This window comes from Phascolarctos cinereus, unplaced genomic scaffold (assembly GCF_003287225.1).
Source record: "Phascolarctos cinereus isolate Bilbo 61053 unplaced genomic scaffold, phaCin_HiC Scaffold_5;HRSCAF=322, whole genome shotgun sequence".
In the NCBI taxonomy this organism is placed as follows: domain Eukaryota; kingdom Metazoa; phylum Chordata; class Mammalia; order Diprotodontia; family Phascolarctidae; genus Phascolarctos; species Phascolarctos cinereus.
Window position 1 is genome coordinate 302,086,071 of NW_027555958.1, and position 72,089 is coordinate 302,158,159.

The window sequence follows — 72,089 nt, forward strand, 5'->3', positions numbered from 1 at the left end:
AGCACTGCATCACATAAATCCTAAAACCAGATCTATATTAATCCGAAAGGAACAATTGACTCTGAGCCCGGGGCTTACTAAAGGACTGTGAAAACATGTTGGCCTCTTTGTCTACCTCCTCCCCTACTTTTGTAATTTTATGACAAATTGTAACAGGTCTCCCTTCTTAAAGAAATAAATATCTATATAGCAAAGAAAGTGAAAAGTGTAGACATAAACTCATCAATAACATCAGAATTTTTGAATGAAGAGAACACCAGAGATGAGGTTTTTTTTTTTGAAGTTTTATGGTATGTAAATTTGGAGCTGGAAGGGACATTAAAGATCAAAGAGTCAAATCCTTTAATTTTATAGATGAGGAAAGTGAGGCCCAGAGGGGTTGAATGACTAGCCCAGGATCACACAGCAAACAAGTGTCTGAGGGTGGATTTGAATCCAGATCTTACTGTCTAAAAATCCATCAGTCTTATCTACTATGCTGTCCTTAAGGCTACTATGTTATGATTGCTTTTTCTGATCCTTAAATGCCCTATACATGCTTATATTTACATATATTACATAATAATAAGACTATAAGCTTCCTGGTAGATTGTCTTTTTGTCTTATTTTTGTTATCCCTAGGGGCTGGCTCTTAATAGGATTTATTAGATTGGATTGGAACAGTCTAACTTGAGCATATTAATTTTTACTCCTTCCTGTTCTGGCCATGGATGATTCTGCCCCAGAATTGGGCCATTAAGGATGGGAGAAATGGTCTGGCAGAAAGGAGGAGGCTGCATGATCACTATGTTTTTAACTGACCAGAAGGGAGTTCAGTTGGCCAAAGAAGGCATGGGGCTTTCATTTACTTCTCACCTCTTCATGGTTCTTCTTGAGGTAAGTCAGCTCCTCATTCATAGTTTCATATTGGATTTCCAGGTCTGTTCTGCAGAGTGTCAGCTCATCCAGGACTCTACGCAGGCCATTGATATCTGCCTCAACACTTTGATGAAAAGCCAGCTCATTTTCAAACCTTAGAGAGTGTTGCATTGATTTTCAGGACAAAATAGGTCAGCATAAGGTAAAACAAAAATAAAACCAAATTCCTTTTAAGTTGAAAATCAGAATGGGCCAAGATAGAGCTAGGAATAATTTCCTCTGGGCAATTATTATTAACAAATCATTAACAGTATAAATTATACATGTATATATACAATATAAATTATTAATAATAATTTCCTCTGGAAAATTATTATTAGTACCACAAATTGTTCTTGTGGCAAGTGGCATAAAATGTGGCCTCAGTTGTGGGTGGAGCAAGACAGAGAATCCTCACTTCACCCCCTAGGATACCAGTAGGAGACCACTGCTTGAGAAGGAAGAAGCAGAGCAGAGTAGAGGTGGAGCCCATTCCTGCACAGTGCCTGGCACATAGTAGGCACTTAATAAATGCTTCCTTTATCTATCCCCCAACCCATCAATTAGTAGCTTCCCATTTTTATGAAACGCTTTTATGTTTGTGTTGGAAAGACACACAACAACAACAACAACACTGAGCTGAAGGACTGCAAATACTATCTTCTTGTTCAGTCACTTCAGTTGTGTCTGACATTTGGGGTTTTCTTTGCAGAGATACAGGAGCGGTTTGCCATTTCCTTCTCCAGCTCCTTTGACAGATGAAGAAACTGAGGCAGACAAGATTAAATGACTTGTTCAGGGTCACGTAGCTAAGTAAATGTCTGAGGCCAGATTTGAACTCAGGGAGATGAATCTTCATGGCCCTCTAGCAACTCTGCCACCCAGCTGCCGCAAATACTGTCAGTGTTCTCCAAATCTGGCAACATTTCAATCCAGCCTCCTGAGAAAAACCCCTGTTACTCCACCCTAGTTATGGCTCTAACAACTAGCTCTTTGGTACACTTAGGGAAGCATAAGCAGGTTTTGGGGTTTTTTTTTTTTACATTTCTATCTATAAATCAATCAACAAACATTTACTAAATGCTAGGCACTGAGCTAGGCACTAGTATAGCATGTATCCTACTCACAGTAATATCACTTCCAAATTATTTCATTGGAGTAGAGTTCCAAAGATGTATTCAAGCTTTTCTGGTCACATTTTAAAATTTCATTTCATTTTATTTTATTTTTTATTATAGGAGGTATTTTGTTCATAATATTTTATAATCACAATTTTGGTTGGTAGTATTATAATAGGAATCCCTTTCCCACATTTTTTGTTATCATTCCTGTCATCACTGCATTTATTGGGGACTGAAACATATTCAATCAAAAAATAGTAATAGCTAGCATTTATATAGCACTTTATGCTTTGCAAAGTGCTTTACAGGTATTATCTCATTTGAGCCCCTCAACATTCTGTGAGATAGATCCTATTATTATCTCCATTTTACAGATGAGGAAACTGAGGCTAAGTTTAACCAACTTATTCAGGGTCACAGAACTAGTAGGTGTCTGAGTCAGTATTCAAATTCAAGTCTGTCTGACTTGGTCTAACACTCTTTCCACTGTACCACACAGCCACCCATAAACAGAAAGAAACATTTCTCCCTTGAGCATCGTCCCTAGCATTATTGTATACCCCTTACTTCAGACGGAAATCATCCGCAGCCAGCCTGGCATTGTCAATCTGCAGAACAACATTAGCATTGCTTGTGGTGGAAGAGATAAGCTGGAACAGATCAAAAGGGAGAGAAAGTCATAACATGCATTTACAAGCCAAACTCTCATTTCACAAGACCAAAATGTGTTACAAAACTAAATGAAGAGCTTTCTTAAAAAGCAATTAAAGTGTTTTCAACTTAAAAAAAAAGTACTGGTATAGTTTTATTTCATTCAGGATCACAGATGTCAATCTGGGTTCTGCTTAGCAAGTTATCATTGCAGTCTATTCATTTTAATTTTTGAGTGAGAGATGAAGAGACTTGTCCATGGTCATACAGGTAGTAAATGGCAAAGCTTGGGATTTGAGCCATAGTTTTCTAATTTCAGATCCAGCCCTCTTGCATATTATTGCATAAAATAATATCGTATAAAATAAATCATAAGATCACAGAATTTAGAACTGAAAAGGACTTTAGACCTTTATGACCTAAAAGAATAGGGATTGCCAATTAAAATTAATTATAACAATCCATCATACATGACAAATAATAGAAGTTTGGGTATCACCTTATTGTAGAGACCTCTCTAGGGAATTCATAGTTTTGAAGCCAAACATTCCTGGAATTGTTTCAAACTTGGGATTTCTTACCTTGTTCTTAAGCTCTTCGATTGTCAGCTGATATCTGCTATAGTCATGGTCTAGACCGCGACAGGAGCCAGGACCAAATTTCTCATACCAGCCTTTAATTTTTTGCTCTAGTTCAGAATTGGCCTCCTCCAGAGCTCGCACGTTGTCCAGGTAAGAAGCCAGACGGTCGTTGAGGTTCTGCATGGTGACCTTCTCATTGCCAGAGAGGAGGCCTTCATTCCCCACAAAGCCAGCACAAGAAGCATTTCCAAAGCTACCACTGACAAGGTTCCCACTAGGGGCTCCCCCTGAGCTCCCACTGAAGCAGCTTCCATAACCTCCACTAGTTAAGTTTCCACTTCCTACAAGAGAGCTGCCACACATGCTGTTATTCCCAAAGCTAGTGCTACCGCTGGGTATTCTGACTGACCCAGCTCCAGACCATGAGCAGATGCGCCTGGGTCCACTAGAAATCCGAAGAGACATGGCCTTTGAAGAAAGCTCAACTTGTCTGTGGGTAGCTAGAGAGTCAAAGTAGAGAGACTGCTTAATTCAGATGATTTCTGTGAGTTTTATACACAATGAGTTGGGGTGTTCCTCTTTGAATTCTGCCTGAGAAAAACGATATCTGTTAGATCAGCATGAATTATTCATAATTGGATGATTTGGGAGGGGCAATTAACATCTAACTTCTATGGGTCCCCTCCAAATACATGCTAGCTATTATTATTGTCATTAGGAAGGCACCTACCTTTAGGATATTTATTATCTTAAAAATAATAGGGTGGGGCTAGGTTGCTTTAATTATTTCTCTCTTAATTTTTGGATGAGTAATTCTTTACTTTCATCCAGACCAGTGGACTATAATTATCATCATCTAGGGTAAGGTGTTATCATATTTCAAAGAAAAAGTAAAAGTTTGATATGGATCCTATTTGTCTTTGGAATATCAGTCGATATTTGAGTCAATTGATTTGATTCAGAAAACCCTATGGTATATAACCACTGCATCTTGGGCTTCATGAAATCAACACGATAACATCTATAATCAGAAACATCAGGAGGATTTCACTATCTTTATAAAAAGGATCCTTCTTCTATTTGGATTCTGCAAAGAATATCGTCTCTGACAACAGACAGTCTTTGGCTAGCATGTTTCCTTGTTTTATGCTTTGTTTAATACTGATTTACTCTATTCCTCTCTGCTTTATGAGATGATACTGATCATAACTGTCAATCATCTTTCTTTGTAAGATTTTTATAGACAAGTTTATGATCTAAACCATCATGGCTTCTGGCAGCCATCTTCCTCCATCTGGGAAACAAGTTAGATTTTTACTAAGATGCTTTCTGGGCTCTTTTGGTCTTCTTGTTGTGACAATTTATATTGTTTAGAATTCTGGGTAGCATTATAGTTGGTGTCAATGTCATTTCTGTTGTTCTTTTTTTGTTGTTGTTTTGGTTCTTAGTAACTTATTTAAAGAATTCAGGATTAATCCATTTTAGTTGTATGCCTTATATTTATCATTATTTCTCCTCCTTCTCCTCTACCTCTTCCTCCTCCTTTTCCTCTTTTCCTTTTCCTTCTTTTCTTCTTCTTCTTCTTCTTCTTCTTCTTCTTCTTCTTCTTCTTCTTCTTCTTCTTCTTCTTCTTCTTCTTCTCCTCCTCCTTCTCCTTCTTCTTCTTCTCCTCCTCCTCCTCCTCCTCCTTCTCCTTCTTCTTCTTCTCCTCCTCCTCCTCCTCCTCCTTTTCCTTCTCCTCTTCCTTCTTTTCTCCCTCCTCTTCCTCTTCCTTCTTTTTTTTAAAATAAATTTTGACAACTTTGATGAATTGACTGTACACAGATAGATGATTTAGGTATAACTCCCACATCAATAACAGATCTTTTCCTTTATATGGAGATGTAGTCAATTTTGTCTTTCTGGTGGTATTTGGTACCCCCATCTCCAGTATCTATCAATTCTGTTGTATTTCTGTTTTTGAAGAAAGTGGTCATGGAAAAGTGGTGCAATAGATAAAGCAAGAGACCTAGAATTGGTAACAACTGAGTTCCACTGTAGTCCCAGATACTTAATAGCTGGATAACCCTGGGCACCTCACTTAGTCTTTGTCTCCCTTGGTTTCTTCATCTTAAAATGGGGATAATAATAGCAACTACATCCTGGGGTTGGCGTGAGAATAAAATGAGATAATATTTCCAAAGCTTTTTGCAAACCTTAAAGCAATATACAAATGTTAACTATTATTATAGAGGAATAAGGCTCCTGTCTAATCTACAAATCTCAGTTCCTTCTCCTCAATCATAATTTCCCATATATTGAATGAATGAACAAAATGCTTATTAAGTCCTTGCTATATGCTCAGCACTGTGCTGAAGACACGGATAGATAAATAAGACAGTCTCTGTTCTCAAGGAGCTCACATTCTAAAAGGGGAGACAATGCATGTAACATGTTTCTCCCTATTCTCACCCTTTCCCCCCTTTGCAGAATAGAGTATATTTTGATTGCATTTGAAGAATCTTATCAAATTCTTTGTAGAATTTCTCTACCACATTATCCTTAGCAACTGATGTTGGTACATAAGCTATACTTATTTTCATGGTAGTTTTTTGGAAATACTTATCATTAGTACCATGAAATAACATAGGGTAACCCAAAAGTCTTGGTGCTGTTTTAACCTTAATAACTTAACCCTTCCTGACCCTAGCCCTCTAATAGTTTAATATTGCACTGAGATTTTTGGGACATCTTGTCTTACTTTTAACCTCTGGGAGACAATAAGACCCACTGTATTAGCAACTTGCGTTGCCTCTCCAAGGAGTACCTGTGAGTCATACTTTCACTGAGCTTCAACTTCCTTTGTTCTTCTGGCTTCATTAATTGAAAGAATGTCAAGATTGCTTGATTTAGCAATTCCAACACTGAGTATACTCACTGGACAAAAATCTCACATTTAAAGAACCAATAGCCAAACTGTTTTTTTTTTTTGTTATCTAAAATAAACTGTGTGATTCTTTAAATCCTCTGCCTTCTTTCTCACCACTCAGTCACCATATAGGTCAGTATAGGTGTGTTATACTTAACCTTTGTACATCTTACAGCTCTCCTTTGTCTTGTCTCTCACAGAGAAGGAGTAGGTAGGAATGGAATAATCATTAAGCACCTACTATGTGCTAGGCACTGTGCTAAATACTTTGCAAACAGTATTTCATTTGTTTGTCACAACAATTCTCAGAAGTGGGTACTATTATTATTTCCATTTGATAGTTAGAAAAACTGAGGCAGCAGAGGTTATGTGACCTGCTCAGGGTTACACAGCTAGTAAGTGTTTGGAACCAGATTTAAACTGAGGTCTTTCTGATTCCAGGCTCAGTGCTCTATCTTTTGCCACCTAGCTACCCCCCATCCAGTAGAATGTAATCTTTTTGAGGGCAAGAATTATTTCATTTGTGTCTTTGTATATCCATACTCAGTATATTGCTTTGCACAGTGAGTAGGTAGTTGTTGAATTGAAAGGTCTTGTAAGATCACAACATAAATATGGGAATCACTTTGTTGGGGGAGAGCCCTTATAGTTGCCTGGTTGACCTCATGGTTGACCTCCTTTCCTTTAGCTCTTCAGAGTTCCTTGTCTGTTATCTGTTGCAGCCTGCTCACATGTACTATGCACTTTCCCATTACCCTCTGAGTAATACTTAATTTTAATTCTTTGGAGACTGTTGTGTTCTATGACTCATTCTGATAATTAATCTCAAGTGGGGCATTAAAAAAATATTCTCCAGTGTCATGGAGGAGATCCACCACCGTGTCCACATTGAAGAGGAATGGTGAGGTCTTTTGTTTGTGGATGACATTGTTCAGCACCGTTCTTGACACATTAAACATTTAATAAATGCTTATTGGCTTACTGACTTGACCTGACTTGTAGATTACATCGAAAGGAAGGAAGGAAGGAAAAAAGGAAAGAAAGAGAGAGGAAGGGAGGGAAAGAAGGATGGAAAGAGAAAAGGATTTTTAGGCGCTTACTATGTTTTGGGCTTTGTGGTAAAGCATTTACAAATATTATCTCACTTGATCCTCTTAAAAACTTTGGGAGGTAGATGCTGTTTTTATCCCCATTTTATAGTTAAGCAAGGGCAGCTACATAGAGCACTGGGCTTGGGGTCAGGAAGACCTGAGTTAAAATCAAGCTTCAGACACTTCCTAGCTGTGGGATTCTGGGCAAGTCACTTAACCCTGTTTGCCTCAGTTTTCTCATCTATTAAATGAGCTGGAGAAGGAAATGACAAATCACTCCAGTAACTTTGCCGAGAAAACCCCAAATGGGGTCTTGAAGAGTTGGAAATGACTGAAGAACAATAACAGAACAGTTAAGGAAGCTAAGGCAGACAGAGGTAAGTGACTTATCTAAGGTTACATAGGTAGTAAGTGTCTGAAGCTGGATTTTAAATTCAGATCTTCCTGACTCCAGGTATAGCACTATATTCACTGTACCACCTGGTTAAAGCTTTTTTGATTGTATACCTGATCAATAAAAGCATGCACCTCTAATATATGCATATTTTCCTAATTATAACTTATGAACACATGCTACCATATTAATAATTTTATCATAAAATTTACAGGAAAAATAGAAATGAAAGAATATGAGATAAAGATAAAAATTTGATCCAAACTTCACTAGGGAGCCATTGTCAGACCTGTGTTTTAGTAAAAATCACTTTGGCAGCTCTTTGGAAGATAGATTAGAAATGGAAAGACTGTAGGCAGGTAGACCAGTCAGGAGATTATTGCAATAGCTGGGGGAGGTGATAAGAAGCCGAATCATGGGTCTGACAGTATCACCTCCCTAGTCAATAAATTCCAGTGGCTCCCTATGACCTGTAGGATAAACATAACATTTTCTGTTTGGCTCTTAAAGCCTTTCATAACTTGTTTTTATCTTTCTGATCTTCTTATACCTGTCTCCTCTCTATGACTGCTGCCATCCAGTGACACTGGCCTTCTGCTGTTCCTTGTATATGACTCTCCATCCCTTGATTCTGTCAGTTTTCACTGGCTGGCTTCCTATGCCTGGAATTCTTTCCCTCCTCTTCTCTGTCTATTGCCTTCTCTGGCTCCCTTCAGGTCCTAGCTAATGATGCCAGTGCCTTCTCTCTGTTGGTTATCTCCAACGTATCCTGCTTATATCTTGACTGTACATAGTTGTTTGCTTGTTGTCTCCACTGCTAAGCCATGAACCCTTTGAAAGTAGGGACTGGGTTTTACCTTTCTTTGTATTTTCAGTGCTCAGCACAATTCCTATCCCATTCGTTGTTTTTGTCCACTCATTCAGATGTGTTTGACTCTTTGTGGCCTCATGGACTGTACTGTCCATGGCGCTTTCTTGGAAAAGATATTGGAGTGGTTTCCCATTTCCTTCTCCAGCTCACTTTACATATGAGGAAACTGAGGCAAAGAGGGTTAAGTGACTTGCCCAGGAGCACACACAGCTAGTAAGTGTTTGAGGCCAGATTTGAACTCAGATCTTCCTGATTTCAGGCCAGTGCTCTATCCATTGAGCCACCTAGCTGCCTCCTGTCACACTGTAGGAGCTTAATAATGAACATTTGTTGATTTGACTTGAGTTGGGCTGGTGGCTCTGTGAGCAAAGAGAAATAGGCAGATGTGAATGATGTTGTAGCAGTAGATGTGACAAGATTTGGCAAAAATGAGAAGTCAAGGATGAAAGTAAGTTTACCAACCTGGGTGACTGGAAAGATGGTGGGTGTCATCAAGAAAAACAGAGAATTTTAAAAGAAGGACAAGTTTGGAGCAAAAGGTAATAAACATGTTGAGTTTGAGATGCCTACAGGGCATCAAATACCAAATGTTCAACAAACAGTTGGTAACTCAGGACCGAAGTTCAGGAGAAAGACTAGGGTTGGGTATATAGATCTGGGGGAGTCATCAATGATGATCATTAAACCCTTGGGAGCTATTGAGATCCCTGAGGAAGGGTGTAGAGAGAGAAGAGAAGAGAATCCTGGATATAGTCTTGGGATACAATGGCATATAGTGGGTGGGTGTATTAAGGTTGATGAGTCAGCAGACTGAGGATCAGATAGATAAGGAGAAACAAGATAGAGCAATGCCATGACAGCTCAGAGAAAGAGTATTCAGGAGGACAGGGGGGTCATCAGTGTGAAAGGCAGCAAAGATGATAGTGAGGACTGGGAAAAGACCATTGAACTTAGCAATTAAGAGATCACTGTCACTTTAGAAAGAACAGTCCCAACTGAGTGAGATCTCTAGAATAATAGGGAGGTTGAGAGCCTGAGATATTAGAAGGATGCCCATGCCTTCAAGGTGTTGAATTTTTACCTAAAAAAAATTTCTGAGGTTTATGACTTCCAAAAGAAAAAGATTTAACAGCAAGGCCAGTGAATAACCATTAAAGCAGATCAACTAATCCCTCATTGATTAGTGACAATTTGACAGGTTTACAGAGCTTAGTTTATAACAGAAAAAAGGAGCTACAATCATGAGGCTGATTCACAAGTTTTACAGGTAAATAGGTAGATTTGCAATATTTAGCTGCTGGGCGTGTTGAAGGTGTAATGAGAAGTTTCTAGGGTTGGATGACTGCTAGATTCAATATTTCATTGATTTAGGACTTGTGTCTATCATTGTGTGAATTTTTTTAGAAGTATCTTTCAGTGGTTGCTTAAGAATTTCTGCTATGGGTTTCTAATGCTGACTGAAAAAGAACTAAGTAAACGGAGAAACTTGGGGTGAGCTGAGAGTCAACCCCTATCTTTTAGCTGTCTGGAAAGGGCAATTGGACTTCTAGTAAAGAGTCCTGTTATAACTAAGCTAAATCCTATGATTATTTTATTTTTACTTCTATAAAGAAATATTGATCCTAACTTATCTACTACTAAATCTTGTTAAACTATTCATTCAGTACATTTATAGGTAAGAGCTAGCTTAGCTCTTAAGGAAAGGAAACTTAATCCCAGGAGAAATCAAAGTAATTACTATCAACTGATTTAGAGGTCACTTTTTCCCAAGGGGTATAAGGATCACATAGGCATCTGCCTCTAATTTTTAACTATTTATTAAGACGAGATTTATTATAGTATTATTTTAAATTTTGAAATATAGGAACATATATGCATATGTATACATTAAAAATATATGTACACATTGTTATTTCTATATTGGGGGTTGTTAATTTGGGGTCTGTGGACTTGTTTCTAAAATATTTTAATAAATGTATTTCAATATAATTAGTTTCCTTGCTAATCTTATAAATTTTATTTTGTGTATTTCCAAACTTTATTCTGAAGAGAGATCCACGGGCCTTATCAGACAGCTAAAGAGGTCCATGACAAAAAGGATTAAGAACTCTTAATTTATATCTTTACATAATCCATGTATCCATATCTGTATCTATATCTATCATTTCCATTTGCATCTTTATCTTCTTTCTGTCTCTTTCTCTGTCTCTCTGTCTCTGTTTCTCTTATCAAACCCTATCTATCTATTTCTCTTTCCTCTCTCTGTCCATCTCTATCTTTCTATATAACTGTGTATCTACTTACATATCTAAACTGTATATCAATCTAGCTTTAATGAAGTGGTTTTTTTTTTATACACAACGATGTTCTAATGTGCTCTTTCCACCTCTCCCTCCCCGATTGAATTCTTTTTTGTTCCAAAATAATACAGCTAAGCGAAATCACTGACAGCAAATCATCTGACAATATATACAACATTCCTTCCCTGTAGTCCTCCAAGTCTCTCTCTGGAAAGGAGGGAACATGTGTCTCATGACCTTTCCTTCAGGACCAAAATTTGTTGTTGCATTTCATCTGAGTTTGGTTTTCATTTACTTTATTGAAGCCATTGTGTGTCGAGTATCACTTGCTTTCTATTTCCAGCAGGTGGCAGGATGTCTCAGTTCTAGTCTCAGAAATCTTGCCTAGGAATCCTGCTTTTAGTGTCCTGAAACTCCTTCAAACTCCTTATCTTGCAAACTTGTATTAGAAGTGGCCACAAAACTGGTCTATTAACAGTTCCACTGGGGCAAAGAAAATGAAAACAAACTAGAATCAGTCAATAAGCAGTTAAAATTTTTTCCCATACTTTTAATTTTTTAAAAATTGAAATTATTTTATTTTAATAAATATTTCTCAATTATGTGTGAAAAAAATTAACAACCATTTTTAAACTTTTGAGTTCCAAATTCTCTTTCTCCCTCTCACTTCTATGCCCTCCTCTCTCTGAAAAGGCAAACACTTTGATTTTAATTATACAGGTGAGTGTAAAGAAATGGATCCGTTCTGTCCTGATTATGCCAATGTAAGGACACACACTGTTCAAAGGTACATTCCCACTGTAATGGGAAGGTACTGAGACTGAAGAAAGAAGGGGAGTCCATGCCAGCATGGGGATACATGTATTGCTTTATTGGAGTTTATTGGATTAATTGGGGGAGTTGACTCATAAGATTACTGCTTTGTAATATGGTTTGAATTCTGGAACTGTTAGGTCAACTTCCTAAACATTTAAAAAAATTGATTCACTTGATATTTTTGACCTTTGTTCTTCCAGATGAATTTTGTTATTATTTTTTTCTAGCTCTATAAAATAGTTGCTTGATAGTCTGATTAGTAAGGCACTGAATAAGTAAATTAATCTAGTTAGATTTGTCATTTTTATTACGTTGGTGTGGTCTACCCACTAGCAATTGATATTTCTCCAATTGTTTAGATCTGTATTTGTATGAAAAGTATTTTATAATTGTATTCATATAATCCCTGGGTTTGTCTTGGCAGGCAGACTACCAAGTGTTTTATATTGTCTGCAGTTATTTTAAATGGAATTTCTGTCTCTTCCGGCTGGATTTTGTTGGTAGAATATAGAAATGATGATGATTTATGTGGATTTGTTTACATCCAGGAGCTTTGTTTAATTGTTTCAACTAGTTTTTCAGGTGATTTTCTAAGTATACCATTTGCAAAGAGCAATAATTTTGTTTTCTCACTGCCTATTTTCAACTCCTCAATTTCTTTTTCTTGCCTTATTGCTATAGCTAATGTTTCTAGTGTAATATTGAATAATAGTAGTGATAATGGACATCCTTGCTTCACTCCTGATCTTACTGGAAAGACTTCAAGTTTATTTCCATTATAAATAAAGCTTGCTCTTGGTTTTAGATAGATACTACTTATCATTTTAAGAATGGCTCCATTGATGCCTATGCATCCTAGTGTTTTTAATAGGAATGTGTATTGTATTTCTTTCAAAGGCTTTTTCTGCATCTATTGATACAATCAAATTATTTTTGTTGATATTGTTATTTATGTGGTCAATTATACTGACAGTTTCCCTAATATTGAACCAGCTCTGTATTACTGGCATAAATCCCACCCCATAATGTGTGATCTTTGTGATATATTGCTGTAATCTTTTTGCTAGTATTTTATTTAAATGTTTTGCACCAATATTCATTAAGGAATTGTCTATAGTTTTCTTTCTCTGTTTTTGCTCTCTCTGGGTTAGATATCAAAACCATATTTGTGTCAGAAAAAGGAATTCAGTACAATTCCTCCTTTAACTGTTTTTTTCAAATAGTTTGTATAGTATTGGGATTAATTGTTTCTTAAATATTTGGTAGAATTCACTTGTGAATCCATCCAGTCCCAAAGAATTTTTCTTAGGGAGCTCATTATGGCCTATTCAATTTGTTTTCTAAGGTAAGGTTATTTAAGTATTCTATTTCTTCTGTTAATCTGGACAACTTATATTATTGTAATATTTATCCACTTCACTTAGATCATCAGTTTTACTGGCATATAATTGTCAAAATAGCTGCTAATTATTTCTTTAATTTTATCTTCATTGGTGGCTAGTCACCCTTTTTATTTTTGATGCTAATAATTTGGTCTTTTTTTTTAAAATCAAATTAATAATTTATTTTATTTTTTTTCATAAAACCAGATCCTAGTTTCACTTATTAGTTCAATGGTTTTTTTTTTTTACTTTCAATTTTATTAATCTCTCTATTGATTTTCAGGATTTCTACTTTGGTTTTTAATTGGAGATTTTTAATTTGTTCTTTTTCTAATTTTTTTTAGTTGTGTGCCCAATTTGTTGTTTTGCTCTTTCTCTCTTTTACTGATTATGCATTTAGTGACATAACTTGCCCCCTAAGTACTGCTTTGACTGCATTCCACAGATTCTGGAATGTTGCTTCATTGTTGTCATTCTCTTTAATGAAATTATTGTTTCTATGATTTGTTCCTTGACCCACTCATTCTTTAGGATTAGATTATTTAGCTTCCTATGAACTTTTAATCTATGCTTCCATCATCCTTTGTTAAATGTAATTTTTATTGTGTTATGGTATGAAAAGGGTGCAATGAGTATTTTGGGTTTTTTTTTTTGCATTGGTTGTGAGGTTTTTAATCACCTAATATATGGCCAATTTTTGTGAAAGTACCATATCCAGCTGAGAAAAAGGTATACTTATTTCCATTCCCATTTCATTTTCTCCAGAGGTCTATCATATCTAATTTTTCTAAGACTCTATTCATCTCTTTGACTTCTTTCTTATTTATTTTATGTTTAGGTTTTTCTAGGTCTAAGAGGAGAAAGTTGAAGTTTCCTACTAGTATAGTTTTACTATATATTTCCTCCTGTAATTCAATTAACTTTTCCTTTAAGAATTTTGATGCTATACCATTTGGTGCATATATTTTTAGTAAATATATTACTTCACTGTCTATGGTTCCTTTTAGCAAGATGTAGTTTTCCTCCTTATCCATTTTAATTGGGTCTGTTTTTGCTTCTGCTTTGTCTGAGATCATGATTGACATCCCTGCTTTTTTAAAAAAAACTTCAGCTGAAGCACAATAGATTCTTCTCCAGCTTCTTATTTTAACTCTGTGTTTCTCTTTGTTTCAATTGTGTAAGCAACATATTTTTGGATTCTGGTTTCTAATCTATTTTCAATCCATTTCCATTTTATTTGTGAGTTCATCCCATTCAAATTCACTGTTATGATCACTAACTGCATTTCCCTCCATCCTATTTTTTCTGTCTATCCTTCTCTCTTTTTTTTATCCTGTCCCTCCTCTAAAATCTGTTTTGCTTTAGACCACTGCCTTTTTTTAATCTACTCTCCCTTTTATGACCTTGCCTTTCTCTTATTCCCTTCCCCTTCTATTTCCTTGTTCAATATGATAGATTTCAAATACCAATTGAATATGTATATATGTTTTCCCCTTTAGAGCCAATTTAGATATGAGTCAGCTTCAAGCATTGTCTGTGCTCTACTATTTTCCCTCCACTTTAAAAGCTCTTCCTCTTGTGCCTCTTTTATGTGAGATATTTTCCCCATTCTCTCTCTCCTTTCCCCTTTCTTTCAAGGCATCCCTCTTTCTTGCTTTTCCACTTTTTTTAAACATTGTCCCAACATAATTGACTCACTTTGACATCCTCTTTCTACATAGAATCCTTCTAACTGCCCTAGTAATGATAAAGTTCTTAGAAGATACAGGTATCATCTTCCCAGGGAGAAAGGCACACAGTTTAACCTTATTGAATCCTTTATGATTTCTCTTTCATGTTTACCTTTTATACCTCTCTTGGGTCTTGTATTTGAAAAGTCATATTTTTCTATTCAATTCTTGTCCTTTTGTCAGGAATGCTTGAAAGTCTTCTATTTCATTAAATATAAATTTTTTCCCTCAAAGAATTATACTCAGTTTTGCCAGATAGTTGATTCTTGGTTGTAATCTTGGCTCTTTTGCCTTCTGGAATATCATATTCCAAGACTCCCACTCTTTTAACATGGTAGCTGCTAAATTTTGTGTGATCCTAACTGTGGCTCCACAGTATTTGAATGGTTTCTTTCTTGTTGCTTTAAGTATTTTCTCTTTGACTTCAGAGCTCTGGAATTTGGTTATAATATTTCTGGGAATTTTCATTTTGAGATCTCTTTTGGATGGTGATTGGTGAATTTTTTCAATTTTTATTTTACCCCCTGCTTCTAGGATGTTTGGACAGTTTGCCTTAATAAATTCTTGAAATATGATGTCCAGGATCTTTTTTTATCATGGCTTTCAGGAAGTCCAATGATTTTTAAATTATTTCTCTTTGATCTTTTTTCCAGGTTAGTTGTTTTTCAAATGAGGTATTTCACATTTCTTCTATTTTTTTTTCAGTCTTTTGACTTTGTTTCATTATTTCTTGATGTCTCATGGAGTCATTAACTTTCATTTGCCCAATTCTAGTTTTTTAGGAATTATTTTCTTCAGTGAGTTTTTTGCACCTCTTTTACCATTTGGCCTATTCTGTTTTTGAATGAGTTTTTTCTTCAGAGAATTTTTGTATTTAATTTTCTCTTTGGCCAGTTCTGCTTTTTAAAGAGTTCTTCTTTTCAGTAGCTTTTTTTGTACCTCTTTTGCCATTTGTCCTATTCTGTTTTTTTTTAAATTTATTTATTTTTAAACATTCACTTCCACAAGATTTTGAGTTCCAAATTTTCTCCCCATCTCATCCCTCACCCCATTCCAAAATGGCATGCATTCTGTATACCCCATCCCCTAATCTGCCCTCCCTTCTATCTCTCCCCCCCTTCTCTTATCCCTTTCACCTTCTATTTTCCTGTAGGGCAGGATAGATTTCTATACCCTATTTCATGTATTTCTTATTTCCCAGTTGCATGTGAAAACAATTTTTTTAACATGTGTTTTTACAACTTTGGGTTCCAAATTTTCTCCCTTCCTCCCTCCCCACCTACCCACATTGAAAAGGCAAGCAACTCGATGCAGGTTATACATGTGTAGTCATGCAAAACACTTTCATAGTAGTTATGTTGTGAAAAACTAAGTATATTTCCCTTCATCCTATCTTGCCCCCCCAATTTATTCCATTCTCTCTTTTGACCCTGTCCCTCCTCAGAAGTGTTTGCTTCTGATTACCCCCTACCCCAATCTGCCCTCCCCTCTATCATCTCCCTGCTCTCTTGTCCCCTTCTCCACCTATTTTCCTGTAGGGTAAGATAGATTTCCATGCCCAACTGAGTATGTATGTTATTCCCTCCTTAAGCCAAATCCTATGAGAATAAGGTTCAGTCATTCCCTCTCACCTTCCCCCATTTCCCCTCCACTGCAAAAGCCTTTTCTTGTCTGTTTTTTTGTGAGATAATTTACCTCATTCTACCTCTCCATTTCTTCTTCTCCAAGTATAATCCTCTCTCACCCCTTAACTTTATTCCCCAGATATCACCCCTTCATCTTCAACTCACCCTGTGCCCTCTATCTCTATCTTCTCTATCTCTATCTCTATCTCTATCTCTATCTCTATCTCTATCTCTATCTCTATCTCTATCTCTATCTCTATCTCTATCTCTATCTCTCTATCTCTATCTATCTATCTATCTATCTATCTATCTATCTATCTATCTATACATACATATAATGTTTTCCCCTCCAACTACCCTAATACTGAGAAAGGTCTCATTAGTTATAAATATCATCTTTCCATGCAGGAATGTAAACAGTTCAACCTTAATAAGTCTCTTATGATTTCTCTTTCCTGTTTACCTCTTCATATTTCACTTGAGTCTTGTATTTGAAAGTCTTTTCGTCAAGAATGCCTTAAAGTCCTCTATTTCACTGAATGACCATTTTCCCCCTGAAGGATTATACTCAGTTTTGCTGGGTAGGTGATTTTTGGTTGTAATCCTATCTCTTTTGCCCTCTGTAGTATTATATTCCATGCCCTGTGGTCCCTTAATGTAGAAGCTGCTAAATCTTATGTTATCCTGATTGTATTTCCACAATACTTGAATTGTTTCTTTCTGGCTGCTTGCAATATTTTCTCCTTGACCTGGGAACTCTTGAATTTGGCTACAATATTCCTAGGAGTTTTCCTTTGGGGATCTCTCTCAGGAGGTGCTTGGTGGATTCTTTCAATTTCTATTTTGCCTTCTGGTTCCAAAATATCAGGGCAGTTTTCCTTGATAATCTCTTGAAAGATGATGTATAGGCTCTTTTTTTTGATAGTTCAATAATTTTAAAATTCTCTCTCCTGGATCTATTTTCCATGTCTGTTGTTTTTCCAATGAGATATTTCACATTGTCTTCTAATTTTTCATTCTTTTGGATTTGTTTTACAGTGTCTTGATTTCTCATAAAGTCATGAGCTTTCAATGCTCCATTCTAATTTTTCTTTATTTGTTTTTTATTTTTTATTTTTTTGTTTGTTTTTTGTTTTTACTAGGCAGTGGGGTTAAGTGACTTGCCCTAGGGTCACACAGCTAGTAAGTGTTATGTGTCTGAGGCCGGATTTGAACTCAGGTCCTCCTGAATCCAAGGCCAGTGCTCTATCCACTGTGGCACCTAGCTGCCCCTGTTTGTTTGTTTTTTAGCTAGGTAATGGGGTTAAGTGTACCCAGGGTCAAACAGCTAGTGAGTGTTATGTGCCCCTGGGTCTACTTCTAGTGTAGAGAATGTACTGTCCCAAGCTTCAGGTGCTTTGTGCAGCTGTTTTCAGAGATACTTCTAGGGATCTGTAAATTTTCAGTTCTTCCAAGGTGGTATGATAAGGAGTGAGGTGTTTACTCCTTTCCTGGCCTGTGCTCTAGTCTATGAGTGACCACAAGCACTCTTTTCTGCCTTGGAACTGTTTGGAGGATTTCATCTGTACCACCACTACGAGCTCCACCACACCAGCACTCTTCCTCACCCCAGGATCGCCACCCAGAACTGTGACCCAGATCCAAGCGTGGGCAAAGCAAGAGATTCCTGTACCAGCAGAGATCCCTGCAATTTCCCTCTGATCAGCCACTTGATTCCCCCTCAGTCTGTAGGCTAGATGTTCCAGAAACAGCCGCCACCCCGGGGCTGTGCCAGGGACTCGGGCTGGGACCACCTTCTCTCTCACCCACAGTCACGGATTTTTCCCACTGACCTTCTAAGTTTCTTTGGCATTCATGGGTTGAGAAGTCTGGAAACCACCACAGTTGCCTCTGATTCAGTCCTCTGAGGCCTGATCCAGGTTTGCTGAGGCCTGTCTTGCCTGTGCCAAACTGCACTCCTCTTCCTGCTCAGTATGATATACTTTTCTAATCAACCATCCAGGCTGTCTTGGGCTGTAAATTTGTTTTACTCTGTCCTTTTGTGGGCTCTGCTGCTTTAGAATTTGTTTAGAGCCTTTTTCATAGGTATTTGGAGGGGTTTGGGGGAGAGCTCAAGCAAGTCACTGCTTTTACTCCATCATCTTGGCTCTGCCCACCTTATTCAGTTTTTTTTTTAAGGTGTTATTTTCTTCTTGCATCACTCTCATTTTTTTCCTCCAGTTTTTCTTCCACCTCTCTTATTTGATTTTAAAAATCCTTTTTGCACTCTTCCGTGAGTTCTTTTTTGGTCCTGGGATCAATTCACATTTCTCTTTGCGGCTTTGCATGTTGCTATTTCGACATGGTTGTCCTCTTCTGAGTTTATGTTTTGATCTTCCCTGTTACTATAGTAACTTTCTGTAGTCAGGTTATTTTTGTTGTTGTTGTTCCTTGATCATTTTTTAGCCGATTTCTTAACATTTAACTTTATGTTTAAGTTGGGCTGTGTTCCAGGGGCTAAGGGGGGGGCACTGTCTGAAGCTTCAGGTTTTTTGTTCTGTTGTTTTCAGAACACTTCTGGGAGTCTGTAAGTTTTCAATTCTTCTGAACTTGTTGTTTGTCCTTCGTTTTTGAAGAACATCAATGACATCATAGGGTGATTTCTTAATTTGCCCCTGAGTTGGATTTAAGTGAGGCAGAGTTGCACAAAGTCATCAGTCTCATTCCCTTTTCCTGAGTCATCAAAGTCCAGTGGCAGGTCAAAAGTCAAGATGACTAGTAGTGGCCTGGGATGACCTTGGCATCAGACCCTGGTTTGATGAAGCTCTAATTTGTCTACAATGCCTACTTCAGCCACCTTTATGGCTGTTGCAGCCAATTGTTCTGATCTACCCATTCCACCAGGGGAAGTCTTCATATGCTTAGTATAGACATCCCTGAACTCATCAATAGGTTTGAGGCTGGTCAGTTACCCTCAGCCTGGATTAGCCCATCTGCTAAGATGTTTTATTGGGTGTAGCCATTGTGCATGCTACAGTTACTTGGACACACTGATGAGAATTGGGTGAATCAGGTAAACACGTAAGGTTGGTGAACAGCCCTGAAAAGGGCTTGGCAAGACCTTACAACAGAACTGCTAGTCTTCCTGAACTCTCCATTAACCTTGAAGTGGTATGATCTAAAGAGAGGTGTGGTCACTGCTCTCCTGGTCTCTACTCTGGTTTGTGAGTGACCACACACATTTTCTTCTGCCCTGAGACTGTATAACTGTGTTCAAGGTGTCCACTCCCCTGTAGCCAAGCTCTCTAGTGTGCTAGTGTTCCTGTCTGCCCTGGCACTGTGATTTGGAAATGAATATTGGCAATGCACAGAGTCCTACACATCCTGCCAGCTAATATAATTTTCTTTTAACCAGTTGTCCAACCCCCTTTCCATTTGTGGGCTGAGAGCCTCAGAAATGACTGCTACAAGTTCAGTTGCGCCCAAGGCCTTCTTGCACCAGGTATGGCCTGCTGCTGGCTGCCTGAGGCAGGGTCCAAGACCTCACTGCTAGGTTGATGGGCATAGCATGCACTGGACTGCATTCTGCTCTTATCCCAGTGAGGGAGATCTTTCTTGCTGACCTCCTAGGTTTTCTTCAGCTGGCATATCATTTCACTTCATTGCTTTGTTCATTTTGCCACTCTAGAGTTCATTTTGAACCACAGTTTTAAAGTTATTTGGAGGGAAATTTGAAAGAGTTCAGGTAACTCCTCCATCATCTGTTTACCTCCTATCATCTCCTTTCTAGTATAGCAGCATGCCCTCTGACAATCATTCTTCCAACTTGTAATGGCATTGGCTGGTGGGATGCCCAGAGGAGCAGTTGCTACCTTGTTTTCCAGGGGTGACCCTGTGGGAGACCACATCCATCACTGTAGCTTATGAGACCTACTACTGAGTGCTTCCCTTAAGCACTTGGATGGTTCTTCAAAAAGACATTTATTCAAATGACATAGAAAAAAAATTACAAAGCACTCCAAGTAGACACACAGTACAGTACAATAGTTGCGAGGCATTTGTGTAGAAAACACAAGTGCCTGAGGCAACTTACAGCTTCAGAACTATGGACCTTCCTTGTCTTTTCTTTCTCTGGAGAATCTTCATGAAGTTCACTATGGAGCAGGTGTTGGGGATGGGTGAGTTGCTCTGCTGTTAGAGGGGCTTTTTCTCCATGAGACTCCCAGGAGTCTCTAATAAATAGGCTGATCTGCTGCTAGGCTGTCTTCTCACTGGGGACAACTGATGTCAGTATAGGCTGGTACAGTGGCATGGCTGTTGCCATATTGTGCCATGCAGTTTGCTTGGCAGCTGAGCTTGGCTAATGCTAGCGTGGGCTAAACTGGTTATTTGGCCATTGGGATGGTTTTATTGAATGGATCAATCTACTTGAATCCCTGGACTAGCTGTTTGATGGATAACTTTACTTCCCACCACCTCTAGTCCCTGGCTTAGTTGGGTGTTTATGTGATGTGTTTTACTTGGATGTTATATTGCTCTTTTCATTTGTATTGCAACTACTCTTTTTCAGAAAGGTCAGAGAACCTTATCCTAGGATAGGCAGAGGGCTCTCTTATTTGAATCCTCAGATCTTTGGCATTGAAGTTTGTCACCTCTTGCTAGAGATTTCTTTCCCTTTGAGAATTGGTTTATTTCAGTGAAGTACCCTACCCTTCCTTAAAGCGACAAGCAAGTTACATGCGGTTCCCAGATTCCTATTTGAGCTTTATGCAAGCGAGCAGCTGGGAACAAAGGTATTGAGACAGTCAGTGCTGCAGTGCAAATGGGACAAACTTTTACACCAGGAATTTCTTGTGAGACTTATTAAAATAGTATCCAATATAAGCTCTCCCTCCTATAATATTAAAGTGGCATTTACCTAGAAGACCCATCCCCTTTAGCCTGTTCACTTATCTCAATTATCTCTTCCTCTTAGTGGTCATTAGAAGGGCTAATAAATTTCAAACTTCAATGTATGACTTCACTTGAATGCTGAAGGACAAAGATATATGGGGACTCAGCCCATATTCTTTCCTAAGTTGCTGTACAATTTCTACACCAACCAAGCAATAATCATTCTGACCATCTTCCTCAACTCTTTTTCCATTAAAGAAATGACCCTCCATGTTGCATATGTGATGAGGTGTTCATATTTTTGACTACAAGGCAAGAGGAGGCAGGCAAGCAGTGCCCAGATCATTGTGACTTATTGTAATGTCCAATTATTTTAGTCATATGGGCAAATTTCTTCCCATTGATTATCATGGATTTCCAGAAACCATGTAATTGGATCCCAGAGAATTAGAAATATGCTACATACTCTGTACCTTTGTGGAGGAAACCACTCTTGTTTTTTTTTTTTTTTTGGCAATTGGGGTTAAGTGACTTGCCCAGGATCACACAGCTAGTAAGTGTCAAGTGTTTGGTCTGAGGCCAGACTTGAAATCAGGTCCTCCTGACTTCAGGGCTGGTGCTCTATCCATTGCGCCACCTAGCTGCCACCCCCCCCCAAAACTACTCTTAAAATTGGCAATATGTGGGCATTGTTTTTAGGAGAAACTGCTTTATACAATCTTAGGATGCTAGTCTGAAATAGGACAAGATTTTTGTTTCAGGAAATTAAGATAGGCTTGCAAAAAATTTTGGATAAACCATTTTAAACATAGAGGCTCACTATCAATATGTTGTTGTTTTTGGAAAAGTCCTGGCTTTAGAATCAGATGATCCAGGGTCAAATCCCACCCTTAGGACTTACCAATTGTGTGACCTTTGAGGAAGCCACTTCCTTTCACTGAGTCTCAGTGAAATGACTGCAAAATGACTGAGTTAGACTGGTTGGTTTCTTTAAGATCTTACTTTGACTTCTATGATACTATAACCTCTCCTGTTAAGCTATTAATGTCTCATTCAAAAAAGAAAGATAACATAGACACAATTACATTGTTTGCATCAGTAAGAGAGTTTATTGACATATGTCAGTAAATAGGAACAGAAAGTTTCTTTATGAATAGTTTTCATAGAAGAATACTCTCTGGTAAAGTGAAAAGGAATAGGAAAGAAACCCTGAGAAACCTTTTAGACAGCTTATATTTTTAAAGAGAGAAAGTGTCCATGACCATTAAGAAGAATAGAGATTTTCTTTGCCCAACGTTAATATGTTGTGGTCTAGGGAAAGAGACTTTTCCATGTCAACCCTGGTTAATAGAAGTGCTTCTTGGTCTCTGATTGCACTCTGGATGAAATGACTCTTCCATTAGGGGCTACCTCCTCAATGACAGTCTTGATCAAATGGCTTCTATTAGAATCTATAGGTGAAAAATGATCAGTATTGGTATTTCTACTATATAATGAAAAGTGGTCCTCTTCAATGAAATTGAGGAGAATTTTAGAGGCCCCCAAAGCTGCACTTAAGCAGGAAAATTAACAAGTAGCTGTGAGTGAAATAATTAGCTTGAATACCCTCCCACAGTCAGAGAAATTACAGTTTAGTCCTTGAAAGGCATATTTGCCAACCAAAATGTAGATACATAAAATAAATTTCTAATCTAAAGGAAAATATGAAAAAAGAGCCCATCAACAATGGCCCCTCCTGATTTTTATTTAAAATATCAGTTTTGAATTATACTCTACAAAGACATTATTCAAGGATCTGTGCTTTTGTTAGTGTGGGTTTTCTCTTTACCAACAAAGGTTATAACTCTTTAGCGTTCACTAGATAGCTAGTTTAAAGTTGCCCAGATGAAAACTTTCTACATTATTTAGCCAACTTGATTAGGGGCTTCTCTCAACTTAGCTGGGATGGTTCTCAAACAACAGACCCCTAATCAGTTACTTGGCTCATATTCAAAATCTTGCCTCTAAGACCTTCCAGAGCTTGCAGTGGACTCCTATGTTCTTTGTGAAACAAAGTCTCTGTCTCTCTCTGTCTCTCTCTACTCTCTCTCATTTCAAATGTTCTAGGGGTGATGTCACTTCAATTGAAGTGACTTTTAGTGAGAGTTAGTGAAAACATAAAATGTTATCAGAGCCTATATTTTTAACTTCAAAATTATTATCAAAACAATTTCTTTCTGAAAATAGAAACTTTATTTAATGTTTTTATTTCCATACTTAAGAAGAATGAAAGGCGAAGGAAGATCTCATAAGCAAAACCCACAAGAAATTAAAATGGATTCTGATTATCCCAGTTAGTTTCTGCTGACCTTGCTCCGGAGTTGCTTTTAGATGGAGATTCTCCACCAGATCCAGTGCTTCCTCCTTGTCCTCCACTTGAACCTCCTCTAGAGCCAGAACTTTTGAATTCTCCACTGCACCAGAGCTCCCTCCATACTCATCACTGGAGCTACTACCCTCTTGGACACCACTGGATCTTCTACCATATCCCACGCCACCAGAGCTTCCTCCATAGCCACCACCTCCAGATGAACTACAAGAATAATAAAAAGGGAGATAAATGCTAATGATTAATTATTCATATGCACTACAAAATTCATACCCTTCTCCCCAGATTTTATTAGACTCTAGAGAAGCTAAAAATTTGAGAAGAGATTGATGGCAAAGTGTGATGGTACATCTTCATAGCCTCTCCTACTGGGGAAAACTCAGACTGGTGGTTCACTTGAGTTTGGGCATTCTGAACTTCAGTAGGTTAAAGCTATTTGGGCATCATTAATAAATAAGTAGATAAATCGCCAATAAATAAAACATCATTAATACATTGATGTCCAAGTTTACCCATATGATGAGCCTTTGGCATCAGAAGGCCACCAGGCTACCTAAAGAGGGGCAAATCATCCTAGGTGGGGAAAGCAGAGCAGGTGAAAGCCCTCATACTGGTCAGTGTTGGAATTGAGCCCATAAGTGGTCACTGCACATTTAGCTTGGGCAACATAGGGAGAAGCAGAAGAGAGACAGAGATAGAGACAGAGAGACAGAAACAGAGAGACAGAAACAGAGACAGACAGAAAGAAAGAGACACACAGAGAGAGACAGGGACAGAAACACACACAGAAGCACACACACACACACACACACACACACACACACACAGAGAATTTAAAGACACTTGAAAAAGATATCTTCCTGGTCATGATCATTCCTTAGCCAAAATTGGGCAGGATGAACTCAACATTTCAGACAGAGCTATGTATTTCTCCTCTAACAACTCTTTTCTTGTCAAAAATTGAGAAAAGGTCCCCTACCTGGAAAATTAGTAGGCAGGAGAATTTCCAAAGTGGCATTTCTTTCACTCACCCTCCTCCTTCTAGCAGGCTGCGGTAGGTCTGAATTTCATTCTCCAGGCGGATCTTAATGTCAAGGAGCACCTGGAATTCTGAATTCTGGCATTCTGTTTCAGCCCTGATCTGCTGTAACTGCTCTTCCAGAGCAGTGATCTGGGCCTGGATTTGTGACAGCTGAATGCAGTAACGACCTTCTGTGTCTGCGAAAGTTGCTTCCAGGGATTGTTTCTGAGAAGGAGAGGAACATTAAATGAATTGGCAACATCATTGATTAAATAGGATACAACAAAACTCTTTCTAATTAGAAAATTAATAGGGGAATAAAGAACTTTGACTATATTTAAAGATATGTGACCCAAACTAGTTTTAGCTTTTTAGTAATTTCAGACCAATACTACAAATAGTTTTGGCCCTGATGTGGGGTCTTTGTTGTATTTCAAAAACCTGATGCTGTGTTCCTTTCTCTCTGTTGACATTGTTGTGGAATCTTTCAGTCCTTTCTGACTCTTCGTGACCTGGTGGACCATAGCAAGCCGGGCCCTTCTATCTTCCACTATCTCTCAAAGTCTTTCCAAGTTCATGTTCATTGTTTCCGTGGCATTATCTATCCATGTCATTCCCTGCCATCTCCTTTTCCTTTTCCTTTCAATCTTCCCCCAAAATAGGGTCTTTTGCCATGAGTCCCATCTTCTTATTATGCAGCCAAACTATTTAAATTTCATCTTCAGTGTTTTCCCTTCCACTGAGTAGCCTGAATTAATTTCTTTAAGTATTGGTTTGACCCCCTGTTGTCTAAGGGACTTTCAAAAGTCTTCTCTAGCACCACATTTGGAAAGCATCGATTCTGGTGCTGGGCTTTCCTTCCATCCCAGTTGTCACTGGAAAAACTAAAGTTTTTACTACATGGACCTTTGTCAGCAAGATGATATCTTTGCTTTTTAGTATGCTGTCAAAATTGGCCATAGCTTTTCTTCCAAGGATCTTGTGTCTTTTAATTTCATGGCTGCAGTCACTATCTGCGGTGATCATTGAGCCAAAGAATATAAAAGCTGACACTGTTTCCATTTCTTCTTTGTCTCTATGGCATGAAGTGATGGGACCAGTTGTCACATTCTTAGGCTTTTTAAATGTTAAACTTCAAGCCAGCTTTTGCACTCTCCTCTTTCACCCTCATCAAGATGGTCTAAGGATATATTCCCTAATTTGGTGAACATTCATCCTTGGGATCATGAATTTGAATAAGAAAGCTTAGAAACAGATGCTCTAAAACTTCACACTTTCTTAAGAAATACATTAAAACATTTTGGAATCACAGAGCTTATGTTACAGAAACAGAGAGCTTATTGTTAACTTACCAGGGCCAGTTGTGACCGCAGTTCAATCTCCAGAGCTTGAACGTTGCGTTTCAATTCGGTGATCTCGGATTTGTGGCTGGACATTTGTTCAACGTTGGTATCAATCTCTCTGGTCACCTCCTTGCTCTAGGATCATAAAAGCAAAGGAGAGGAGAAAGAGAAAAAAATCACTAGAAGATGATAACCACCCTTATGGTGAGGTGAGTGGCCTTTAGACATGATAAGTAATTTTCACCTTTTCATTGAACCAGGCTTCAGAATCTTTGCGATTTTGTTCAGCCATCATCTCATACTTGGTTCTCATGCAGTTCAGATATTCGGTCAGATCCACTCCTGGGGCAGCATTCATTTCCACATTCACATAACCAGTGGACACGTTCTGAAGATCTTTCATTTCCTGTAGGGGAAGGAGAGCCCATAATGTGACTCTAGTTTTCATGACTATAGTGAGACTTTAGGAATTGGGGTGTGGCATGGTGGGATGGAACAGAGTTTTGTCTCACCTCCTCGTGGTTCTTCTTCAGGAAGGTCAGCTCTTCATTCAGGCTTTCAACCTGCATCTCTAGGTCAGTCTTGGCCAAGGTCAGTTCATCCAGGACTCTGCGCAGACCATTAATGTCAGCCTCCACACTTTGACGCAGGGTCACTTCATTTTCATACCTGAAAGAGACAAGGTATAATCATGAATATAACTCAGTCCATTTAAAAGAATGTATTTTGCAGCTGGAGAGAGTAGGAAAGGGAGCTTGAGAAAATGTGAAGTAACAGAATACAATACAGTATAATAAAACATAGTACCATATCAGTCCAGATGATATAATACACATTAATTAAGCTCCTACTGTGTACAGAGTATTATTCTGGATTCTAGAGAAATTGTGCTAGTCTGAAAGAAGGACCAACTCTACTACTAATATTATTGTAGCTATTACCAATAGAATAGTAACTTGAGTATTAATAGAACTCATTTCATAGTCTGGTAACCAATTGATTTCACACTTTATTCCAGCATGTTCATTCTACTCCACACACAAATAATGGTAACAGTTGTATGAAAGTAGCAAAGTCCAAAATTACTTAGGTTATCTGCAAAGTATTCCTAATCTAAAATATATCAGATGATATTATTACCACTGAAAATTTCTCTGATGATCTAGAAAATGTTGAATTTTGAATGATTTTTTTTTACAGGGCAGAATGTGCCATTTGGGGAATATTAGAAACTCATTTTGTTGTGTTAAGCGATTACCCACATCAAATTCATGTGTAACAATTTCAGGAACACATGCTCCTTATTCCCTTTGCTTACTTCAGTCTGAAGTCATCAGCAGCCAGCCTGGCATTATCAATTTGCAGTAACACATTAGCATTGTCAGTGCTTAGATTCAGGATCTGGTAAAGGAAAAATAATTTAGAAGGAGATCATGTGTATGGATTTTTGAAAAAGGCTGTGCTTCTTAAAAACTGAATTTAACCATTAACCATTTAACCATCAACCAATTCTATGGGGATACTTTTGTCATTTAAGAATGACATACAGTGCAGTCACCTGTTTTCTAAAGCTCGAATCTTTTAGGATTTCTGAAGTCATGTCTTTTCTGACCAGGCATTTATTTATTTCTTTTTTTACTCAGCAATTGAAATCTCTGATCTTATCACACCATGTTATTTCACTGACTCTAGGACACCTCTGACTGATTTGGTACTTCATATATATGTGTGTGTGTGTGTGTGTGTGTGTGTGTGTGCATATGTATGTATATATATATATATATATATGTATATATATATATTCCTAAATTAGAATTGATCCATTAGATCTGAATTTTAGATATCCTTTGAATATATGAATTATATCCCTCTTCCTTCCAATTGGGAGAATTCATACTTCTGAAAAATGTGAGAGAGAGCAAGTTTCTATGAGTTTGGAAAATGAACTAGCAGAGATTTTTCCTCCCATTCCAATGGTTCTTTTCCTTTTGTATTGCCTTCTCCTCCATTTCTTTGATTACATTTTCTTTCTTCAGGATTTCTCTGGAGGCCCAATGGCTTTGAACAGTCTGACGTCCTTATTGACCAATAATGGTTTACCATTGCATGATGGGTAAAGATCCCTTTCCCTCTAATTTTGGACCATATTGAATTATTCCCAGGACCAAGGATAAAATAACCAATAACAATTAACAGCTCCATGTTTCTTGATTTAAGATTTCTCTATCTCAACTATTTTTTGGGAGGGGAGTATGGGGGGGGAGGAGGGGGGAAGCTATGATTTCATTGCTCTAAGTAGCTGCCAATGAGAAACTCCATCTTGTAATGCAGATTAGCACCTGCTCTAAAATTAGAGACCAAGAGAGTTGCCTAGGGGCACTGGAAGAAGTTAAGTAGCTACTATGCTTCAGGGGAAGTTTGAACCTAGGTCTCCTGACTTTGAGACCAGCTATTGTTATCTAAAATGTAAGACTAAGAAATAAGCACAAGACTCGTTCAGAAGCAGTATAAATGATGTTTCTTACCTGATCCTTCAGTTCTTTGATTTGGTCATAGTAATGAGAGTAGTCACGAGGTTCTCGCTGATTTGCATTGCCATTTTTCTCATACCACTCTTTGATTTTTTGCTCTAGCTCAGAGTTAGACTCTTCTAGAGCTTGCACTTTGTGCAGGTAGGAGGCCAGGCGGTCATTGAGGTTCTGCATGGTGACCTTCTCATTGCCTGTGAGGAGGCCTCCATCGCCTCCACCAAACCTCCCCCAAAGACTCCAGCAAAGCTTCCTCCACCGAAGCTACCACCATCAAAGCTACTCCCAACATAGCTGCCGCCACCAAAGCCTCCTCCAAAGCCCCTTACTGATCCACTGCCGAAGCCCCCACCTCTTGAGCAGCTGCCATAGCTAGAGCCCCCACCTGAGCTAAATCCTCCACCAAGAGAGCTAACCCCATAGCTAGAGCCTCTACTGCTTGAGATTCTGATAGATGAACTTCCTCCTCCTCCTCCTCCTCCACTATGGGAGGAAGAGTAATGTTTGCTGGAACTATATCTCTGGGACATAGTGATGCAGTAGAGGTTCAGCTCAAGCAATGCTTGCTATCCAGAGACTGTGGCAAGCCTTTATATACTGAGCTGGGAGGGTGTGTCCCATCTGAAAGATTTTCTTCTCACTGGGCTGACTTTTTGCTAATTTAGCATTATCTTTACTAAAAGCCAATCTGATACATCCTGGTGTGTGTTTTGCCCTTAAAACACATAAGACATTTATTATGTTGAAATGGAAGATGGGTGGAGCTCAGTAGAGACTCTCTATCATTATTCTTTTTCATCTTTTACAGAACATTGAGTAACTGGTAAAAAAAATATATTCTCAGCAAAAAAGAAAGGAGTGCAAGTGATATATCTGGTGGTAAGCTTGTCAATCTCTCTCTCTCTCTCTCTCTCTCTCTCTCTCTCTCTTTCTCTTTCTCTCTGTTACACACAATTCTTCTTCATAAAAAAGCAAAACACATGGCAAAAAATAATCCCTGATAGCCTTAAAAAAGTAATTCAAAAATTGTAATTTATTGGAACAACCAATAATGTGAGTTAACATTATAAATCCTGGTGCAGATGCCAAGGCTCTTTCACAAAGCTGAAGGATTTAATAAATCCTTTAAATAAGTAACTCACACTGCTCCTGAGCTATTATGTACATAAGATTCATAAATACCTAACTTAGGAAGTGCCTTTATAGTTCTCTCTAGAAAATCTTTTCTTCCAGAAAATGAGAACTTATTGACCTTTTTTCTAAAAATGGTGCTAATTAATCTTTTTGGGTGAGGAGCCTTTGAATTGAAAGGATTTATGTCATTTTGAGATTTTTTTTCATACACTGAACACATAAAGTCATACAAGATTTTTTCTTGGCTTTTAACTCATCCATCATCATTGAAGTGTTAGATTTTGTTGATCTCACAGTAGCAAAACCAAGGAGTACAGCATATGACATGCTCAAGGACCCAAGATTGGTCTAGGTGATTTCTTTTTTTTAAAAAATTTTTAGGCAATTGGGGTTAAATGATTTGCCCATGGTCACACAGCTAATATATGTCAAGTTTTTGGTCTGAGGCCTGCCTTCAGGGCTGGTGCTCTATCAACTGTGCCACCTAGCTGTCCCGGTCTAGGTGATTTCTGAAGTCCTTCTTTCCCTTCCAACTTTGAGGTTCTGACATGTGGGATTCTGCAATACTCTGTTCACATTCATCTTCCATTCAATGAACCTTTATGAAACATCATGCCAGGCATTGGGAATGCTAAGACAAAAGCAAACCATCACCTCCCCTCAAAGAGGCATATAACAGGGACACAGTGAATATTAGGGTATGTGTCTATCTGTATCTATATATCTATATACCTATATCTATACAGATATACATGCACACACATATATATATATATATATATACACATGTGTGTATATATCCATATAAACTTATAAAATATATCTATATCTATATTTAGTAAAGTATAGTAAATATAGTAAAATAAAGTGAATATATAGTAAAATATATTGAAATAATTTGACAAGGGAGAGAATACTAACTAGGGTGAATAGAAAGGTTTCACAAAGGAGATGGCTTGACCTTTGAAGTTAGTTACAAAGAATTTATTAAATGGTTATTATATGTGCAAATCCTTCATCTGTAAAAGGGAGGTAATAGTAGCACCTGCCTCATAAAGTTGTTGTGAGGATCAAAAATTTGTTACAAATTTCTTTGTAAACCTTAAAGTGCTATATAGATACTAACTACCATATGATAGCATTTTGCACTCCTCTGAAATGATCACATTCTGTTTTGTATTAAGGTCATTTGTGTACATGTCTTATCCACTCCAATGGCAAGAGTATGGGATTCTATTTTATTTCATCTTTGTTTTTCCATCACATTAATAATGAACAATTTACCAGCATTTATCAAATAGAAGTACATTGCATCTAATTAGGGAGATGAGACATACTGTATGTCTGAAGACATAACTAAGGAAATGAATGGCTACAAGTTCTGAAGAGAGAGGGACTGGACTTGACAGGAAAAGCTTTGTGGAGAAGGCAGAAGTGAATCTAGATCTTCCTTGAAGAGTGGGCAGTACTTTTTGATAGTAGCCTTCATTGTGTTATTTTTAGAAAACGTATGATTGGGGGGTAGGAGAGAGGAAAAGCAGAGGAGAAAAGATAGGAAGAAGGAATTAGAGATTCAAGAGGGGGCAAAGACAGGGAAGTTTTGTTACTACCTTGTTAAATATGGTGACATTAAAAAGATGTATGCAAGAAAAGATCACTGTTTCATATGTAATCTTATCTCTTTTGTTTATATTTCTTTATATTAAATGTTTGTGTTTTTGATGGTTATCAAGTTCACAATAAAATGAGAAAATATTCTTAAAAGGACTTGGAAACCAATAAAACATATGTGCAGATACCTGACTAATTTGATTTGACCAAGAAGGATTCATGTATGGAAGTAATAAGAAATATCTTACAGGTAGGTTGAGGGTGGCTTTGAACACAAGGTTAAGACTTTGGACTTTATCCTGTAGGTAAAGTTTTCAAATAGAAGATTGACATTCTCGGAGTTGTGTTTTAAGAAGTTGAGGATGGGGGTGGCTAGGTGGTGCAGTGGATAGAGCACCAGCTCTGGAATTAGGAGGACCTGAGTTCAAATTTGGCCTCAGACACTGGACATTTCCTAGCTGTGTGACTCTGGGCAAGTCCCTTAACCCTGATTGCCTCTCCAAAAAAAAAAAAGTTGAGGTGTATAAATTTTATTGAAGAAGAGAGCTTAGAAGTAAGACACCATTTTTGAGGCTGCTTAATTGTGTGTGAAGAGACAAAGTCATGAACCAGTATGGAAGTAGTAGGAATGGAAAGTAAAGGGTAGATATGAGACATTATACAAGGATGACCAATAGAACTGGATGACTTGATTTGTGTTTGGAGGCATGGTGAAGGAAAAGGCATAGACCCACAAGTTTCAAGTCTGGTTAATTAAGAAAGAAATAGGAAACTTAAGAGAGGGACCCAGTTTGGGAAAAATTCTGAGTTTGGGATATGGTGAGGTTTAGGTGCCAATAGAACCTCAAAGTAAGATGTCCAGAAGGCAGTGAGACATTTGGGATTGAAAATTAAGAGAGAAGTTAGGATTGTAGATATTGATTTGGGGCTTATTTCCTACCCTATAAAATTGGAGGGTTCTATAGAGGTGAAAGGTTACAATTCAAGCATATACCTGACTACAAATGTTTTCTGAACTTGAGATATTGGGAGACTAATCATGTTTTCCAACTATAAAAAGTAGACATTGAATTACATGCAATGTCCTTCAAGGATTGAGGAATTAAAATTCCTAGCCAGGAACTGTCTTTCTTTTTTCAGTGCATCCCTTGCGAGGAAAAAAAAAAGATTTTACAAGTTGGTGACTCATAGAAGGGTAGACCAAATTGATTCTAATTTTCCTGTGTTTGAGCTGGCTCGGTCTCCAGCAACCAAATTGACTAAGGTAATATATGAAGACTGTCAGTGACATTTAGTCAAATCGAACCAGTAAAAGATTTCTTTGAGCAGAGGAAGTAATTAAGACTAGTAATACCAGTAAAGAAATGTTAGAGCCACTATCTCTCCCAATTGCCTGTTTGTATCTGTGTATCTGTGATGGTGTCTGTATGTGGTCTGTCTGTGCCTTCAGAACAAGTCTCTCTTCTTTATATTCCTAAATTCTAGCGAAATTCTTGAAGTGCAGATTGCGGTTTTTGTTGTTTGTCCTCACAGAGAACCATGACATCAGGAAAATGATGCCCTGACTTTAAGTGAATTCGATTTAAGTGAGGGAGAGCTGTGCAAAGTCACTAGCCTCACTTTTTCCTCCAGAGCCAACTGGAGGTCCAGTGGCCAGATATTGTTCAGGACAACTGGAGAGAGCCCAGGATGCAGTGGGAGACCTTGACATTTTTAAGCTAAGGTGTTTCTGAGTTCTCACTTTGACTTAGGGATGTTTAAGAAGGGAGCCTAGGGATGACCCCTTTAATTAAAAAAAAAAAAAGGAAAAAAAAAGGAAAAGAAAAGAAAAAGAAAAAAGGAAGAAAGAAAGAAAGAAAAAGATAAAAATAAAAATGGGAGGGGAAGACCCTCAGAGTTTCAGGCCAAAAGAGAAATAATTACTATTTATATCCATTCTGAGCCATCAGGGCCCAAAAAATAACCATTAAGTGATGCTTGGGCAGCAATTTATTCTTCTCTAATCAATGAGAGCCAGAGTGAATTGTATTTAAGGCATGGTCTTTAGGAAAGAATTCTAGCCTGCAAACCCCAAGGTATCAAGGTAGCTTTTGGTCATCAAAATTTACCTTCTTTTGGGCAGAGCACCCTCAGGTAAGGGCATGATATACCACGTGGAAAGAGGAGAGGAGAAGAGTATAAGGGGAAAGACAGACTAGAAGTAAGTTAATCTTTTCCATCAGACCATAGAAATTTATGGCATCATAAACTAATCTGGGGCTAAATTTATGACTGAATTGTCAGTTCTCTACTGTGAATCTCTGAATTGTGGTTTGATTTTTCAAAAATAAATGCTGAAACATTCTGGTGAATTTTGGATTAACATTCTTTAGAACTTGTTTTGAAGAAATTTAGGATATAATTCTAAAAATTTACAGGAAATAATGAAAAAAATATAAAGGAAGGAGCTTTAACAGTGCCAGATTTTAAACTATATTATAAGGTTGTAATTATTAAAACTATCTGGTACTGGCTTAGAAATAGAAAAGTAGATCGGTGGAACAGAGTAGACACATAATTTGCAGTAACAAATATATTTAGTAAAATTGTATTTGACAAATGTAATATTTAAAAGGAATAGCGAATTGAACATAATAGATTTACAATTTCACGTGCAATCACTTTTTTATTGCACTGTTATAGAAATGCTTGTTTTATTCCATAAATTAAAAGTAAAATAAGTAAAAATTTAAAAAAGTTACAGGGAAATCAACCTTAAGTTTCCCTCATTACTCTTTGCCTACCAAGTAGCAAATTTATTGGGTTTTTTTTTTTGGCTAGGCAATGGGGTTAAGTGACTTGTCCAGGGTCACACAGTTAGTGTTATGCGTCTGAGGCCGAATTTGAGCTCAGGTTCTCCTGAATCCAGGGCCAGCATTCTATCCACTATGCCATCTAGCTGTCCCTCAAATTTATTGTTTTACAATGAGTAAAGGAAAGTCATTTCTCTGATTAGATAGAAGTTTGTAGGGAGTAACATTAGATTTTCAAAGTAAAGAAAAAAGACTGCAGCTAACACTTAAAAAGTTAACTCTTTTCTGACTCATCAAAAAGAAAAAAAAGTTTTTGTAAATCAGGTAAATAAGTTTTATTAGAAAATCTAATTAGATACTCAGGAGTTTTTATAAATTTTACAAATTAAATTTAATTTTACAAATTAAAGTGAAGTAGAAATTGATTTAAAAATAACTTTTGGAATTGGTGTGTGTTTTGAACTTAGAAATTTTGCTGTAAGTTACATTAAATTCCTAACCATTTTTATAATAGATTTGTATCTAAAATTTTAAGAACTGTCTTGCTTCTTGCCTATAAAAGAAAAGTTTATTTAAGAAAGCAACTCAGATGGGAGTAAAATTTTATCTGGATAAATGCTTTGTGTTACTTCTGTGAACAATGGAACAAAACTTAATTGCTATTTTAATAAACCAAATTTTTGTCATCTGTTAAATATTTTTGTACTTGCTGAGGACACCTTATTGGATTTTAGGTGTTCTCATTTTTTAAGGGAATAACAGAATTGTAACTGTTTAGCTGTAATTCAACAGAGTGTAGGCAAATTAATGGCAAAAACTTTCTCAATTGAAATTATGCACCTTAGGAGTAAAAGTGTTTAATAAGTCATTGGTTCTGATGAAGAACAATCTGTGCTAAAGTTATAAAGGAAAAAAATCGGTGAATGAATTATTAATGTCATAAATAGCCTTGGATGCTATTTGAAATAAGGAGAATTTAGGGAATGGACAAAATGAAAGGAAGTTTAGGAAAAGAATATGAAGGAAATAAGAGAGGTATGGTTTTCAGGGCCATATACAAAGAAATGTGTATATATACATTGTATATATATATACAAAGTATATACAAAGAAATGTGAAAAAGTTTAATTATGTTGAAAAAGAGGTTTAAGGGGAATTTTGACTTTGTTTAAAGTAAGAAAGATGTGAGAAACTTTGTATACTTATTTTATGGAAACTGCAGTAACAAAAATTGCACTTTGATTTGAAAGTAAACAGAGAAAAGTTATAGACAGCTAGGAGTAAACTGATGAACAATGAGTTTTTTCTGAGATTGTAGAACCCAGATTTGAACTAATTTAAAATGTGCTCTTAAGTTTGCTTCCCAATTGGGATGGTTGCGGTAGATTAAAACTTTACATCAGACTATCACTTTTATAATCTTTCGCAATGGATTATAATTATAATTAGACCTTATAACATGAAATGCTTATAATAGATGGCCCTTGTAAAAGATGTAATACTGAGTAATTGAAATTATAAATTGAGATTCTCTGTGATACCACTTGAGAAATAGATCTAGGTGTGATTTGTTCCTTTCTTGTCTCCTTTCAAGTGAAATGTGTGTCTCCTAGGAAGACACTTATGATTAGTCAGAATTTATTGTACTATTTGGCATTAAGACAAAGTGTTGGTAAGATGCATTGATCTGGAAATTTGTTAGTTATGTGCTCTTAAAATAAGTTACCTCAGTTTATCAATCTGTGACATGAATAAAGATAGTACCTAGCATTTATTTGACAATTCATTATATTAGAAATATTGGTAGAATGGCAAACTTTTAAAATCTGTATTCTTTTGGGTGATAGATTAAATTGTTATGCATTCAATTGTTAATAGCATGATATACATTGAAACTTTTCATTTGGAAATGCAATGGATTATAATATTTTGTTGTGGATTTGATATAGCAGAAATCTCTTTAAGATGTCCTCTGTGTAATGAAGAGTTCTAAAATCTTACCACCCTTGCAAGTAGAGTGAGGTATTTTAACAACAGTGGGTTATAGTATTTAGCCCAGCATATTTTGAGTTAACCCAACACTAAATTTAAACCAGCAAAGCCTTATTTGTCTCATGTTATTTCATTTGACCTATATATGTGTTACTTTTTGCTAATTGGGTCTTTAATGAAATATGAAATGTGTTTCATACTATTACCTTTTCTAATCTGTGAGGATTTTGAATTTAAAAACCACTTATAATAGTATTAATGCTTTTCTATAAAGAAGTAATGTGAAAATGCCTTTAACTAATTTAATATATCTGAGTAGTACTGAGTTTTATTTCATGTTTTAAATTCATGATATTGTGAATACTACTACTATATTTCTAAATTTTCTTATATTATAAATTCTGGGAAACCATTATATAAGAAATGCTGTTAAGATAATGGTAATTTTCTATGATTGGAGATTTTAATTATTTTTTATTTGGATACTGTGAAATTATTAAGTTGTTAGTCATTATTAATAATAGCCATTATTAGGTTATAAGTCATTAGTCATAGTCATGATGTTGAAACCTATGAAGCATTTAATTGGGCATATTTTAAAACAGAAAAATGATAATTGTTTACTTTTTGGAAAATAAAATGAAAGATTTTGTACAAATCTCCTTATTTGTAAACCTACCAGCTTCAGCAATGTATAAATACATTATCAGCCCTGTGAGAGATTTAATGGATTGGTTTATTTAGGGAACAGGATTGCTCTCCCCCATTGCATATCTCCTTCAATAAGGGAAAAACAATTAAGTTGTGTTTATGGTACATAAGTCATTTATCTGCTACTTTGTGATTTTGAAAATTATGATGTTATACTTGGAACAGTCTGTACTGAAGTTACATTTTGAGCCAACTTAGACTTAACAGACTCAAATCTTGATGATTTGTTTTTGCTTTAAAGGGATTAATATACAGTATGTTAAAATCTAATAATTGCATTTTACACCAGAATGAGTTTTAAGCTTTATTTGGGAAAGGGGAATAATAAGAGAAAAGAATGTTATGTAAAATCTTGTTGTGCGTGTTTTTAGAAAGCCTGATAGCTTTTTATTTGCTAGCTAATTTATTGCAACAATTTGAAAGGGTTGAAAACTATTGTTTCTAGTCCTACTGTGATTAGTGAAAACAGTGTTTGGGATGAAGCCTTCTGGAGCTGTGAATTTTCTTTCTGACATTCTCAAGTTTGTTGTGTCCTTAAGCCAATGTTTTAGCACTTCAGAAAAATCCTAGCAGCTCAATGGGAGTGAGGTCTGTCATTAATGGCCAGTGGATATCTGTCCTTGGAAAACAGTTGGGAAGGTGACTTTGGGAAGGCTAAGATAGGACCCTCTTGACTCAGTTTCCAATATTAGAAATCCTTCCACCTGGTTAATTCTGAGCCTGGCTATGGTATCCTGCCATATACTTGGCTGCTTCTACTATTTTTACCTGCAATCAAATGGAAGTATGCACACTTTATCCAATTATACATGTGTTGAGTCAGTCTGTGCTCTTGGGCTTAGGAATGGAGGACCAGTATTGATGCTGCTATAGTGGTCTCAACCTGCTTCTTCCTTTCATAGCAAATCTCTCTGATCAATGCAAATTAAGCTGTGATTTAAAAAAAGTTACAATGAAGCTCATTGTAATACCTTAGCATCTCTACATTGCTGTAAGATGCAACTATATAAGATCTCCCTCTTTTCAGTCTGGGGTTATAGTCATTCCCATACCCTAAAAAACTGGGTGAGTGCTTGAGTTTGTCATCTGCCTGTTTATAGTTATATATTCATGTATTATATATGGTCCTTGAAATATCTCAAAATAGTATGGAGAGAATTAAGCAATGATGTAAGAGTTTGTGGGATCAAAATAGAAATCCATTAATTCAAGTTAAAATCAGAAACTTCTTCAGTTTTGTTTTGGAAAATAATTTCAGTTCAATCAGTTTCCTTAGAGGAGAGTAACTTAGAGAATATCTTGCATTATCTCACAGGAAAAGTCAATTTTACTTGAATTTATTATTTAATGTGGGGTTGACATCTATTTGTGATACATGTCCTGAAGTACAGATATGTTATTACCATCAAGTAACTCATTTGACTTACTCTTTGCATACAATTTAGAATTAATTACTTAGTGTATTTACATGTGCCTTTTGTTACTACTTGGGTAAAATTTGTTCATTCATTTGTATATTAGAAGTCATCTTCTTATAAAAAGTGTTGTTACCTATGTTTTCATGTAAAGATTAGATCCTTATCAGTCTCTATTTCTCCAAAAGAAGGGGATTAAATTGCAATTACTTGGAAAATTAATGGAATTCATTGAACAATTTGGAAAATTATAGTAAAAATTGAATATAAATTTTGAGAAAGCAACAGAATCAGATGGTCATACATGTAACTTAAAGGGTTTTAAGAATTCTTCCTTTTATGGTATTTTAAAATATTTAGCTTTTGATTTTGTCAGTTTGTATTGAATTTCTTAAATATATGAATGTAATCATTTGCTAACTCACATCATAGGAAGTTAAGTGGTAAAAGGTTCAATTCTAATTTAGACAAAACTCTTAGCCCCAGCTTTCATGTCTGTTTAGGTAAGTGTTAAATCTTCAATTAGAAGGACTCATTTTCCAGACTCTCATAGATTTTTATAAAAATATTCTTTAGCTTATTATTAGCAGTATTTATGTCAGGTACAAAGTTTAGATAAAGATAGAAACAGCAAGAGGTATTTAAAAATCAAAATTCTCTAAAGTTTCAAGGGATCTATAGGTTCCAAATTTAATATTATCAGAACCACAAGGTTTGAGCTTGTTTTAACCATACAAATTGGTTACTAGAGAAGTAATATTTAAGGAGACATACTAAATTGTATTGAGATTTGTTTTGTAAAAAAAAAATGTTAGCAGTAGCATCTAAGAATTTCTACAAGCAATATGGAATCAGAGAAGTAAATCTACTGAAGAGAAGACCACTTCAGAGCTGCACTGAGGACTAGGCCTTTTTCAAAATGTCTTAAAGCAGATGTTCCCAGAGAACAGAAGACTACATGCAACATCTGAGATTCAAGATGAAATATGCTGAGAAAATAGACATTAGGAGTTGGTTTCTGGCGTACTAGGAGACTTGATGTTACTTAATGTTGCTAATCATTGTTGTATCACTTTGGATTTTTACTTTACAAGTAGCTATGTTTGTTGAATTTTCTTAGTTGCCTTGAGACATATAAATCTTCCTTCTAAATTTAGTCCATGGTGTTGGAGTTTTTACTGTGGCTTGTACTATGATTAATCAGTCTTGTTATTCTTTTTTTGCTGTGCATTAGTGACTGTTAAAGCTTTTTTGAACTTCTACTGGTAAGACTTTTGTTAATGCACCCTACTGTTGATATGATTATATTAAAGATCTTATAGGATTAGCTTGTCAAAAAGTAGTCTATCACTATATATTGATCAATATACTTATAAGTTAACGTGCATATGTATATATATATATGATATATACACATATACATACATATACATATACACATACACATATACATACATACACACACACACACACACGTATCAAAGGGGGGAATTGAGAAGATTAAGACTGATCCTGTATCAGGGCAGTTAGGTAGTGTGGTAGTGTGGGAGATAGAGCACTGCCCCTGGAACCACAAGGACCTGGATTCAAATCTGGCCTCAGACAGTTATTAAGTATGTGACCCTGGGCAAATCACTTAACCCTAACTGCCTCCAAAAAGAAAGGTTGATCCTGTATCATTTATTTATTGATCCTATTTACAATTAATTGATTTTGTCCTGTACCTGCTTTTCTCCTGTAACTGATTCAGCTGGCCAGTAATGGGGTATGCTTAAAAATCCAGCTCTGCTGCTTGTCCCTGATCTATGCTTGCCTCATGGAATTTAATTGACCTTGAGGGATGCATGTGAAAATAAGAGAGTCAGGATGAATATCTTTACGTGACCAAGGATGGTATGGTATCTTGTACCTGGACTCTTAGGAGGGATGGAGGAGGCTATTGCTAGCCCCCATTACCAAACTTTCAAACAGTTATGTTGTTGCCTGCATCTCAGCTCTGTAACTAATCATGTTGCCCTCAACCATGTGATGTCACTTACACTATTCAGTTCTTTGCTCTATATATCCCAAAACCTATAAAAAGGAACTATCCTTTTCCTTGGGGCCTTTGTCATAAATGAAGGTAATCTATCGACTCATTTGTTGGAAGACAGCATTCCCCTGTTTATAAATGTTAGCTTGTTTGGAGAATTGCCTCAGTTTACCTTCTTGTTAAATTTTAATCACAATAAAGTCCAGTTTTTAAAAAAAATTTATGATAAATGAGCTGTCCCTGGTCATAGCTAGTATCAGAGGTGAGACCTGAGTCCATGACTTTCTAAACTTCAATTCCAGAGCTCCATAAGAGGTGGTGGAATTCAGATGGACATTTCTAGGCTATATTTGACCCCACTGGATCTTAGATTTACATCTGGAAGGGACATGGAGGCTGAGGCCAATCTTGTCATTTGACAGGACACTGAAGCTGAGAGAAATTACATGATTTCCCTAGGGTCACATAGGTAGTAAATATTTGAGGAAGGATTTGAACCTGATTTTAACATCATTCTTCTATTCTGGTGCACACTGTGTAGGTTCTGGAACAGCCAAAGCCATGATGCTGTATACATATAGCTTCAGAAACTTACTAGCTGTATGACTCTGCATATGTCACTTGAATTCTCTGTACCTCAGTTTACTCATCTATCTTTTATATAGTGCTTTCAGGTTGGCAAAATAGTATACATATGTTATATCATTTGATCTTTACAAAAACTCTATGAGATGGGTGCTACTGTTATTCCTATTTTCCAGATGAGGATACTGAGAATGAGAGAGGTTAGGTGACTTTCCTAAGGTCACAAGCAGCTAATAAGTATCTCAGACAAGATTTGAACTTAGGTCTTCCTGAATTCAACTCCAGTGCCCTTACCTGCTGCTCTACCTTGCTACCTCAGTTGCTTCTAATGGCCTTTCCACATCTGAATATTGACCCCATGATTCTCAGAAACATGTCCCTTCATAACAATAACAGACATTTATGTTGTGTTATATTATTTTCTGAAGTTCTTTCCACATGTAACTTCATTTGAACCGTACAACACCCTGTGGAGGTGGGGATAGGCATTGGACTTGTCCATGGTTCTATAGTAAGTGAGTCACAGATGGATTGTGACTCCGAGCCTAATATTCTTTCAATTCCACTGTGCTTCATAACAATGAAGAAACTGTGGGTGGGGTGGGATAAGGGAAGGTCCAGGACCACAGATGGTAGTGTCACAGCAATGCTGCTGCTCTCATTCACATTCATTTTCTCCCTCTCTCCATACTCACTCTCTCCATAACCTGTTTCTTTCCACCACACTTGATCCAAAGCTCCCTTCTCATTCCTTACCTGATTCACTTTCAATTCCTTTGTGAAATTGCTGTTGTTATAAGCTGCTATTTACTTTAGATGTTTCCAGTAGCTTGAGATCATAATCTGCCTTCAAGGTGAATTTCATGAGTGAAGAGCACTGAATATCACTTATACTCTCTTCTTCCTCATATTCTTCAGGGAAATTCCCTTGGCTAGCCTGAAACTTCCTACTTCCCACCACACCTCTCTTAGGATCCTAGCTCACTTTCACCCTGTCCTTGGTTCAGATAGCCCCAGCAAGCATTTATCCAGCTTTCCTCTAAATCAGGGCTCCTTAACCTTTTGTGTCATGGATCCCTTTGACTATTTGGTGAAATCTATGCACCCCCTTTTAGAATTACATTTTTAAAATGTATACAATAAAATACATAAAATTATAAATGAAACTGATTCTGTAGAAATGAAGATACACACAAACATCTACATATATGTATATGTATATTTGTGTGTTTAGATATATTGTATATATATGTTGGGGGCTGTGAACTTGGATCGGAATACATATATATGTATATATATGAATACGTTTGTATATACACACACATATGAATACATTTGTATATATGCATACACACACACACACACACACATATATATATATATGTATGTATGTGTGTATGTGTATATTCTGACCCAAATTCACAGCTCCCAAAATCTATAGATTAAAAATGTCTGTTCTTAATCATCTGATTTCCCTGGAGCCTAATGATCCTTGGGTTGAATGATACAATTTAGTTCTCAAATCTGGAAAACCTAGGACCAGGTGCAAATTTGTCATGGCTGACAATGGAAAAAATTCTCCTCCCGCATACAGACATGTGGAAGGAAAGAAATTGAACCACAAGCACCTGATGATAGTAATGCCCACCAAGCAGTTGTGACAGCCAGGAAAAAGGATGACAAAAGCAGTTCCCATTTGTATGGCATTCCAAGGTTTGTGAAACTCTTTACATACATGATCTTATTTTGTATCAGTCTATGGACTGATAAGTTCAAGCTGACTGAGAAACTATCATAGCATAAGCAAAAAAGTGTGATATAAAAGAGTATACTTAGGCAGTGCTGCTGAGATCTATTTTTATCAGCTAGCACCCCTATGCAAGTCAACCAACAAGAATTTAGCTATATATTTCCTTTAGACCTAGAACACACCTGCAATGAATTGTAGGTAGTACGTGCTTCATCAACATTTGAATAAATATGAATGAATGAGCCAGCACAAGAAATGCCTCTGATGCTGGTGATTCTGACTTTTGCTGCCTTGGACTTAACAAGTTTACTATATTCTGTCAGTGGGGGCAGTGAAGTGGCTCAGTGGTTAAAGCACTGGGCTTGGAATCAGGAAAATTCATCTTCATGAATTCAAATCTGGCCTCAGAGGGCTTACTAGCTGTGTGACCCTGGGTAAGTCACTTAACTCTGTCTCAGTTTCCTAAAATGAGCTGGAGAAGGAAATGACAAACCACTCCAGTATCTTTGCCAAGAAAACTCCAAATGGGGTTACAAAGAGTCAGACGCGACTTTTTGTCAACAAAACATTTTCTTGCTTATCCCTTTTAATTAGATCTATTTTTGCTTTTGCTTTTTCTAAGATCGTAATTTGTACACCTGCTTTTCTTTTCAGCTGAAGAATAATAGATTCTGTTATATCCTCTTACCTTTACTCTTTCTGTAATTCTCTGCTCCAAGTGGAGTTCTTGTAAACAACATATTGTAGGATTCTGTTTTTTAATTCACACTGCTATCCACTTTTATTTTATGGATAAGTTTATCCCATTCCCATTCCCAGTTATTATGACTAACTCTATATTTCCCTTCATCTCATTTCCCTAATTTATCCTTCTCTCTCTCTCTCTCTCTCTCTTCTCTCTCTCTCTCTCTCTCTCTCTCTCTCTCTCTCTGTCCTTCTCCCTCTCTCCTTTAGTCTGTCCATCTTCAAAGGTGTTTTGCTTCTGACTACTGCCTCCCCAAATCTACCATCCTTCTGTCATTCTCCCCTTCTTTTATTCCTTTCCCCTCCTACTTCCATGTAGGGTAAGATAGATTTCTTTACCCAACTGAATGTGGATATGAAGAGGTGTTCACATTTTTGACTGCAAGGCAAGAGGAGGCAGGTGAGCAGATCATTGTGACTTATTGTAATTCCAATTACCGTTGTTTTCCAGAAATCACGTAATTGTATCCCAGAGAATTAGAAAGAGGTTACACACTCTACAACTTTAAGGGAGGAAACTACTCTTAAAATAGGTAATGTATGGGCATTGTTTTAGAAGAAACCGTTTACACACTCTCAGGACGCTGGTCAAATATATAGGACAAGACTTTTGTCTCAGGAAATTAAGATATGCTTGCAAATAATTTTTGGATAAATGACTTTCAAACATAGAGGCTCACTCTCAATATGCTGTTTTTGAAAAAGCCCTGTATTTAGAATCAGATGACATAGGGTCAAATCCAACCTTAGCACTTACTACTTGTGTGACCTTTGAGGAAGCCATTTCCTTCCTCTGACCCTCAATTTCCTTCTCTCTACAAAATAACTGGATTAGACTGGTTGGTTTCTTTAAGATCTTTCTTTGACTTCTATGATACTATAACTTCTCCTGCTAAGGCTATTAATGTCTCATTCAAAAAAGAAAGGTAACATGGACACAATTACATTGTTTGCATCAGTAAGAAAGTTTATTGAAATATATCAGTAAACAGGAACAGAAATTTTTTATGAGTTTTCGTTAAAGTTTTCAATGAAGTTTTCATTGAAAAATATATTCTGGTAAAATTAAAAGGAATAGAAAAGAAACCATGAGAAACCTTTTAGACACCTTATATTTAAAGAGAGAGAAGGTGTCCATGACCATTAGGAATGATGTAGATTTTCTTGATATGTTGTAGTCTAGAGAAAGAGGCCTCCATGTCAACACTGGTTAATAGAAGTGCTTCTTGGTCTCTGATTCTACTCTGGATGAAAGGACTCTCCCATCAGGGGCCACCTCCTCAATGATGGTCTTGATCAAATGGCTTCTATTAGAATCTGTAGGTGAAAAATGACCAGTATTGGTATTTCTACTCTATAATGAAGAGTGCTCCTCTTCAATGAAGTTGAGGAGAGTTCAAGAGGCCCCCAAAGCTGCACTTGAGCAAGGAAAATTAACAAATAATAATGAGTGAAACCATTAACTGGAATACCCTCCTATAATCATAATTGCAAATTGCAATTCAATCCTTAAAGGGCACATTTGCCAACCAAAATATAGATACATAAAATAAATTTCTAATCTAAAGGAAAATATGAAAAAAGAGCCCACCAACAATTGCCCCTTCTGATTTTTATTTAAAATTTCAGTTTTGAATTATACTCGATCATGACATTATTCAAGGATCTGTACTTTTGTTAGTGTGGGTCTTCCCTTTGCCAACGTAGGTCACAACCCTTTAGCATTCCCTAGATGGCCTTTTAGAGTTATGCTAACTAAAACAGTCCTCATCACGTAGCCCACCTGAGAGGAGCTTTCCCTAGCTTAACTAGGATGGTTCTCAAGCAACAGACCCGTAGTCAGTCACTTGGCTCATATTAAAAATCTTGCTTCTAAGATCTTCCAGAGCTTGCACTGAACTGCTGTATTCTTTTAGAATGCAGAATCACCTCTATACCACAATGAGGCATCAGAGAACTTTAGTGGATTCTATCATATTTTCAGGGGGTTTTTTAAACTTCAGAATATATTTTTTTTTGTCTAAGAAAAACTTATTTTTTTTGAGTGTGAAACAAAGTTCTGTCATTCTTTCTCTCTCTCTGTTTCTTTCATTGCTAATGTTCTAAGGAGATGTCACTTTAATTTGAGTGACTTCTAGTGAGAGCTAGTCCAAGTGAAAACATAAAATGATATCTAAAGCCTATATTTTAGCTTCACAATTATTATAAAAACAATTTCTTTCTGAAAATGGAAAGTCTCTTTACTGTTTCTGTGTTTCCATACTTCTGAAGAATGAAAAGAAAAAAACCAACAACAACTTCACAAGTAAAATTCACAAGAAATTAAAATGGATTCTGATTACCCCAGTTAGTTTCTGCTGACCTTGTTCCAGAGCCACTTTTAGATGGAGATTCTCCACCCGATCCAGTGCTTCCTCCTTGTCCTCCACTTGAACCTCCTCTGGAGCCAGAACTTTTGAATCCTCCACTGCCACCAGAGCTTCCTCCATATCCACCACTGGAGCTACTACCTCCATGGCCACCTCCGGAGCTTCCACCATATCCTCCTCCGGAGCTTCCGCCATATCCTCCGCCACCAGAGCTTCCACCATATCCTCCGCCACCAGAGCTTCCTCCATATCCACCACCAGAGCTTCCTCCGTATCCACCACCTCCACGGCCACCACCTCCAGATGAGCTACCAGAACATTAAAAAGGGAGACAAATTTTAATGATTGGTTATCCATAAGCATCAGAAAATGTGTGTCCTTCTCCCAGATTTTATTAGACTATTAGGGAAACTATATAGATTGAGAAGAGATAGATGGCCAAGTGTGATGGTACATGCCCATAGTCCTTCCTAGCGGGGGAGACTGAGACTAGTAGATCACTTGAGTTTGGGCATTCTGAACTTCAGTAGAGTTAAAGCTGATTGGATATAATAACTAAACATGACACCATATGGTGAACCTTTGGGAGCAGAGGGCCACCAGGCTGCCTAAGGAGGGATTAATCATCCCAGGTGGGAAAAACAGAGCAGGTGAAAGCCCTCATCCCAGTCAGTAGTGGTTTTGAACCCGTAAGTGGTCACTACACTTTCAGCCTGGGTGAGATAGGGAGAACCAGAAGAGAGAAAGAGAGAGGGAGACAGAGAGAGAAAGGAGAGAGAGACAGAGAGACAGAGACAGACAGAGAGACACATACACACAGACACGCAGAGAATTTAAAGAACTTGAAAAGGTTTCTTCCTGGCCATGATGATTGTTCCTTGGCCACAATTAGGCAGGATGAAACCAACATTTCAGGTAGAGCTAAGTACTCCTTCCCTAACAGATTTGCTTCTCAAAAAGTGGGAGAAGGTCCCCTACCTAGAAAATTAGTAGGCAGGAGAATTTCCAAAGTGGCATTTCTTTCACTCACCCTCCTTCCTCTAGCAGGCTGCGGTAGGTCTGAATTTCATTCTCCAGGCGGATCTTGATGTCAAGGAGTACCTGGTATTCTGAATTCTGGCATTCTGTTTCAGCCCTGATCTGCTGTAACTGCTCTTCCAGAGCAGTGATCTGGGCCTGGATTTGTGACAGCTGAACGCAGTAACGACCTTCTGTCTCCGCCAAGGATGATTCCAGGGATTGTTTCTGAGAAGAAGAAAAGGAGCATGGTGTGAACTGACAACATCATTGATTAAATAGGATACAACAAAACTCTTTCTGACTAGAAAATTTGTAGAGGAATGAGGAAATTGGATTTCAATTAGAAATATGTAAACTGAACTAGTTTAACTTTTCAGTAATTTCAGACCAATACCACTCATACCTTCCACCTTGATGTGGGGTCTTAATTGTGTTTCAAAATCTTGATACTACCTACTTTACTCCTTTCTTTCAGGATGCCCTAATGATGATATTCCCTACTTTGGTGAATATTTGTCTTTGAGATCACAAAGTTGTATTGGAAAGTTTTAAAATGCATGGGAAAACTTTGTACTTCATGGAAAAGTACACTTTTGTGAGAAATGCATTAATCCATTTTGGAAACATAGAGCCAATGTTCAGAGCTTATTGTTAACTTACCAGGGCAAGTTGTGACTGCAGTTCAATCTCCAAAGCTTGTAAGCTGCGTTTCAATTCGGTGATCTCGGATTTGTGGCTGGACATTTGTTCAACGTTGGTATCAATCTCTGTGGTCAGCTCCTTGCTCTAGGATCATGAAAGTAAATGAGAAGAGAGAGAGAAAAGAATTGTTAGATGATAATAAGGACCTTCATGGTCTTTATGATGTAAATTTTAGACATAAATAATTCTTCACCTTTTCATTGAACCAGGCTTCAGCATCTTTGCGATTTTGTTCAGCCATTGTCTCATATTCGGTTCTCATGCGGTTCAGATATTCAGTCAGATCCACTCCTGGGGCAGCATTCATTTCCACATTCACATCACCAGTGGACACGTTCTGAAGATCTTTCATTTCCTGTAGGGGAAGGAGAGCCCTTAATGTGTTTTCATTGCCATAGTGAGAATTTAGGGTAGTGGGGTGTGTCATAGTTGGATGGAACAGAATTGTATCTCACCTCCTCATGGTTCTTTTTCAGGAAGGCTAGCTCTTCATTCAGGCTTTCAAGTTGCATCTCTAGGTCAGTCTTGGCCAAGGTCAGATCATCCAGGACTCTGCGCAGACCATTAATGTCAGCTTCCACACTTTGACGCAAGGTCACTTCATTTTCATACCTGAAAGAGACATGGTGTAATCAGTAACATAACTTAGTCCATTTAATGAATATCATTTGGGCAGAGGGAAGGGAAAGGGGAGTCTGAGAAAATATAAAGTAACAGAATATGACATAATATAATAAAATATCACACCATAGTGTCCAGACCATACAATACACACTAATTAAATACCCATTGTGTACAGAATATTTTTCTTGGTACTAGAGAAATTGTGCTAGTCTGAAAGAAGGACCAATTCTGTTACCAATAGAATTGTAGCCACTGCTAATAGAGTAGTAACTTGATTGCTAATAGAATTCTTTTCATAGTCTGGTAACCAGTTGATTTCATATTTTATTCTAGCATGTTCATTCTACTTCATACACAAATGATGGTAATAGTTGAGTAAAAGCAGCAAAGCCTAAAATGACTTAGAAGTTAGCTTCAAAATATTTCTGATCTCAAATATAATAAATCATATTGCTACCACTGAAAAATTTTTTGATGATTTGGAAAATGTTGAACTTTGAATGAATTTTTTTTTTTTACCAGGCAAGATGTGACATTTGGGGGACATTGGTAACTCATTTGGATTTTATTAAGCAATTACCCACACCAATTTCAGGAGCACATGCTTCTTATTCCCTTTGCTTACTTCAGTCTGAAGTCATCAGCAGCCAGCCTGGCATTATCAATTTGCAGCAGCACGTTAGCATTGTCAGTGCTTAGATTCAGGATCTGGTAGAGGAAAAATAATTTAGAAAGAGGTCATGTGTATGGATTTTTGAAAAAGGCTGTGCTTCTTAAGAACTGAATTTACACATTGCCGTCTCACAGAGTTCTATGGATATACTTTTGTCCTTTAAAAATAAGATATCATGCACTCATTTGACTCCTAAAGCTTGAATTTTCTAGGATTTCTGAAATCATGCCTTTTCTGACCAGACATTTATTCTTTTTACTTAGCCATGAAATCCCTGATCTTTTCACACCATGTTATTTCACTGACTCTAGGATACCTCTGACTGATTTGGTACTTCCTATACATACATACATACATACATACATACATACATACATACATACACTTATGTATGTATGTATGTGTGTATTCATAAGTAATTATATTTAGAATTGATCCATCAGATCTGAATTTTAGATATTCTTGGAAGATATGAATTGCATCTCTCTTGCTTCCAATTAGGAGAATTCATACTTCTGGAAAATGTAAGAGAGAGCAAGTTTCCACGAATTTGGGAAAATGTTTTATTCACCCAGATAGAGCTAGCAGGGATTTCCAGCCCACCCCCATTTTTTCCCCATTTAGTTTTCCCTTTTGTAGTTTCTCTGTTTCATTCATTTCTTTGATCACACTTCCTTTCTTTAGGAGTTCCCTAGAGGCCCAACAGCTTTCAGCAGTCTGACATCCTTATTGATCAATAATGGTTTACCATTGCATGTTGGCTAGAGATCACTTTCCCTTAACTCTTCTGATTTTGGATCATACTGAATTATTCCCAGGGCCAAGGACAAAATAACCACTAATAATCACCAGCCCCATGTTTCTTGATTTAAGATTTCTCTCCCTCAATTTTTTTTTGGTGGGGGGAAGAAGACTTTGGCTAGATCTGTGATTTCATTGCTGTAAGTAGCTACCAATGAGAAACTCCCTCTTATAATGTAGATCAGAACCTGCTCTGAAACTTAGAGTCTTAGACAGTTGCCTAGGGGTACTGGAAGAGGTTAAGAGACTTGTCATGGGCCATGTAGCTAGTAAGTGTCAAAGGAAGTTTGAACCTAGATCTCCTGATCTGAGACCAGCTATTGTTATCTAAAATATAAGACTAAGAAATAAGCACAAGACTCGTTCAGAAGCAGTATAAATGATGTTTCTTACCTGATCCTTCAGTTCTTTGATTTGGTCATAGTAATGAGAGTAGTCACGAGGTTCTCGCTGATTTGCATTGCCATTTTTCTCATACCACTCTTTGATTTTTTGCTCTAGCTCATAGTTAGACTCTTCTAGAGCTCGCACTTTGTCCAGGTAGGAGGCCAGGCGGTCATTGAGGTTCTGCATGGTGATCTTCTCATTGCCTGTGAGGAGGCCTCCATCACCTCCACCAAAGCCTCCCCCAAGGGATCCACCAAAAGTTCTCCCACCATAGCTTCCCCCACCATAGCTTCCCCCACCATAGCTTCCCCCACTAAAGCTTCCTCCACCATAGCCACCACCACCACCACAGCTTCCTCCACCATAGCCACCACCACCAAAGCTACCACCACCAAAGCTACTCCCAACATAGCTGCCACCACCAAAGCCTCCTCCAAAGCCCCTTACTGATCCACTGCCAAAGCCCCCACCTCTTGAGCAGCTGCCATAGCTAGAGCCCCCACCTGAGCTAAATCCTCCACCAAGAGAGCTAACCCCATAGCTAGAGCCTCTACTGCTTGAGATTCTGACAGATGAACTTCCTCCTCCTCCTCCTCCTCCTCCTCCACTACGGGAGGAAGAGTAATGTTTGCTGGAACTATATCTCTGGGACATAGTGATGCAGTAGAGGTTCAGCTCAAGCAATGCTTGCTATCCAGACTGTGGCCAGCCTTTATATACTGAGCTGGGAGGGTGTGTCCCATCTGCCTTCTTCTCACTTGGCTGGCTTCTTTTTGCCAATTTAGCATTATCATTACTAATAGTCAATCTGATACATCTTGGTTGTGTGTTTTGTCCTTAAAATAAATAGGACATTTATTATGTTGAAATGGAAGATGGGTGGAGCTCAGTAGAGACTTTTTTTTATTATTCTTTTTATTTTTTGCAGAACATTGAGCAATTGGTAAAAAATGATATTCTCAGCAAAAAAAAAAATAGGGAATGCAAGTGATATGTATCTGGTGGTATATGTGTGAATTTCACATACACAAAACACACACACACACACACACAATTTTCTTCTCCACAAAAAGGAAAAAAAAGCATGGCAGAAAGTACTCCAAATGATAGCCTGAAAAAACTAATTGAAAAATTGTAATTTATTGGAGCAACTAACAAAATGGTGAGCATCAAAAAACCTGGTGCAGATGCCATGGCTCTTTCATGAAGCTAAAGGGATTAATAAGTCCTTTAAACGAATAACTCACAGTCCTCCAGAGTTATTATGTACACAGGATTCATAAGAGTTATAAATACCTAACTTAGGAAGTGCCTATATATTTCTCTCTAGAAAATCCTTTTGTCCAGAGAGTGAGCACTTGTTGACATTTTGCCTAAAGATGGTGATGATTAATCTGTTTGGGAGAGGAGCCTTTAAATTGAAGGGATTTGTGTCGTTCAGAAATTTTTTTAATCTACTGAGCACATGAAGTCACATCAGATTTTTTTTGGCCTTTTAAGTCATCCATCATCACTGAGGTTTTGGAATTTGTTAATCTCACGGTAGCAAAACCAAGTAGTGTTGCATATGCGCTCAAAGACCCAGAGGTTGATATAGGTGACTTCTGAAGTCCTTCCATCCCTTCCAGCTCTGAGGTTCTGAGGTGGAAGGATTGTGAAATACTTTGTTCACATTCATCTTCCATTCAATGAACCTTTATTAAGTATAATCTAGGTACTAGGCACTATGCCAGACATTGGGAATACCAAGACAAAAAGCCAATCATTACTTTTCCTCAAAGACATTTGGCTTTTGGAGGAATATACGAGGGATACAGTGAATATGAGGGTTTTTTTGCACACATATACATGTATACATATATGCATATATAAAGACATGTATATAATTAGTAAAGTGTAGTAAAGTAAATATAGTAAAACAAAGTAAATATGTAATAAAATATAGTAAAGTAGATCTAAGGAATTTGACAAGGGAGAGAGTATTAACTATTTGGGGTGAGCAGAAAGATTTCACAAAGGAGACTGGTTAAGCACTGAAGTCACCAAGCATTTATTAAATGCTTACTATGTGCTGAGTACTATGCTAAGTGGTGGGGATACAAAAAAAGGCAAATGACAGACAGCCCCTACTCTCATGGAGTTCCAGTCCAATGGAGGAAGCAATGCTATGTCCAAATTTAATATAGACTGAAAAAATTGGAGATAATTAACAGGAATGGCACTAGAATTGAGGAGGATTGGGAAAATAGAAGAGCCTAACAGAAGGAAAGATTTCGTTGAGAGCTTGAATGAAACCAGGGAGACAGGAGAGGGAGATAAGAAAGGAGCGAATTCCAAGAGCCAGGGAAAATGCCTTGAGTTAGAAGATAAAATGTCTTGTGGTGGAACAGTCAGGAGACCAATGTCATTGAATCACATAATAGGTGGAAGGAAGCAAAATATAAGAAAATTGGAAAGGTAGAAGAGGTCCAGGAAGATTAAAATATTGGATGACAAGTGGGAATTTAAGTATTTTTTCCTTGAAAGAATTAATATGCTTGCATCTGCATCATTATCATTGTCGTCGTCATCATCATCATCATCATCATCATCACTAGCATTTATATATCACTTCAAGGTTTCCAAAGTGCTTTAAATATATTAGCTTATTTGATACTAACCATGATTAAGAAATGATTCTTGCCCCAATATACTTAACAGTAGCTTCCTGAGTTAAATTCTTTTTTTCAATAAATATTCACATTTCCTTAGCTACCTATCATATGTGTTTCCTGAAACTCGGTTTCATTTGTAAAACAGGGGCAATAATGACTGAAGCCCTTCCTTCCTACGGTTCCTGTGAAGTCAAGATAAAACAATGTAGACATAGTGTAGGCAATATTTGCAAGATTAAAGTACTATGTAATAAGTGACTGAGATTATTATTATTATGGTTATCAATATTAATATTATTACTATGCCAGAGTTGGAGGCATTCATTGTTCTAGGTCATTATATAGGCATGAGCTATAGGTATAGGGTCAAGACCTGTGATTTCACTGATGTGCATAACTCTTCCAGGAGGAAGCTCCTCTACCAAAGAAGATCAGCAATTACAGTCTTGGAGAGCTGCCTAGACCACTGAGTTTATGCATGATCTGCCCCCAGGTCACATAGCCAGTGTGTGTCAGAAGTGAGATTTGAACCCTAGCTGGTCCTGGTTTCAAGGCCAGTTCCCTCTCCACTCTGCCAAATGCCAGGACTCCCTCTCACTTCAGATCTAAAATAATAATGATAAAAGACAGCATTTATATAATGCTTTCAGGTTTGCAAAATACTAGACAAATTACTGTCTCATTTGATCCTCTCAACAGTCCTGGGAGATTGATGCTATTATGTTCATTTTGTGGATGAGGAAACTGAGGTAAAAAAAGGTTAAATGCCATAGCTAGTAAGTTTCTAAGTTAGGATTTGAACTCAGGTCTTTCTGACTCTAGGCTCTATCCACTATGCCATCTAGCAGGCTAAGGTTATATGGTTCATAAATGGTGGATCTTGGATTAGAAACAGTCTTCTGACTCCCAGGTTTGTGCTCTTTTTCCTACACCAATCTGTGTGCATATAATCACAATGGCTGGAATTTATTTGACATTTAAGAGTCTGCAAACTACTTTACATATATTATTTCATTTCACCCTTGCTATGACTTTTGTGAGGGAGGTACTGCACCTGTTATTATCCTCATTTTATGAATGAGTAAATTGTGGCTGAGAAGTTATGTGATTTGCCTAGGGTCCCAAAGCTAGTTTTAGAGTTTAGAGGTGGGGTCTGATCCTGTAGTTTTCCTCAAGTTGTCCCCAATCTGTTTGCTATTCTATCTCAGAGCAATCTCTGCATATTGCACGAGAACACTGGGGTTAATCTGCCTGTCCCAAATTTCCCTCTCTGTAGAAAAACTTGGCTCCAAACTTTAAAAAAAAATCCCAACCAGGAAGTTCTTGGAAAGATCTTGAAAATCAAGTTTGAATATTTGGCATCTCTCTTCCATTGCTAATTAGATTTTCATATTAAATTTACAGCTGCTCAATGCATTTCATGAGAACAGCACAAAGGGAAGGAAGACTGGTTGCAAGCATTAACACAAAGTTTATTGTTCCTGTGGGAGATCACTAGCCAACACATTGCATGTTCTTAAGCTTGTCAGTACATGCCTGTGGAAGAGGAGTAAACTAGAAAAAGAACACCTGGGATTGATCCTTCATGAAGATAAGGAAGACCAAAGAAAGCCTGTGATAGGTTTGCAAAAAACCAAAATGGCACACAGAGTAGGGTGGGCAGGTTCAGAGAGGTCTCAAAGGAATGATGGAAAGAACTCAAACTTATTTGAGTTTCTGAAGGGATCTATGAGGCAAAGTGGATAGCGAGCTGGACCCAGGGTTAGGAAGACCTGAGTTCAAATCTTCCTTCCTAACTCTGTAATCGTGAGCAAGTCACTTGATTCCCATCTGCCTCAGATCAAGGGTAATAGCAGCACCTACCTCATAGGGTTGCTGTGAGGGTCAAAAAAATTGTAAATTGTTTTGCAAACCTCCAGGTGCTATGGAGATGCTAACTACTATATAATAGTATTTTGGACTCCTCTGTATTGATCACATTCTTTTTTGTATTAAGGTCATTTGTATACATGTCTGTCTTATCCACTCAAATAGCAAGAGAAGTGAATTCTGTTTTAGTTCATCTTTGTTTCCCCATCACCTTAACAATGAATAATTAACCTGCAATTGTTGAATAGAAATGGATTGCGTCTGGTTAGGGAGATGAGACATACCATATGTCTGAAGACATAACTAAGGAAATGAATGGCTAGAAGTTCAAAAGAGAGAGGGACCATTTGGACTGGACTTGACAGGAAAGCTTTGTTAAGAAGGCAGAAGTCAATCTAGATCTTCCTTGAAGTGTGGGTAGTACTTTTTTTTGACAGGTTGAGAGGTTTGGTGGGGGGGGTATAGTGAGAGATATTCCAAGTAGAGGAAAAAAGATATGAAGGACTTGGAAGTTTAGGAAGGGACACAAACAATTAGGGCAATTTTGTTACCACCTTGTTAAATATAAAAAACACTTTAAAAAGCTGTCCATAAGAGGATACCATTTCATATGCAATCCCATTTTGTGAGTTTTTCCATATATTGAAGACTTTATCGATGATTATTAAGTTCATAGTAAAAATACTTATTTAATATTTTATTTTCCCCAATTACAGGTAAAACAATTTTTAACATTCAGTTTTTTAAAATTTAAAATTCTCTCCCTCTCTTCCTTTTTGCCCCCTTAATAGAGAAGGCAAGCAATGTGCAGCCACGCAAAACATATTTCTATATTAATCATATTGTGAAAGAAAGAACAGACAAAAAATCCGAAGAAAAATAAAGTTAAAAAAAGTACGTTTCAATTTGCATGCAGACTCCATCATTGTTTTCTCTGGAGGTGGATAGCATTTTTCATCATAAGTCCCTTGGAATTATCTTAGATCATTATATTGCTGATAATAGATAAGTTATTTGCAGTTGATCATCAATACAATACTGTTACTATGCATAATGTTCTCTTGGTTTGCTCATTTCACTTTGCATCAGTTTATCTAAGTCTTTCCAGGTTTTTCTGAGAGCACCCTGCTTATCGTTTCCTGTAACACAATAGTATTCCATCACAATCATATACCACAACTTGTTCAGCCTTTCCCCAATTGATGGGTATTCCCTCAATTTTCAATTCTTTGCCACCACAAGAAGTGCTACTACAGTTATTTTTGTACATATTGGTCCTTTTCCTTTTTGTTTTTTGTCTTTTTAGGATATAGACGTAGTAGTGGTATTGCTGGGTCAAAGCCTATGCATGATTTTATAGCTCTTTGGTCATAGTCCCAAATTGTTCTCCAGAATAGTTGAATCGGTTCACAATTCCACCAGCAATGCATTAGTGTCTCAATTTTTCCACACTTCCTCCAACGTTTGTCATTTTCCTTTTATGTTGTATTAGCCAATTTGATAAGTCTGGGGTGGTAGCTCAGAGTTATTTTAATTTGCATATCTCTAATCAATAGTTATTTAGAGCATTTTTTTATATGACTATAGATAGCTTTGAATACTTCATATGAACACTATGTATTCATATTCTTCAACCATTTATCAGTTGGAAGATGGCTCTTATTTTTATAAATTTGTCTCAATTTTCTCTCTCTCTCTTTCTCTCTCTCTCTCTCTCTCTCTCTCTCTCTCTCTCTCTATATATATATATATATTATATATATATATGAGAAATGAGTCCTTTATCAAAGAAACTTGCTATACAATTTTCTTCACCTTTATGATTACTGTGTATTTCCCTCCATCTTGTTTCCTCCTTTTTATCCTACTTTCTCTTTCTCCTTTTACCCTTTCCATCCTCAAGAGTTTTACTTCTGACCATCACCTCCCTCAATCTGCCTTTCCTTCTATTAACAACCCTCTTCTCTTATCCCCTTCCCCACCTACTCTTCTGTAGGGTAAGATAGCTTTCTATACCCAACTAGATGTGTATGTTATTTCCTCTTTGAGATAATTCTCATGAATGTAAGGCTCAAGTGTTGTCCACTATCCTCCATCTTCCCTTCCGTTTTAAAAGCTCTTTTGTGCCTTTTTATGAGAAATAATGTACCCCATTGAACCTTTCCCTTTCTCCCAGTACATTTCTCTTTCTTACCCTCTAATCTTATTTTTTTAGATATCCTATCATATTCAACTCACACCTGCCCTCTGTTTATGCATACTCCTTCTCACTGCCCTAATAATGAGAAAGTTTTTAGGAGTTACAAGCATCATCTTTCCATGTAGAAATGTAGAAATGTTTCCCATGTAAACTGTTTGACCTTATTGAATCCCTTGTGATTCTCTTTCCTGTTTACCTTTTTTATGCTTCTCTTGAGTCTTGTATTTGAAAGTCAAATTTTCTATTTAGCTTTTGTCTTTTCTTCAGGAGTGCTTGAAAGTCCTCTATTTCATTGAATTTCTATTTTCCCCAAAGGATTATATTCAGTTTTGCTGAGTAGGTGATTCTTGGTTGTAATCCTGGCTCCTTTGCCCTTGGGAATATCATATTCCAGGCCCTCAGGTCCTTTAATGTAGAAATTGCTAAATCTTGCATTATCATGACTGTGGCTCCATAGTATTTGAATTGTTTCTTTCTGGCTGCTTGCAATATTTTCTCCTTGACTTGGAAACTCTGGAATTTGGTTACAATGTTACTGGGAGTTCTCATTTTGGGATGTCTTTCAGAAGGTGATGAGTAGATTCTATCAATTTCTATTTTACACTCTGGTTCTAGAATATCAGGGCAGTTGTCCTTGATAATTTCTTCTTCCCAGTTTTTCCTCTACTTCTCTTACTTGCTTCTCAAAATCCTTTTTGAGCCCTTCCACGGCCTGGGACCAATTCATATTTTTCTTGGAGGCTTTGGAGATAGGAGCTTTGACTTTGTTGTCTTCTGGTTGTATGTTTTGATCTTCTTTGTCACCAAAGTAAGACTCCATGGTATGACATTTTTTGCACCATTTGCTTATGATCCCAGACAATTACTTGAGTCACAAATTCTTTGTTAAGGTAGGGGTCTACTTCCAGTGCGGAGAATGTACTGTCCCAAGCTTTAGGGGTTTTGTGCAGCTGTTTTCAGAGATACTTCTAGGGACCTGTAAAGTTTCAGTTCTTCCAAGGTGATATGATCAAAGGCAAGGTGTTTACTGCTTTCCTAGCCTGTGCTCTGGTCTATGAGTGGCCGCAAGCACTCTTTTCTGCCTTGGAACTTTGAGGAGAATTTACTCTGCACTACCACCACCAAGTCCACCATGCTGGCATTCCTCCTTGCCCCAGGACTGCCACCCAGAACTGTGATCCAGATCCAATCATGGGCAAAACAAGAGAATCTGCCTGAGCACCAGCAAAGATACCCCTGTAATCCCACTCTGATCAGCCACTTGATCCCCCCACCATCTGTGGGCCAAGAGCTCCAGAAGCAGGGCTGTGCCGGGACTGGGGTCAGACCATGCTCCTCTCTCACTGAGGTCCTATAGACCTTTTCTACTGACCTTCTAAGTTGTCTTTGGCATTTGTGGGTTGAGAAGGCTGGAAACCACCACAGCTGCCTGTTATTTAGTCCCCTGAGGCCTGCTCCAGGTTCACTGAGGCCCAGCTGGTCTTTGCCTGTGGGGCCCACACTGAACTTCTGTGCTTCTCTCCCAGCCTGGTGCAACAGCCTTTTCTTGCCAACCGTCTAAGTTGTCTTGGACTGGAAATTTGTTTCACTCTGTCTTTTTGTGGGTTCTGTTGCTCTAGAATTTATTTAGAGCCATTTTTACAGGTATTTGGAGAGGTTTGGGGGAGGTCTCAAGCAAGACACTGCTTTTACTTTCTATGGAGCCATCTTGGATCCACCCCAAATAATTTCTTAAAAGATGATGTTTAAGCTCTTCTCTTGATCATGGCTTTCAAGCAGTCCAATAATTCTTAAATGATCTCTCCTTGATCTATTTTCTAGATTAGTTATTTTTCCAATGAGATATTTCACATTTTCTTATATATCTTTTCCATTCTTTTTATTTTATTTTATTGTTTCTTGATGTCTTATGGAGTCATTAGTTTCCAATTAGCCAATTCTCATTTTTAAGAAATTATTTTCTTCAGTGAGCTTTTGTACCTCTTTTTCTATTCTGCCAGTTCTAGTATTTGAGAAGTTGTTTTCTTCAGTGAGTTTTTGTATATCTTTTTCCATTAGCCAATTCTGATTTTTAAGGAGTTCTTCTCTTGGTGGATTTTAGTCCTCTTTTATCATTTGGCTTATTCTGTTTTTTTTTTTAAGGTGCTATTTTCTTCAGTACTTTTTGTGCCTCCTTTACTAAGCTATTGACTCTTTTTTCCCATCATTTTTTTTGCATCATTCCTATTTCTTTTTCCAATTTTCTCTCTACCTCTCTTGTTTAATTTTAAATACCTTTTTGAGCTCTTTCAGGAATTCTTTTTGGGCCTGAGACCGACTCGTATTTTTCTTTGAGGCTTTGGATGTAGCAGTTTTGACTTTGCTATCTTCTTCTGAGTTTGCGTTTTGATCTTCCCTGTCATCATAGTGTAACTTTCTATGGTGGGGTTCTTTTTGTTGTTGTTGCTCATTTTTCCAGCCTATTTCTTGACTTTTAACTTTATATGTTAAAGTTGGGCTCTGTTGCCAGGATGAAGGGGGAACTGTCCCAAGTTTCAGGTTTTTTCAGAGCTAGTTCTGGGATCTGTAAGTTTTCAATTCTTCCAATGTAGTATGAACTAAGGAAAGGTGTGTTTACTACTCTCCTGGCCTATGTTCTAGTCTGTGAGCAATCAAAAGCATTTTTTTCCACCCTAAAACTGTGACCATGCTCCCCTACTCTTATGTGGCCACAAGCTGTGGTGTGCTACTGCTTGCCCTTCTTCCCCTGGGACTGCAACTATGACTGTGACCCAGAGTCATGGATGGGCAATGCAACAGAGTCCTGCACACAGTTTAACCAAAATAATCTCCTTCTGGCCGGTTGTCCAATCCCCTTACTCTCTGTGGACTGAGAATTCTAGAAGCTGCTGGTGCTGCTGCTGAATCAGTCACCTCTAATGCCTGCTGCTTGTTTGTTGAGGTGGGGCCTGTACTGGCACAGCCTGCACTGGACTCTGCTCCACTCTCACCTGGGTGCAACAGACATTTCCTGCTGACCTTCTGAATTGTTTTGGGCTGGAAATTTGTTTCATCCTGTCTTTTTGTGGGTTCTGCTGCTCCAGAATTCATTTTGAGACATTATTTAGAGTTGTTTAGAAGGGTACTTGGGAGAGCTCATGCGAACTGTCTACCATTGAAGAGAAAATATTTTAAATGAATTAACTAATAAGTTAATTAGTTAACAATAAGGCCATCATGCCTAATCCTCTCATGACACAACTGAGGCACATAAAGGTTAAGTGACTTGCCAGGGTCCCATGGTTAGCAAGTGCTGAAGGCAGGATTTGAACTCAGATTTTGACTTTAAGCCTACAACCCTGTCCACTGTGCCACCTTTTTGACTTAATGCAAGCAACTGTGGCCTTCCCTTCTTCTTTTACCTCTTTCCTCTTTCTCACAGGAAGAGTAAGGGTTAATGCTACAGAAGGCAGTTTGCACTTCCCCAAAGGCCTCATTAAATTAATATTAAAATAAAACACAAGTGGTCAAATTCAGTTCTTACATAGTCTAACTAACTGTTGGGCTTCCAGTGATTAGGAATTGACTGTATGTAAAGCATGATTTAAAAAACCTGCAACACATAATTGGATTTTCTTTCCCCATCTGGTTTTCCTCAGGACCAAAAATGTTGCTGATGAAAAATAGAGTGACTTGGAAACATTATTATATATGATAAAAAAAATTTCTTTACCTTGAAGAGTTAGGTTTAGATCCTAGCTCTGGGCCAGGTGTAGAATCTGGGTTTCTGATTTCCATTTCTCAAAATCTAGACCCTGAGTCAGTAGAAGTTCTCAGCTCTGGGTTGTGTTCAGCTCTGGAAAGGTTGTTAAAAATAACGAATGACAATTATCAGTCACCATAGATAACTACAGTGGTAATCCCTTTATGGTGTAGCATTGCAAGCCTGGACTACGTTACCCATCCAGGGGGTTAATTAGGTTGTATCAGATTTTTACTTTATATTTAGGGAATATGACTTAATTAATCCACAATGCCATTCAATTGTTTTGAACTTCTCAAATAAGAGAAAAACTTCAGAAAGTTATCGGCAGATTTGAACTAATTCAGTAATCTTGGTAAGATAGCTCCTCACAAAGTTAGGCCAAGGAGAAACCACTGGCCACCCCCACCAGGCCTATGTCCTGACCTGCCTTCAGAGACCTAGTGTGGAAAGAATATCATAGCCTCTCCTTCAGCCGCCACCATCACCAGTCCAGTGCTAAGGAAACTTGAGTGTCAGGTCAATTTTTCTGAAATAAGATTTATTTCTGAGGCAGGAAGTTAGTACAGTGAGATGAGTGATGGGCTCGGGTTTATAGTACAAAAAAAGGTTACAAAACCTTGCTCTAGGTAGATCCAAAGGCTGGCTGGCAATAACATGTGGTCTCTCTGTTAGGAAGTTTTGCTTCTCTGGCTTTTGTTGTGACAATAAAGGGTTCTATGGGAAAGGAGGATAACATTGGAAAATATCCACAGCAAAATAAACAAAAAACAAACCCTAATGTCATCCATAATTTGTTTTTAAAGAAATCTGCCTAGGATAAAGAGAAGAGAAAATAAGCAGGGAAAATTGAAGATAAGAGAAAGGAGGAGAGGAGAGATATATATCACACGATACATTTTTAGGCAGGGTCTAGTATATGGATAAGCTAAATTTGGATATGAGGATTGGTAGAAAGAACTGAGTATGTTTATCCAGCAGAAAAAAGGACTTAGGATACTTCAAGTATTCCTTCTTCTAGAAGGAATATGTTTATCCAGCAGAACACAGAACTTAGGAAGGCTGCAATAGATATCTTCACCCATTTGAAGGCTTGTCATGTAGAAAGGAAAATGGAACTTGTTCGTTTCGGTTCCAGTTAACCAAACTAGGTAGGAGCAATGGAGGTGGGATGGGTAGGAGGAGTTTCAGAGAGGTCAATTTATGCTCAAATATAAGGAAAATTACAACTAACAATTGCTAACAGAGCTCCCCAAAAGTGGAATGGGTTGTTCGGGTGGACAGGGAAGTAGAATCTTCCCCATCACTGGAAGTCTTCAAATAGTCTACACGGGGACTTTGGGGTAATTTTTGCTGGGATTTATGATTTATGATTTGGGGAGGGGTTAGATATCCTTTGAAGTACCTTCCAACTCTAAATATATGATGCTGTGGGTAATTTGGAACACTACTCCGCTATTTGCTAAATTTTTGAGTTATCCTCAGAACTGCTCTGAGAAATCCAGCAAAACAGGTTGGAGTAAAAGACAGAGAGCTTTGACTGGTTGCTAGAAATAGATTGAACAGAATGATAGGTGACATTCATTAGTCAAAAATTCTTCGGATTGCCTAGGTGGAGAAAATTTTTTTTCGCTATTTGTTTCCTTTCCTTGTTATTTGTATTGTTTTGTTTCTTCATTAAATGCTTTTGATTCAGAATTTGTATCTTTTTTTATTCTTTGCCAATTGTGTATTAGTAGGAAATTCAGGCCATGAGTTATGCAGCATAGGTGAGATTTGAATCCAGATTCTCTGACTCCAGAGCCAGTGTGCTTTCTAATTTATCCTACATTTACTATAGGTACATGGAGAGAGTCCTTTTTTCCTTCAGAGGAGGAGTCCTACAAGATAGCTATTTTTTAGCATGGTAGCTATGGCTAGATTCAAAGAGTAATCGTTAATAGAAGGTGGCTAAAGCAGGTGCTGTGGAATGCTTAGAGTTTGGTCAGACAACAAAGATGCCAAAGTCATCTACTGCATCCTGGTCCATTGCCAGTTGTCTTGACTTTTGCCCTGCCACTGGACTTTGATGACTCAGGAGGAAAGTGAGGTGGAAGATTTTGTGCAATTCTGCCTTGCTTAAATTCAATTTACTCACAAGTCAAACTATCACCCGTGATGTCAGTGGTCCTCTTTGAAAAACAATGCACACAGACACACAGACACAGACACAGAGACACACACAGACACAGACACACACACACACACACACAAACAGATACAGTGATCATAGAGATGCTTTGGAAGTTGATTTGAGAGCTTGTCATTTGGAGGAGCATTAGAAGTTATGCACAATGGGTCACTCATGTCATCTATGTCACTGTCCCTCATTCTTCAACAGTTTGTGATAAATTTCAATCTCATTCACTAGGTAAATTTTGTTGTCTAAGAGTTGTTCATGTTCAGCCTTCTGGTACTGGGTTTCATTTTGGATTTGTTGAATCCAGACTTCCAGATTACTAATCATCACTTATATTTGTGAAAATTGGACACCATGGTTACCTTCTGTCTCTGCTAAACTTGCTTCAAGCAATTTTTTTTTTCTGAAGGAACCATAGCAAAAGATTTTATATTTTAGTTGTGAGGTAGGAAAACAAAATAGAACAAATGCTAAAATACTCCCACACAGTGGAGTTAATCTTTTCAAAGGCGTTTAAGGAGTGTATATATGCAAATATAGACTTCACATATTCATTTATATGAGAGGCAGTGTGGTATAAATGGAAACAGAGCTGGCCTCACAGTTGGAAGCAACTGAGTTTAAGTCCTGTCTCTGACACACACCATCTGTGTGACCCTGGGCAAGTCACAATCTCTCAGTGGCCCAAGTAATTCTCTAATATTCTAAGTTACAGAGAAAATATAGATCTGCAGTGTTAGAGGAAGTTTCCATGCTGGGAGTTCCTATGCCAATGAGATCACAGGTCCCATTTAAAAGTGTGTCTATGTGTGTATGCAGCATAAATTACTTTCCTTAGGTAGCTTATATATCTCTCTTGCTAGTCTTGAACAGAGTGTATATCTTCATGCTAATACAGGCTAATTTAAAGCTGAAGATGAATTAAGAAAATTGCAACCAACCAAACCCCTTCCACCTAAAGGAAGTCTTCTGGCCTCTGTCTCTCCCACCAAACAAACAAACAAACAAACAAAAAACTGGCTTCAACCTACTTATTCAGCCTGATTTCACATTCTCTACATTTCATCCAAACTGGAGACTGATAGTTGCCTTCTGCATTTGCCATGTTGGCTCCTACCTCCATGTAGTCATTCAAGATAATCTCTCAAACCTGGGATGAACTCCAGCTGTTAAAATTCTGCTCTTCTTTCAAAGCTTCTCTTAGGCATCATGTCCTCCAAGAAGGCCTCATTGATCTTTCCAGAAAATGTTCCTTAAATTGTCTTAGCACGCTCTGTATTTCTCCAATAGTATAATCATAAGACTCTGTGCTCCACTGTTCTGTGCATATGTCACAGCTTTGCAATAAAATATACTTTCATTAGGGCAGCACCTGAGTATTTTTTTGTCTTTAGGTCCCCAGTGACTAGCACAATGACTTGTTTGTAGTAGATACTTAACTTGTAGTTGTTTAATTAAATTAAAAATGTTTAAAAATTACCAGATTGCAAGCTTATTTAGGACATGGGCTATGCCTTACCTTTTCTATCTCTTGTTGCATGTAGCAGGTACTTGACTAATTACTATTCCATGAGTGAGTGAATGAATGAGTATGTTGTCAAATCTTGTCTTTTCTACCTTTACAACATCACACAGCCGCCACCTCCCTGGTCCAAGCTTTCATTACCTCTCACCTAGACTATTTTCAATAGCCTTCTAATTAGTCTCTCTGCCTCAGGTCCTTCTGAACTCCAAATCATCCTCCACTCAGCTACCAAAGTGATTTTTCCTAAAGTGCTGGTCTTACCATGTCAACCACCTACTCAGTAATTGTCAATGGCTTCCAATTACCTCCAGGATCAACTATAAAGTCCACTGTTTAGCATTCACAACCTGGCTCCCTCCTATTTTTCAGTCTTTTTACACTCTATCTATACGTTCTATGATTTAGCTACACTGGCCACCCACTGTTGCTGGCACTTTCTGCTTTTGCTCTGGCATCTTCTACACCTGGAATACTCCGCCCCCAACCTACACTTTTAGTTCCTCTAGCTTCCTTTATGACTCACATTGAATCCTACCTTCTACAGAAGGTCTATCCTAAGCTCCCTGAGCTTTCTCCTTCCCTCTGAGATTTATTGCTATTATTCAGTCATGTCCGACACTTCATCACCCATTTGGGGTTTTCTTGACAAAGATACTGGAGTGGTTTGCCATTTTATAGATCAGGAAACTGAGGCAAACAGAGTTAAATGACTTACTTGCTCAGGGTCACATAGCTAGTCTGAGGCCAATTTGAATTTAGGAAGATGAGCCTTCCTGACTCTAGACCTAACACTCTATCCACTGAACCACCTAACTGCCCATCCTTCTGAGATGACCTCCCATTTATTCTGTATATACCATATGTGTACATATATTCTCTCTCCCATTAGAATGGGGGCTCCTTGGGGGCAGGGACTATATATTTTTACCTTTCTTTCTCTCCCCATTGCTTATCACTGTGCGTGGAACATATTAAGTGCTAGTAAATGTTTATTGACTGAGTATACAGCAGCTTTCCTCCCAGAGACTATTGGGACTGAAGCTCAAATTCCAAGATTTGAAGAGTACGACTCAGTTCAGCAGTCTTGCTCTTGTTAATGTCTAGTGGATATCTGCACATTCAGCTCTTTGCTCTGAGATAAGAAAATGACATAAAGGGATGGATAAGATGAATATTTCCAGTTTCATGGGTTCTCCTAAACTCAGGTGATTTTTTTGTGGGGGAAGGGGAATAATCTTTTACCTTTTTATTAAAACAGGTTTCAGTATCCTTGTGATTCTGTTCAGTGAGGGCTTCATAGACTTTCCTCATCTTAGTCAGCAAAGTAGTCAGGTCAGTTCCAGGAGGGACATTGAACTTTACATTCACTTCTCCCTGAGTCACTTTATCACCTTTTAACTTCCTGATTCAGAGAACAAGGCAATTTAAAAAATAGTAATATTCCAGAGAGCAGTTCTCATGTGTCTGTTAATAAACTTTGCTTCAAATACAGGTTAAAATGTGATTCATAAAAAGGACAAACTTTTAAAAAATGACGATGCAAAGAAATGCTGTAATCAGATGTATGTCGTAATAATAATATATGTTATAATAATATATAATATATGTTATAATATACAATATATGCATTATACTATATATGATACATGTTATAATAATATATAATAGATATATTATGATAAAAATAATGGCAACAGCATTAATAGTGATAATGCACTTCAATGTGTTCAAAGCATTTCCCTCATAACAATCTTGAGGGGATTTTTGGACAAGGCCTGTGATTTCATAGGGAACTCCCAGAGAGGAAATTCCCCTCATCAGTGAAGATTGGAACCTATTTTGCAACTTCTAATATTAGAGGTATTACTTGGGGCACTGAAAAGTTAAGTTACTTGTTCAAGGTCATACAACCAGAATGTGCCAAAGGTGAGACTGCCTGTATCATCTCCATCTCACACAGGAGGAAACTGAGAATCAAAGAGATGTCACGACACAGAGGAAACGGCATTGGCTTTGGAGTTTGAGGAACTGGGTTCAGATCCCACTTCTGAATCTTATTATCTGGGTGACATTGGTCAAGTCAATGAATTGCCCTGGGCCTCAGTTTCCTCCTCTGTAAGATAAGGGAATTGTATTAAGTGGTCTCTGAGAGCCTTTCCAGCTCTAGAGCCTATGATTTGCTCTTAGCTTCAAAGGATTTCTTGTTCTCATCTGCCCATTTTGCCAGGGGAAGTCTTCACATGCTTGGGGTGTGTATGTGTGTGTGTGTAAGCGCGCATGCATATGTATATATACACACATATACATAGACATACACACATCTCTCAATATATCTATATATGTGTTTACATATATAAGCATATAAATATACATATGCATACATATATACATATATCTATATATTCTCAGCAGTCTACTTAAGAGCACAGTCTTCCGCTCGCAACAACAGAAGAGCTTAGCTTGTTATTTTGGATGCTGCAAGTGAACCTTGGTGTTCAGTGTTACATGTCTTCTTTCCACCGCTTGACTTAAGGGCAGACACCATGTCTTATATTTTAAGTGCCTAGCACAGGCCCTTGTTAATAAGGAATGTTTAAGAACCATTGGCTCACTGATATTCCCTTATATTTGATACTTTTCTTTTGAGATCTTCAGTGTGCTCCAATTTGATGAACTTTGCTTGCTCTGGATGGGGTCCAATGAGCTTCTACTTAAAGTTACGTGGTCACTTCAGTGAGATTTTCATTCTCATTTACCTGCTAGAAGAAAAAGAAAGTCAAATGCAAATATTTAATGCCTTGCTACTGTGGGTAAAGTCTAGTGTTAGATGCTTTGGGTCAGTCAGTCAACAAACATTTACTAAGTATATGCCAGGTACTGTACTAAGCACTAGGGATTTAAAGAAAGGTAAAAGCTAGCCCCTGCCCTCACGGAGCTCTCGGTCTAATGGAGGAGACAACATGCAAACTACTATGGACATCCAAATTATGGACAGGTGTGCTGAAATTGTATCTTGTTATAGTCCCCATAACCACTCCACCAGTTAATATAGTAAGTAAGTATGTAAGTAGCCAATGTAAGGTAATGATATTTAGGAAATAGGAATGAAGAAAGTAACGGAGACTATAGAAGCCACTGGCCAAAATTGCCTCCTAAATTAATTAAAGCCACTGCCAGAGATTCTGTGCTCAACTAAGAAAAGCCAGCTAGGTCCCAATAAATGGTCCTCTTTCTGCAGGCTCCAGATAAGCTCTAGTAAAAAACACAAAAACATTATGTTAGTGAGGCAACCCTAACGTGGTCTTGATAACTTTTATATGACATTAATGTGCTAATGAGTCAACTCGAAGGTGGCCTGGATAAGGCTTAAGCCATAACTCCTCCCTTCTAGAACCCTGTAAGAATGAGACCCCCACACCCCGCCCCTTGAGCACTCCTCCAACTGCTATGGACCCATGCTGCCTGACTGCTCCTAATTCTGATCTGCTGTTATATAAGTGACTCTATGTGCCTCTTTCCATGCCCTTCATCTGCCTCTGTCTCCCACCCCATTCCCCATGCCATTGCTGTACTGTCTGACTCTATATACTTTGTGCCTTATTAAAGTGTAATTGATAAATTATTTCCTGATTGCTGCTAGGCTGATCTTCCCTGGTGAGTATTCAGACAGCTGGGTATATTTGCCTTCACCCAACTGGAATCCCTTTTAGTCTTTTCCCTTAAGGCTTCAGTCAGATACTGGAGCTAAATTTATTATCAGCCACACCTACCATGGGTGAGCATGGTATCATGAACCCACTGGTAGAAAGCAAGGGCTGGCAAAGGAACTCCATACACCTCTGGATAGAGACTTCTCCTCATGTTTGGGCTTAATAGGACAGGATAAATAGGAAATAATGAACAGAGATAAGGCAATAGAATTAAAGGGGATCAGGTGAAACTCTGCAGATGTTTTTCGGACTCTGTCTTTGTCCTCAAAAAAAGACATTTCACAGAACCACAGAATTGAAAAGCCAGAAAGGATGTCAGAGCCCACCAAGTCCTACCAGACCTAACCAAGAATCCCCTCTCCAATCCCCTCTCCAATGTTCACCAACGAGTGGCCATTTGACTTTTCAAGACCTCTAGTAATGGAGAACTCATTATCTGCTGAGCCAGCCCCTTCCACTTTTGGATAGCTCAAATTTCTAGGAAGGTTTTCCTTACATTAGGGTTACCTTGTAGAGAATTAAAATGACATTTTAGCTTCACATCGATGAACCAATTGCTTGGGCCAATTATTGGGAAAGAGGCAAGTTGAGAAATAAGGAATTTAAGGAGTGATTTAGAGCAGAGTTGTCAAACAAGCTGCCAGCTAGCCTCATGCAGCCAGCAACATTCCTGAGTACAGCATGAGCCAGATTAAAATATAATTGCAAAATATTTAACAAAATAAATAAAATACAATAAAACAAAGATGATGTTAATGTGTCATTGTCTAAGCCAATATGCACCTGCAAAGGCCTTATACAGTTGCCCCCATTTTTATTTGAGTTTTACATCACTAATTTAGAAGATTAGAATAGATAGTAAGCCAGTGAGCCAACAAGCATTTATTAAACACTATGTGTCAGCCACTGTGCTAAGAACTGAAGTTGCAAAGAGAAGCAAAAACCAGGTCTCTGCCTCAAGGAGCTTAAAAAAAAGGAATCGTGGTTGTGGTGTCATGGAAAGAACACTAGGCTTAGGGTTAGAGGTCTCAGGTTAAAGTTAATTCTGCCACTCACTAATGATGTGACATTTGTTAGCTCACTTTATTTCTCTGAGTCAATTTCTTCACTTGCAAAATGAGATTAGTCATAATTACTCTGTCTACATTACAGAGTCATTGTGAGGGTCAAATGAGATAGCATGTGAAAAAACTCTGTGCCTTAAAATGCCATATAAATATTAACTCTTATAGGGATAGGGACTGGACTTGTGCTTTCATTGTTAAAGGGAACTTCCAGGTGAGGAAAGGCCCTCTGCTAATGTTGGTTAGCCTCCTGCCTTCCCTTGCTTCTTTCAAGTCCCAGCTAAGATTCCACCTTCTGCAGGAAGCCATTCTCAATTCAGCTAGTGCCTCCATTGTGTTGATTATTGCCAGTTTGTCCCGTCTGCAGCTTGTTCAAATATAGCTCTTTGCAAGTTGTCTCCTTCATTAGACTGTGAACTTCTCAGCTTCTTGAGAATCAGGATTGACTGTCTTTTGCCTTTCTTTGTATTCTCAGGCTTAGTTTAGTGCCTGACACATAGCAGGTGTTTAATAAATCTATACAGACTTCCTGACTACCTAACGCCTTTGCTGCAATTTACATTCTTGGAGAGTTACCCAGTCTCACACAGCTAATGTTTGTGAGAGAGCCCAGGTCCTCCTGGCTACAAGGATAGTTCTGCACCCACTAGGCCAGGCTGCCCATTAACAGTGCCTATAGTGATAATAATTTCAATAATATGATAATAATAATAATGATAGTAATAAATATAGTGTAGTAGCATAGCTGGGTAGGCGGGTAACTAGCAAAGCCGTTCAGAGGAAAGATGTAAGAAAAAGACAAAGATGGAATTCCATTTTGGTTTTATACAATGAAGTTATTTCCATGTGCTGATAGACAAATTGCACTAATAATAAATTTAACTTGCAGGAGAAAATCTATCAATAGGTGCTTGCATACATTTCTGCCCCTTTGGGCAAATAATCTATTTAATGAAATTGTCCAGGACTGAAATATAAGGAAGAATCCTTAAAATTGCAAGGTTTTTAAGCTTCATAGTTCACAGACTCACAGAATGATTGAGCTGGAAGGGGTCTTAAAGGTTGGCCAATCCAATCCATGGCTGAATTAGAATCCCCTCTGTAAAATCCCTGACAAGTTGGCATCTCATTGAACTTCCTCTTGATGGCTACCAGTGCTGGGAAGCTCACTGCCTATGGAGCCACTTCCCACTTTTGTTTGTTTGTTTGTTTGTTTTTTGCTTGTTTTTTTTTTGACAGTTGGGGTTAAGTGACTTGCCCAGGGTCACACAGCTAGTGTCAAGTGTTTAGTCTGAGACTGGATTTGAACTCAGGTTCTCCTGACTTCAGGGCTGGTGCTCTATCCACTGCACCATCTAGCTGCCCCACCACTTCTCACTTTTGGATAAGATAAGGAGTTTTTCCATAGACTAAGCCAAAATCTGTCTCTTTGCCAATTCTGTCACTCTTGAGAGAGTCAAGTAGAATGAGAATAATCCCTCTTCCATAGGATGGCCCTTAAAATACTTGAAGACGACCAGCAATTTTTTTTTCTAATTCTTTTCTTTTCTAGACTTTTTTGTTGTTCAGTCATGTCTGACCCTTTGTGATCCCATTTGGGGTTTTCTTGGCAAAGATACTGTAGTGGTTTGCCATTTTCTTCTCCAGCTCACTTTATAGGTGAGGAAACTGAGGCAAATAGGGTAAAGTGACTTGTCCAGGGTCACATAGCTAGTAAGTGTCTGAGGACAGATTTGAGCTCAGAAAGATGAGTCTTCCTGACTCCAGGCCTGGCACTCTATCCACTATACCATGTAGTTGCCCCTGGAATTTTTTAGGCTTTTTGTAATTTTTACCTGTATAGATTTTTTAAATGGAATGTTCTTTAGTTCTTGGCCTTGAGATTGGTAGAGATGTGATCCTGGTCAACTCAAAATATAGATTGTCCCCTGCTGCTTAATGGCAACTATTTTTTCTGGAGAACAATTTGGAAAGCAGCAGCATATCAGGGTGACCCCCTAGACCATGCCTCCTTGCTGGCTTCTGAACTCTCTTTGATTCTGGTACTTACTGACTCTTTTTTCTGTTCGGGCCACTAACATCACCTCAGGAAATTTTCTCAGGTCCTATTGTTCAGGTCACTGACTCTGATTCTGGATGTTCACTTTCATAGCTGTCCATTTGGGGATGTGGCTTTTCTTGCTCCCCAGCTTTGTTTCAGGCTTTGTTATCACTTGCCAGAGTCCTCAGACTACGACTTGGAAAGTCCTCAGTCTCAGCCCATGGTGTGTCCCACCCCAGACCCTGCCCGAGGGCGAGGTTGGGAGGAGCAGTATATCAATTATTAAAAGCCTGTCATGGCTTTGCGAATTACCATATCATTTTCTTAACTGAGATGTGATCATTCACCAAGATTTATTCTTTTTTTGGGCAGTTTGCCATTCTGCGTGACTGAGATCTTCACCATAGGCTACATATTATCTGATAGCATCAACCCATCAGTCTAAGCACTAATAATGAAGAAATATTCTGTAGTTTAAAAAAATGCTCTCACACACATATACTCGCATATACGTCAAGTCTATTTACTAATCCCAAAGAACCTGTAAAATGCTACTAATCATTTTTCAGTCTGTCTCTTTTGCTAACTCTTCACCTTCATCTCACCTTCTAACCAGAAATGTCCTTCAAGCATTGATCTTTGGTACCCTTCTATCTATATACTTTCTCTCTTGATCTCTTTCACTCCCACAGCCTTAAATATCACCTCTATGTTGATGACCCCCAAATCTATATCTCCACTCTCAGCTTTACCCAATTGTTCCCCTAAAACCTGTCTTGTATTTCTAGCTATCTGCTAGAAACCTCCATCTGAATGTCCTGTTACCACATCAGACATGTCCAAAACTGAACTCACCTTCTCCTCAAACCTTCTCCCCTCCCTCCACCCTACCTGTTGCTTAATGTTGATGGTACCACCATTTTCTCAAGTACCCTGAATTGCAATCTTGTAGTCATCTTTGCCTCTCCCTTCTTCCTCCCAGCTGTCCCACCCCCTCCAGTCAATTAGTTGCCAAGTCTTATCACTTCTACTTCAATATAGATTTGCATATATGTATGCATATGCATATACACACATATAGCCATGGAACTGAAAAAAAAACCCCCTTAGAAATCATCTAGGTCAATCTTCTCACTTTACAGATCAGTCAAAAATAAAACATTTATTAAGCCTAGTATGTGTCCAGTGAGAAACCTGAGTAAGTCGCAGAGGAATGATCTCAGTTGCTGGGCTAGTAAGTTACCCTGGCTTTGTACCTGGCTTC

General features: G+C 37.8%; 2 protein-coding genes and 1 pseudogene across 3 annotated transcripts in view; all 3 read right to left on the reverse strand.

Moving 5' to 3' along the window:
• LOC110215780 (keratin, type I cytoskeletal 28-like) overlaps positions 1-3,715 on the reverse strand; it is an 11,003-nt gene extending 7,288 nt beyond the window's left edge. Inside the window, exons 1-3 of the mRNA XM_020997568.1 lie at positions 3,251-3,715; positions 2,586-2,668; positions 856-1,012 (exon numbers count right to left, since the gene is read on the reverse strand). Of these exons, the coding sequence (XP_020853227.1) occupies positions 856-1,012; positions 2,586-2,668; positions 3,251-3,715 (705 nt within the window). The remainder of the gene's footprint in view (positions 1-855; positions 1,013-2,585; positions 2,669-3,250) is intronic.
• An 18,868-nt stretch (positions 3,716-22,583) lies between these two features.
• Positions 22,584-29,029, reverse strand: LOC110215779 (keratin, type I cytoskeletal 10-like; annotated as a pseudogene).
• Positions 29,030-44,330: 15,301 nt separating this feature from the next.
• On the reverse strand, positions 44,331-50,504 carry LOC110215768 (keratin, type I cytoskeletal 10-like). 2 transcript variants are annotated; one of them, XM_020997543.1, is made up of 8 exons: positions 49,848-50,504; positions 48,606-48,688; positions 47,812-47,968; positions 47,550-47,711; positions 47,315-47,440; positions 46,665-46,879; positions 45,608-45,942; positions 44,331-44,582 (listed from the first exon to the last, which is right to left on the reverse strand). In XM_020997543.1, the coding sequence occupies exons 1-8, from the start codon at positions 50,493-50,495 to the stop codon at positions 44,476-44,478; spliced, it is 1,833 nt and encodes a 610-aa protein (XP_020853202.1). In that variant the 5' UTR covers positions 50,496-50,504; the 3' UTR covers positions 44,331-44,475. The 2 variants fall into 2 exon arrangements, with proteins under 2 accessions (XP_020853202.1, XP_020853201.1); XM_020997542.2 differs by having other exon boundaries at positions 44,497-44,582; positions 45,628-45,942.
• Between the last annotated feature and the right edge of the window lie 21,585 nt (positions 50,505-72,089).

Bases quoted from the DNA above. Each gene is read 5' to 3' on its own strand.
- LOC110215768 (XM_020997543.1), bottom strand. From the start codon at position 50,495: ATGTCCCAGAGATATAGTTCCAGCAAACATTACTCTTCCTCCCGTAGT. The intron at 46,880-47,314 runs GTAAGTTAACAA...TCTTCTTCTCAG, and splicing joins TGCAGTCACAACTTGCCCTG to AAACAATCCCTGGAATCATC. The intron at 45,943-46,664 runs GTGAGTGAAAGA...ATGTTCTGGTAG, and splicing joins AGCCTGCTAGAGGAAGGAGG to CTCATCTGGAGGTGGTGGCC.